The sequence below is a fragment of the Piliocolobus tephrosceles genome, chromosome 14 (assembly GCF_002776525.5).
Source record: "Piliocolobus tephrosceles isolate RC106 chromosome 14, ASM277652v3, whole genome shotgun sequence".
NCBI lineage: Eukaryota > Metazoa > Chordata > Mammalia > Primates > Cercopithecidae > Piliocolobus > Piliocolobus tephrosceles.
Window position 1 is genome coordinate 26,980,186 of NC_045447.1, and position 72,089 is coordinate 27,052,274.

General features: G+C 40.6%; 1 protein-coding gene across 1 annotated transcript; it reads right to left on the bottom strand.

Moving 5' to 3' along the window:
• Positions 1-12,432: 12,432 nt before the first annotated feature.
• On the bottom strand, positions 12,433-48,786 carry UGCG (UDP-glucose ceramide glucosyltransferase). Its single transcript, XM_023201865.2, has 9 exons — positions 48,226-48,786; positions 30,100-30,241; positions 24,776-24,878; positions 22,876-22,977; positions 21,260-21,372; positions 18,126-18,304; positions 16,426-16,512; positions 15,440-15,629; positions 12,433-14,967 (listed from the first exon to the last, which is right to left on the bottom strand). The coding sequence occupies exons 1-9, from the start codon at positions 48,321-48,323 to the stop codon at positions 14,797-14,799; spliced, it is 1,185 nt and encodes a 394-aa protein (XP_023057633.1). The 5' UTR covers positions 48,324-48,786; the 3' UTR covers positions 12,433-14,796.
• Positions 48,787-72,089: the final 23,303 nt, after the last annotated feature.

Consider the following 72,089-nt stretch of genomic DNA (forward strand, 5'->3'; position numbering starts at 1 on the left):
GCCACCAGCCCCAGACAGGAGCAACTGAAAAGTTGTTTGTTGTGCACTGTAGAATGGCGTTGCAGCCCCTCCCTCACAATTCATAAACCTCAACAAAGCTTGAAAGCACTTTTACTTCCCCACTTTCTTCTTTCACACCCCTACTCCTGTGTTTTGAGATAATTTAGAATTTTAGCCAAGGCTATTAAATTTTCTTCCATAATAAGTCTCATCTGATTTAAAATTCTCATTATTCCATGTCACATTAGCATCTATTTAGAGTATGACAATTACAAGGTTCTTGTATTCTTTGTCTTTCCCTGTTGCTGAGTTTTTTTTTTTTTTTTTTTTTTTTTAATCTATTATTTTAGTCTGGACACAGTAGCTCACGCTTGTAATCCCAGCACCTTGGGAGGCCAAGGTGGGTGGATCTCCTGAGGTCAGAAGTTCAAAACCAGCCTGGCCAACATGGCGAAAACCTGTCTTTACTAAAAATACGAAAATGAGCCAGGTGTGGTGGTGTATGCCCGTAATCCCAGCTACTTGGGAGGCTTAGGCAGGAGAATTGCTTGATCCTGGGAGGTGTAGGTTTAAATGAGCCAAGATCATGCCAGTGCACTCCAGCCTGGGTGACAGAGCGAGACTCCATCTGAAAAAAAAAAAAAGTATTATTTTAAATTGACAAATAATAATTGTACATATTCATGGGGTACAAAGTGATGTTTTTATATATATAATGTAAAGTGATCAGATCAGGGTAATTAGCATATCCATCCTGTCAAACATTTATCATTTCTTCATGTTGGAAACATTTAATATCCTCCTTCTAGCTATTTGAAACTGTGTAATATATTATTGTTAACTATAGAGATCCTATAGAACACTAGAACTATAGGAACTATGAATTCTATAGAACACTAGAACTTATTCTTCTTATCTGGCTATGATTTTGCATCCTTATTTTCTTTCTTTCTTTCTTTTTTTTTTTTTTTTTTGAGATAGAGTTTTGCTCTTGTTGCCGAGGCTAGAGTACAGTGACACAATTTTGGCTCACTGCAACCTCTGCCTCCTGGGTTCAAGCGATTCTCCTGCCTCAACCTCCTGAATAGCTGGGATTACAGTCACCTGCCATCATGTTTAGCTATTTTTTTTTTTTTTTTTTTTTTGTACTTTTGTAGAGAGAGGGTTTCACCATGTTGGCTAGGCTGGTCTAGAACTCCTGATCTCAGGTGACCTGCCCGCCTCGGCCTCCCAAAGTGCTGGGATTACAGGTGTGAGCCACTGTGCCTGGCCTCCTTGCATCCTTATTTTCTTAAGTACTTTCTTGACTAATTTCCTCAGGTTGAGTATATGGGTAGTATACTTTCTGAGGCCCTACATGCCCATAAATACCTTATTTTTGCCCTCATATAACATTTTGGCTGGATATAAGATTTTCCTGTCACACCTCCCCCCAGTAACCTTCAGTATTGCCAATAGTTCAGCGATGGTCTACCTTTCCTTTGTCAGTAACTTGTTCTTTCTGGCTGATGACCATTAAATTTATCCTTTGGGTTAAAAAATTTAACCCTATTTAATTTTTCCCCATTTTCTCCTTTTAGGACACTTCTTTGTCTGCAGATGTGTCTTCTCATTTTACCCACCTGGGACTAGGAAGTCGTTTAAATCTAAAGAAGCAAGTCTTTGGTTTTCTTCTATCTCTTCCTTTTTCCTTCTGGAAATCCTATTATTCAACAATTTAGGTCTCCACCTAAATGGTCCTCTCTGTCTTGTATCTGTGTATTTCTCTTAGTATTTAGTATATTTTGTTTTGTTTTGCTCCGGGTTGTGGGGATCCCACTAAACACTATTTTGATTTTCAGAAGTAATCATTCTCTTTAATTTCTACATTGAATTTCTAAATTTAGAAATCATACTTTTCAGTTCCACAATTTCATTTTTTATGCTCTAATTGTATCTTCTTAAATGTCCTCATTATGTTTCTCCTCCTCATTAGGTTTTAACTGAAGTTTACCCCTCTTTCTCTTATTAATTCTGCCTCTATGTTAGCCGTATTTTCTGATCATGCAATTTGGTCTATCTCTGGGAAATTGCATGTTTCCTTTGCAAGTCAGCTGTTGGAATTCTTCAAGCCATAGTGAACTGACTGCCACTGGATGGGCCAGCAGTAATGAGACAGGCAGCTGGGACTTTCTGTTGAGGTTTTTGGGGGTGTGGTCTCTGTTCTCACATGCAAGAAGTGAAACCTTTTTTTCTGGTGCCACTGACTTCAATGGAATTGATCAGTTTCTCCTAGATGATGGTCATAGCAAGGGAGTAAGGCAACCAGATTTGGATCCTCATCTCTAGATACCAGACTATGAGCTCTGAGGCGTGTCTGCACTCTTCATTCGGTGGTTGAATTGTCCTATGTGGGAGGGACTGAAAATCAAAAGTGACCAGCCAATACAGGTTGTCATTTTCCCAGAATTTCCCAAGGATGGGCGAATACAGCACTGTTGGCCCGAATCCGTGGGACTCTGCAGGACAGACAGTGTTTTCTAACTCCACTTGGCAGCTTTGGCTCAGTCTCAGTAGCCACAGCAGGTGGTACTCCTCCATTCATTTTTTGCCCCTTGGGCTAATCCATGAAAATAAATAAAAATTTTAACTTCCAGCCACCCTAGTGACAAAATTCAAAATCCTAGTTTTTAGGAGAAAAAATATGAAAAGAAAACCTTCTGTTAACTTTTCAACAAATTTTCCTGTGCCTTACTTTCTCTGTCTGGTACTAGGTCTCTTCCTTGTCAGTCAACGTCTGCTGTTCCATGTGGCCTGGCTTGTAGAGTTACAACACCTGTGTGTTGTAACCTCCGGTGATTACAGATCTATTGTGTTTTGCTTAGAGATCAACAGACTGACATCCTAGGGTCTGAGCCTCAACCCTCCAGGCTGCAAGGCTCCCACCTCCACTCCACCATCCTTGACTTGTGGAACATGCATCCCCCTGGGGATAACCCTCTACCGAGATGTTCCTGTAAGAGTGGCTGGAAGTGCCTCCATCAGAACCTCAGGAAAGCTGATAAAGTTGCAGAGTCCTTGCTTTCCTCACATGGAGGTGGGCCGCTGCTGCTGGCATTTAAGATGGTTCTGATTCACGCTAGTTTAACAACCTACAAAGCCGCATGGAAGAAAACTCTCTTCCACATGGTCAGTTCTGGAGAGACCTAAGCACCCATGTGCTCACTGCTCTCAGTGCTCAGAGAAGAGAACACCCGGGAAATTGCCTTTGGATTATGTAGAACCAGTTGCCCACTAAATGAATTAACAGCTGGAAGCATTCCAACCTGGTAAAACCCCTTGAATGTTGCCTATGATGTGGGCACATCTGATTCCAGGTCATATGTGCAATGCTCTGCTGCGGACACTTCAGCTTTCAGATTTTGTGGGCTATTCTTATTGCTTCCTAAGCTTTGCACGTCAATCCATTAGCTCTAACATTCTGGACAGTATTATTGCTGGCTACAATAGCACTGTTTATAATAGTTCAAATGAATCAGATTGATTTTCTCTTTAAACACTAGAATATTTACTCTGAATCATCAAGGGCAAAAGGTCAATTCCCCTCAAAAAGATCATGCAACCCTCTCCATCAGAGGATAAACAATTCTTCAAGTATTGAGGAAAGAAAAATGACTTTGGGCCGGTTGTGGTGCCTCACACCTGTAATCCCAGTACTTTGGGAGGCCGAGGAGGGAGGCCTCACTTGAGGTCAGGAGATCGAGACCAGCCTGGGCAATATGGTGAAACCCCGTCTCTACTAAAAACACAAATTTAGCTGGGCCTGGTGGCCTGTAATCCCAGTGACTCGGGAGGCTGAGGCAGGAGAATCACTTGAACCCAGGAGGTGGAGGTTGCAGTGAGCCGCGATTGCACCATTGCACTCCAGCCTGGGTGACAGAGCGAGACTCCATCTCAGAAAAAAAAAAAAAAAAAAAAAAAAAAGGAAAAGAAAAGTGACTTTGTCCACTGGGTAGTCAAGCTTTCATTTTGCTTAGTGACAGAGTCTAGTACTTGAGATCCATATCATAGCAACACAAAACTTCTATTGAGGATGTAGCTTTTCATATGCATCATTCCATTCACTTCTGACATTGGTGTCCACTTAAGAGACGTGGTACAGGATACAAACGGTGATGCTGGAAAGTGAACCTAAGTCTGGCTGTACAATCTACATACCTCACCACTGTATGATCAGCCTGGGCAATAGTAGGCTTTTTTTTTGAGACGGAGTCTCGCTCTGTCACCCAGGCTGGAGTGCAGTGGCCGGATCTCAGCTCACTGCAAGCTCCGCCTCCCAGGTTTACGCCATTCTCCTGCCTCAGCCTCCCCAGTAGCTGGGACTACAGGCGCCCGCCACCTCGCGCGGCTAGTTTTTTGTATTTTTTAGTAGAGACGGGGTTTCACCGTGTTAGCCAGGATGGTCTCGATCTCCTGACCTCGTGATCCACCCGTCTCGGCCTCCCAAAGTGCTGGGATTACAGGCTTGAGCCACCGCACCCGGCCGTAGTAGGCTTAATACTAGTGAGACAGGCATGCTTACCTGTATTTGTTCATTGATTTGTTCAGTAAAAAGGACTTTGCGTAAGGTGCTTGGGACACAAAGCCAAGTAATTTATGAACCCTCCCTGCCCTTGCCATTTCCAATCTAATGACAAACACAAAGAACTAAAGGGGCAATTAAAATAATTAGTGTAAGTGCTAGAGCAGAAAAAGGGTGAGGCTGGGGAGGCGCAGACACAGGGTGCATAACCACGTGAGTGTCAGTCGGAAAAGCCCTCCTGGGGGAGTTGGCTTCTGAGTTGAGTCCCAAGGACCGAGCAGGACTTAATTAGAGGAACTGGGGAACCCAGGTGAAAGCAACATACACCAAGGCCCAGAGCGGGGAAGGCCAGGCATCAGGAAACTGGAGGAAGTTTGCTCTGAGGAGGATTTATATGAATAGGTTAGGAGAAGAGTTGAGAGACAAGCAGGAGGGGTTGGCTGGGGCCTAACCTAAAATGGTCTCTCAGCTGTGAGAAAAGCTTGGGCTTTATCCTGATGGCAACATTAAGTGTTTTAAGAGGAGGAGTAATGGGGTCAGGTTTTCTTCACAGTAGGAAGCTGCTGATAGACACGGGAGGGATGATCTTGCCTGCAGCTCTGCTCTTAGATCACAGAGGTCCAAGTTCAGCTGGCATGGGGGCTGCAAACCTCCTGCTCAACAGCATATATGACCAGAAATAGAAAACATCTGAAGAGAATTATGAACATGCTATGTGCGTCTCTAACGCACACATGACGAAAACTGACTTTACAAACGCAGAACTGATTATTATCAATGAAATAAATGGAAAATATTATCAAAATGCCAGGCCTATAAAGTTTAATATAAATACGTAATATAAAATACATTCTTTCAAACTTTTTTTTTTCTTTTTTTTTTTGAGACACACTGTCTCACTCTGTTGCCCATACTGGAGTGCAGTGGCATGACCTCTGCTCACTGAAACCTCTGCCTCGTGGGCTCAAGTGATTTTCCTGTCTCAGCCTCCTCATAGCTGGGATTACAAGCACTCACCACCACGCCCGGCTAATTTTTGTATTTTTAGTAGAGACAGAGTTTCACCATGTTGGCCAGGCTGGTCTCGATCTCCTGACCTCAGGTGATCCGCCCGCCTCGGCCTCCAAAAGTGCTGGGATTACAGGCATGAGCCTCTGCGCCCGGCCTCTTTCAAACTTTTAAAGAACAGATAATTCTTAGCTAAGTAATTTTTTTCTGGAGCATAGGAATAAAAATGGCCCAACTGACTTTGCACAGTTAGCATATTCTAACTCTGAAGACTAGAAAACATAATATAAAATAATAACAAATGAAGTTCAGGAATGTATCTAAGAAACAGTACCCAAAGGCCAAATCAGCTTTATTTCACAAACACAGACTCTGAAAATATTGTTACTTCAAAGCTGAAAATGGTTTTATTTGAAAAGAGGGAGGGAAAGCAAATTTGGGAAGACTAATCTTTGACCTGGACAACTTCCATGGGCCATTTAGTTGCACAAATGCTAATTGATTATTTCCGTGCCTACTCTATCTTACCTTGAGGAAACACCTTCCTAAATGCAAACGTTCTAGAAGAGTGAAGGGCTCAGCTTGGCAATATAAAAGCTATTTTATATTGCTAAAAGGAAAAGATGTGGAGCAAGCAATAAGAAAACATTTGGATCCTCATTTAAATAAGATTAAAGCCTGTAATCCCAGCACTTTGGCAGGCCAAGGCAGGCAGATCACCCGAGGTCAGGAGTTCAAGAACAGCCTGGCCAACATGGTGAAACCCCATCTCTACTAAAAGTACAAAAATTAGGCATGGTAGTGGGCACCTGTAATCCCAGCTACTTGGGAAACTGAGGCAGGAGAATGGCTTGAACCTGGGAAGTGAAGGTTGCAGTCAGCTGAGGTCATGCCACTGCACTCCACAAGGAGCGACAGAGTGAGACTAGGTCTCAAAATGAATGAATGAATGAATGAATAAATAAATAAACAAGATTAAGAAGTGGAAGAAAATCCAATGGCTAAAAAATCATACATACAAATATACTCAATCTTACCAGTCATTAAAAAGCCACATATTTAAAGAATGATGTACATTTTCATCTGTCAAATTTAGAAAGATTTAGAAAATAGCTATTCTGACTCCTAGCAAGGATGACAAGTAATGAGAAAGGCACACACTTTCTCTGGAAAGCACTTTAGCAGTATGTACCAGGATGTGGGAAGGAAATAATACATTGAGAGTGATATTTATTTTTTTCCTTTGCAAACATTCTTATCACCCCAAAAGAAACCCTGTTAGTAATGACTACTGTTAGTAGTCATGCCTCATTCCTCCCATCCCCTTGCCCACGGCAACCACTAATCAACTTCCTGTCTCTATGGATTTGCCTGGTCTAGACATTTCATACAAACGCAATCATACACTATGAGGCCTCTTGTATCCGGCTTCTTTCACTTAGCATAGCATTTCCAAGGTTCATCCATGTTGTGGCATGCATCAATACTTCCTTTCTTTTTCTTATTCTTTTTCTTTTTTGAGACAGAGTCTCACTCTGTTGCCCAGGCTGGAGTGCAGTGGGGTGATCTCGGCTCACTGCAACCTCCGCCTCCTGGGTTTAAGCGATTCTCGTGCCTCAGCCTCCTGAGTAGCTGGGATCACAGCCGTGTACCACTACTCCATCTAATTTTTGTGTTTTTAGTAGAGACAGGGTTTTACCATGTTGGCCAGGTTGGTCTCAAACTCCTGACTTCAAGTGATCTGCCCTCCTCGGCCTCTCAAAATGTTGGGATTACATGCGTAAGCCACTGCGCCCGGCCCTTCATTTGTTTTTTAGGGATAAATAATATCCCATCGTCTGTATATGATCAAGTTTTGTTCGTCCATTCATCAGTTGATGGACATTTGGGTTGTTTCCACCTTTTGACTATTAGGAATAACGCTGCTATGAACATTCAAGTTTTTATGTGGACATGTTTTGTTTCCAGTTCTCTTGAGTAGCTACCTAGAACTAGTGCTTTTGTTCATTTCTTATGTTTCATGTTTATAGTAAATATGTACTATTTTTATGATCCAAAACCAACATGTGACTTAAAACACAACAAGATTCAGTGGGCTTGTAGGATGTTGATGAGATAGATTTGACAGGGTCACCTCTTGATTCCTTCCCAAAACTGCCAGCTTCTCAAAGTTTAAGAAAAAAAAAAAAAAAAAACCGGTCAGGTGCAGTGGCTCAGGCCTGTAATCCCAGCACTTTGGGAGGTCAAGGCAGGCAGATCACAAGGTCACAAGTTCGAGACCAGCCTGACCAACATGGCGAAACCCCGTCTCTACTAAAAATGCAAAAATTAGGCATGGTGGTGTGTGCCTGTAATCCCAGCTACTCAGGAGGCTGAGGCAGGAGAATCGCTTGAACCCGGTAGGCGGAGGTTGCAGTGAGCTGAGATCATACCGCTGCACTCCAGCCTGGGCGACAGAGGCAGACTCTGTCTCAAAAAACAAAAAACAAACAAAAACAACAACAGAAACCCAAAACCAGAACTAGAAGATTCCGAAGGGGAAAACAAAATTTTAGTGTAGAGAAATCTTTTAGTCAAGTAGAGTGAACGTGGGGGGTTGGGAGCATGAAATAGCAAACGCCTTACTAACACAATGAGAGGGTGAAAAGGTATTAAATGACATTTGTGCCAGAATTAATGTTTTGATTCTGGCTTGACTGTCAACAATAGACCTTTCCCGAGTGACTATTACGTGAATGCACCGGAGGGAAGGGAAGGGTACAAAGAGAACAAAAGCACAAAAAAGGACTACTAAGATATGCGAAGTCCAGGCCCCCGAAAACTAGAAATGACCTGCTCACACCTAAGTGAAATGCCTGACAAAATGAAAGGGACAAAATGTGGGCACACACCACTCTGGAAAGGTCCTGAATTGAATGTGAGTTGAGGTTTAAAGGAGGAGAGTATGTTGACCAGGCGTGGTGATGGCTCACGCCTGTAATCCCAGCACTTTGGGAGGCCGAGGCAGGGGAATCACAAGAGGACAGGAGTTTGAGACCAACCTGGCCAACATGGTGTGAAACCCCTAGTGGTGCACACCTGTAATCCCGGCTACTCAGGAGGCTGAGGCACGCTTGAACACAGGAAGTGGAAGTTGCAGTGAGCCCAGATTGCACCACTGCACTCAAGCCTGGGTGACAGAGTGACACTCTGTCTCAAAAAACCAAAAACCAAAACAAAACAAAAAAAAAAACCCTCAAAAAACAACAAAAAACCAACAATAAAGAAAGAGAGTATCCCCATAGGCAGGGAAAGTGAGGATGAAGGGAGAGAAACTTTCAGGGCAAGGAAACAGCATGGCAGCAAGGAAGCTCTGGTTCCACATGGAAAAGAGTCAGCTGTTGGGAGTGAGCCACTGGGTTGGGGATGGAGAGCTCAGGCTGGAGATGGTGATGTGAAATGAGAATAGAAAATTAAGGACCACATATTCCTGGGCTTTGAGTAAGGCTGAGGAACATGGGGTCAGAGAAAGAAACTGAAGTCAGAAGTCAAGCTCCAAGTCAATGTAGAGACAAAGCAGGAAGTAAAACAAGCAATATAACCAAAAACAAGTGAATCAGAACAAAATGAACAAGGACAGACTGGGCAGGGCTAGGGTGCCCACAGCTGCTTCCGGGATGCTGATTAGGCTGTTGGGAAACGGTCTAGGATAAAGTCAGGAGGCTGGAAGATGGGGATGGGCAATTCCCCTTCATCATCTCTTACTGACCCAACTTCTTAGGACATTTCTCGCAAATTCAAGTCAGGTTGTTTTTTGTCTTAGTATTACTGGGACCTTGGGTGGAAATGCATCGTTGTTGCAGTTTCCAAATATCTGCGCCTATAGCTTTCATGTCTTTCTTACATGCAGCCAAACCTAAAGCCTCTGACTTCTGCTTCTTCCACTCTGATGAACTGGCCTCCTGGGAGCTGCCTTTCTTAAAACGTTTCCTTGGCATCAGAGTCATATGGGTGCTCTCAGGGTCGGGAGCAATTTCTGGCTTTGAAAGTCCCACCCCTTTGTCTCTCACTGTAGAAAATGTATCATTGTGTAAAACAAGAAAAATCATCCATAAAGAAGCTGTATTACTCCCACGCAGATACTTCATCTATCAACATCTGAGACAATTCACTATGGCGGAGACCTATGCTGGTAACTCTACAGGGAGTTTCCCGCCCCAGGGTTTACTAGCCTCTTCCCATCCTTTACAGTCAATGGCTCCTCCCGTGACCACTTCCTTCTTGAAATCTCTTTCCAAGGTTACTGTGGCACTCTTTTTACTATTCCTTCTTTTGGAGGAAAAAGGCACTAACTGTCCCTATGCTCATGTACATGACCTGGTCGAATCATCTCTACCACCTCAGAAGGTGCTTTAATATCTCCATTCTACATGGTAAGAAAGCTTGGCTCAGAAAGATGAAGGAAGCTTCTCAAAGTCCCATAGCTACCAAAAAGCTCATTTGAACACCAGGTTTGGCAGCCTCTTTTCCTAGATGTTTTTATTCCATCGTCTCTCTAAATAGGTCCCCAAGATTCTGTCCTTAGTTGTCACCCACTGACACTTTGCCTTTGGTTATAGTCACTGTCTCAGCCATCACCTATAGGGAAATGACTCCCAAGTCACCACTTCTAACCCACTCCTTTCTCCTGCTCCAGAGCTGCACAATAAATAGTCTGCTGGATTTCTCCAGTATGTTCCTTAGGCTGGCCTGGTGTTGGCCAGTCATGAGGGGAAATGATAGAGGTTTCATGGCTGGTGACAAAGGTTGGGAAACAAAGGTGGCATGACCGCAATGGGAGGTGTGCAGGCAGCAGGGGAGGGGCGCAGACACTCTCAGTCCTGTAGAGAAATAAATGATATCCCTAAATTGTTTAAATTAGATAATTACAAGTCCATGCTATTAGCATGGATGTCTAAATGATGATTAGACTAAACAGCACAACCACATGAAACCATTCCAGACACCCACAGTCTCTGCCAATTTCTCCCAGAACTGAGGAGGGGCCATATGAAAGGCTTAGCACATTTTGGTTCTTAGGCAACTAGCTGCTCAGGGATCCCTTAAAGATACGTATTTCTGTTTTCAGAAAATACTGAGATAGTGATTTTAAACTTTCTTCTAGGTATCAATATTTTTAAAGCAAATTATCCAACTAAACACATATCCTTGCAGCTTTGCAGAGATAGGTGCTCACCATTTTTGCGATGTTTCTTTTCACCGAAATGAAGTTGATGTGGTCATAAACTATAACTTGAAATGAGTAAGTGAATAATTCAAGTACTAGATCCTGATAAACTTCAGAAGGTCTGAACTATTTTCATTCTCATGAACAGTCTTGTGGTATGTATTAATCTTCTCTATCAATCATGTATGTAAAGCATTTCACTTTAAATGAGCTTTACAGTAATTTACATTCTTGTTCTACAGGTTTGAATCTGGTTCTCTAGAACAATTTTTGAGAGTTAGGATACAGATGGTTATTAAAACTGTGCTATTCTTTCCCCCTTAAGGTCTAGGTAAATTTTAAAGCTAGTGTAGGCATAAATTTAAATAATGTGATCCAGTGGAGAAATATACCACACTGGGGCCAGATAGAGGAGCTACTCCCAGCTCTGCCACCAGACCGTGTCTACCTAACCCTATGATCACAGCTCTCACCGTGGGTGTCTCAGCTTCATTCTAAAATAAGGGTGAGGGATCTTCAAGATCTACCTAGCTATGAAATTCTAATACTGATCAACTTTGTGTTGATCATTTCTTAAACTGTAGGGTTAGAAGTACACAAATGAGAAGGAATCAGTTTGTTTACTGGGCCAGATCCCTTTTAGATTGTGTCTTAGTTTCTTATGGCTCCTGTAACAGAATACCACAGACTGGGAGGTTATAAACAAAACTTTCTCAGTTTTGGAGACTGGAAAGTTTAAGATCAAGGCCCTGGCAGATTCAGTGGCTAGTAAAAGTGGACTTCCTGGTTCATAGCTGGTCACCTTTTTGCTGTATCCTCACGTGGCAGGAGAGGCAAGAAAGCTCTCTGGGGTTTCCTTTATAAGCATCAATCCTGAGGGCTCTGATCACCTACCAAAGGCCTCACCTTGAAAGACCCTCCTCACATTGGGGATTAGGTTTCAACATATGAGCTATGGAGAGACAAAGATATTCAGCTGATAGTAGATTCTTTCTACCCCAGATCTGTTCTCCAGTTAAGAACATTCTTTTCTCATGGGATGGTGGTAAAACAGGCCTGTGAAGGCCTCCAGCTTGGGAGGGACCCAGCCTTGGAAAGTACGTAAGGTTCATCTCCCATCTGGGTCTCAAGTAATAATGCCATTCCATTCCTTCCTTTGGATTTACCTTTCCTAGCCATTAGAGTGGTAAGATCTAAAAGGCTGAGTTCAAGTTGTGAGCCTGGGGAAGAGGGGCCCAAAGGACCACTGGCTCTTTTCTGAAGGTCATTACGAGCCAGCCATTCTCACAGTAGAATCACAGGTAGAAGAGCTCAGGCCTCACCCAGAATGATTACACCAAAATCTATGTGGTCAGGGCCGAGGGTGTGTGTGTCCATGTGTCTGTGGTGTACAGGGTCCAGGGTGTGTGTGTGTGTGTACATATATATATATTTTACAAGTTCTCCAGGTGATTTTAACAGGCAACCAATGTAGAAAAGACATACTTAAGTCACAGGACTGCCTATGTCCTTATTTATTTTACCAATGGCTCAGGTGAAAGGAAGATTTCAAAAGGAATACCTGACAGAACTCTTCTAATACTTCTGATGTGAATGCTGGAACATGCTATTTATAAAAATATAGAAGAAAAGAACAAAAAATATACTACTGCTAATGTTTTGATTGTATTCAAATTTTTATTTTTTGAACAAACATTTAAGACAATGATTTTAAATAATAAAACATGGTATATATTCTAGACAATGTTTTTTTTAAAAGATTATTTATTAAATTTAGACTCCTATAGTTCTGTTGTGATGCCTTCTTCAACATTTATATTATTTCTTACCATTTTATCATCACTCCAAGCTTGCTAAACAAAGAGCCACTCTGTTTAAGTGAAGCTTTACATTAAGGAAATACTCCACTAGCACACTGAACAAACCTACAGAACTGTCCTATTTTATATTTACAAAACACAAGAAGTCTGTCCAGCCATTTTGGTTTTGTTGTTACACTGTCCATAATGAGATCAGCAGAAAGCTAAGTAATACACAAGTTTACACTTCGGCAGTGCAAAGGATGGCATCAACCAAACTTCATTAAACAGACCAACAAGTACAAACACGGTGAGCAAAGTTCAACTCAGGTCATAGTGATTAAAAACAAAACATGTAGTGGGTCACAACCAGACTGGTTTTAACTGTGCAACTTTCCTCAGGGAACAATTCCCATTCACAGAAAGAAAGGAATATGCATCCAAGCCTTTGTTCATAAAGAAAATGCCCTTCAAACAAATTCATCATAAGGCTTAAAAAAAAAAAAAGGAAAAAAAAAGGATGAAGCACTTTGGCCCAGAGAAAAGCTTAAATATAATGTGTATACATACTTATAGATATGTTGCCATTTAAACCATGGATATAGACATTTGACAATTAAATGAATTGGCTCAGTAGAGTGAAAAGTGTTTTCTATAAATATGTAGTTATTGCTAATATGCTACACATTATGCTTTGACATGGAGACTGTAGTAACTCAGAATTTACAGCTGCCATATTGCCAGTATTAGCCCTGCAGTAGGCATTCGTATGGACAACATGCCATCCAATCCTGAAGAAAAAGCAAAACACCACTACTAAACAAAGAAAAGGCTTATGCACTGTCCCTTACATTTTTGTTTTTTTTTTTAAAAAAAAACAAAAACAAAAAAAAACAAAAACAAGTCCAGTTCACCACAAGTTAAGCACAACCTGGTGAGCAAGTTTAGCGGCATGATGGGGAGAAAACAGTGGGGTACAGCATGCATTTACAACCAGCACTGATCTAGTCTACTTTGTCATATAAACTGGAATACAAAAATCCAATTTAAGTAAGACTAGACTAACTATAATAGTAAAAAAAAAAAAAAAAAAAAACACACACAGTAGACTTAGTTTGATACTGATTAATTTTAAGAGTAAACTCATCTTATCCCCTCTTAATACTCTACTGCAATTTATTTATTGATGGCTAGAATATTTACTGACTTAAAAAAGATATTAAATACTTGTATCATGAAATTACATTCTTATTAACAATAAGACATACTGTGTAAGAAAATAGCTCATGTGTGAAATGTGTCTGAAATGCATTTTTTCCTTACAACTATCAAAACATCCACTCACACTAAAACAAAACCACTCCCAACCCCCCCCTGAAAAAATGTTAAGGGAAGATGGAGTGGGCTGGGGCAGGAGCAAGGAAGGAAAAGATTTAGCTATACTAATTACAGCACAGTGATTAACAATGGTTCAAGACAGAACCAACAAGAGTTGGTCAAAAAGATGCCTTCAATACATGGCTACAATTAAAAACCAAACTCAGCCACTTTTGGTTCATTGCAGTGAGACCAAAAAAAGTATCTCTCACAGATTCATATAAATACTAGACTCCAGCTCTTTTATTTTTTTTTTAAAGTTTTTCTGTTTGTTTCTGCAAGGCCTAGCTACCTTATTACAATTTATACTTGCTCTGCAACAACTACAAGAGGTAGGCATAAAGCATGAAAAAGTTTCTCAGTTAGTACCTCGCCGTGTGTTGTTCACTGCACAAAACCATTCACTTTGGACATGAATAGTCATTCCTTCTAGTCTCTTCTAAACCCTAAAGCAAAGCTGCTGCCATCCCACCCGTAAATGTTCTAAAAGAGTGTACTCACAAATAAGAAACTTTCTCTACTGAAGGATACTGTCATAGTGTTTGTTGCAGAGTATCTATATATATATTTATTTATTTTAAAAAAATAAACAACAATGAAGAACAAACCCAGGTTCCTAGAACCAATTCTCTATTCCACAAAATAAAGTGTATCATTTGGCCAAGACTACAGATGTGTTTTTTTTTTTTTTTCACAGATGCAAGTGCCATGCAAAATAAATTAAAGAACAGATACCAAAACATACATGTGATAAAACTACAGAAGGTAGATCTTTAAAAGCATTTATATAAACATAATTTATAATACTTCTCTTTTTTCCTTTATATACAGTCACAAAGCTGTAGTTATACATCTAGGATTTCCTCTGCTGTACCCCCACAGCGTAATCTGTAGCGACCAGTTCTCCAGCTTATAGTTGGGTCCCATAATGCAGACAAAAAAATGTATATTGTCATGGATTCGCGGATGAACCAGGCGACTGCATAATCAAGTTTTGAAAAACACAGTGTGCCACCCTACGAATGGAAAAAAATTTTTTTAAATTTCACTCACTGTCAAACTAAAGACACGGTTAAAAAAATTAAATTCTTGGATTTCACTTTTCTAAGTGTACTACGTAAAATCCAGTCTGCTTCCTTATGTAATTTAACTGCCACGTTATACCATTCAAGAAAATGGCAACTGTTACTAGAAGACGCATTAAAATAACTGCTATCTTAATGTATGATTAGTTTGAATACTCACTGATTTAATTAACTTCATGTTTTTGGAACCTTAATAAAAGTGATTGTATAACCAATAGAAAGTTGCAAATCAACTTAAGTTTTGTGTCAACATCCCACTAGAGAAACTGATGTTCAAACCTGAGACTAACCTACAATGGGAAGCTGAAGAATGGCTCAGATAGATTTTCTTCAACTTTTTCTAAATTAAAATAGTTCTAGTTCCACCAAGTGACTGCCAATCTTTTCATGCCTATCCACATACCTGGACACCCCTGAGTTGAATGTAGTCAAATATAAACCATGCCAGGCAATGACACATGAAAAATACCATAATATCCCATCTGAATACATGGTGGGCTGCCCAGCCAATAATTAAACTGGCAACAAAGCATTCTGAAATTGGCTCACAAATTATCGTAGCAGGAAGCATGTTAATTCGTAGTTTGGTCCACCTAGAAAAACAAAAAGGATTTTCTTTAAAACAACGTCCTGGTTACAAGACAAATCCATTTTTTTCTCCCCCAAATAATCAGTTTTTTACCTTGTGATAGAAAGGCCATTCTTTTTAAACTTTTCTTTTTTTACTTGAGATGGGGTTCTGCTCTGTCACCCAGGCCGGATTGCAGTGGCACACACTGTAGCTTCAATCTCCCAGGCTCAAGTGATCCTCCCACCTTATCCCCACCAAGTAGCTGGAACCACAGGTGCACATGAAAACCACACCTGGCTAATTTTTGCATCTTTTGTAGAGACAGGGTTTCATCCACTTTGCCAAGGCTGGTCTCAAACTACTGGGCTCAAGCGATCCTCTCACCTTGGCCTTCCAAAGCGCTGGGATTACAGGTGTGAAGCATCACACACAACCTAAATTTTTTTTTAATGACTCTCTTTTCTATCTTTGTCTAGGATGTCAAAGAAAAATGTCTATAAATTCATTTGTATTTGTACGCGCTGATGAATACAGATTATAAAATTTAATCAGTATAGAAAGTTAGAAAATAGAGATCACCATATTAAAAAATTCAGTCTCAACATCTATTGAGTGCTTTCAGTGTTATACAGCAAATAAAATATATTTAGACATTAAATTTATCTTAAACACAGAAGTTAAACTCTATTTTCGGGAACTAAACAAAAATCTAACCTTTAGGTATACTTATTTAACTACATTAAACCTGTAAAAATTACTAACCCCCCCCACCCCACCTTTCCTTTTAACGAAGTATAAAAAGAAAATAGTTGATTTACCTGATCATTCTGGATTGAAACTGAGAAATTGAATATGAGCCAGAGTTTTGCATTGCAACTTGAGTGGACATTGCAAACCTCCAACCTCTGAAAATTAAGACAATTAGAAAGTAAGTTATGATGAACACATGCAAGCGTAACTGGTTATGCATTCAGTAATCATTATAAAGACCAGGCAATTGCCAGGATGGAGGGCGAGCCCAGCTTTCAGGATTAGCACACTACTTAAGGTCTACCATACGTATGGATGTTTCAGCAATTACGCTAGACCATGACAGCACCATCTAAGAACTAGAAGAAACTGTACTCTCCTTACTTTACAGTTTAAGAAACTTAAAATGTAGTCATTTGGAAAAACAATGGAGAGGTTCCATATTTAATAGATGAGTCTCTGATGACTACTAACCAAACAACAAACAAAGTTGTGTGAATATTCAACAAGACATGTAAACAGAAAGTGGCATTATGGGTCTCATGGGAGACACCAGGAAACCATGAACCACATTAACACAATCACGACAGAATTTTTATTTAAAACACACTTTAGTTTTTTAAAAATTAAAAAAAAATTCTCACACAAGGCAGTGATCCCCTTTAAAAACAAGTATTTTAGGTTGAGTGCCGTGGCTCACGCCTGTAATCCCAGCACTCTGCGAGGCCGAGGCGGGCGGATCGTGAGGTCAGGAGTTCAAGACTAGCCTGGCCAAAATGGTGAAACCCCGCCTCTACTAACACACACAAAAAAGTAGCTGAGCGTGGTGGCAGGCGCCTACAATCCCAGCTACTTGGGAGGCTGAGGCAGGAGACTTGTTTGAACCCAGGAGGTGGAGGCTGCAGTGAGCGGAGATTGTGCCACTGCACTCCAGCTTGGGCATCAGGGAAAGACTGTTTCAAAAAAAACAAAACAAGTATCTTGTGATAGAGAAATGCTAAGTCAGTCATATGAATTTTTCAGTGGCTTCTTAGCAAAGTATCGTATAATTCACTGACAAATTTCAAATTTTGAAATGATAGTCTTTAAATTTTCACCTACTGGTTTATTTTTAATAAATAAAAATAACTGATAGTTTTAACTCTTCTAAAACACAGAAATTTATATCTTATATAGTAAAACTTCTAACCACAAAGAAACTTCCTTTTAATCACTTTAAAACACATTAATTTGAAAAATGCAGAGGAATCAGAACATTTACTTTCTTCATTAGTACATACCTACAATTCTATAATTAGAATATGAATTACTCTCTAAAATTATTGATCTGCTGGATGTGGTGGCTCATACCTGTAATCCCAGCACTTTGGGAGGTCAAAGTGGGCAGATCACTTGAGGTCAGAAGTTCAAGACCAGCCTGGCCAACATAAAGAAACCCCATCTCTACTAAAAATAAAAAAATTAGCTGTGCGTGCTGGTACATGCCTGTAGTCCCAGCTACTCTGGTGGCTGAGGCACGAGAATCACTTGAATCCAGGAGGCAGAGACTAAGTGAGCCAAGATTGCGCCACTGCACTCCAGCCTGGGTGACAGAGCAAGACTCTGCCTCAAAAACAAAAATAAAAATGTTCAAACTGATCTATTCTGTACTTACTAGCAAAAAAAAAAAAAATATTAAATTAAAAAGCCCTAATCTACAGGTTGAACAAAAAGAATAAACCAACAGAAGTTATGTAATAAAAATACTATGGCTTCATTTAGTTCTTACCGGTCAGCTATCGCTTTGGCCATAAAGTAATCTTCGGCAATGTACTGAGCAAAAGCTATAAGTCCTCCCGCTTGATCTAACACATCTTTTCTCATTAAACAAGACATTCCTGTCACACATTTGAAACCAGTTACATTGGCAGAGATATAGTATCTTGGATGTGAAGTTCCAAAATATACCTGCCCAAAAAACCACAAACGTGTACGATTAGAATTTCATGTTAAAAGTATGGTGTTTACGAACTGTTTTTCCCAATGTTTTTTAACAGTATGATTGAATGAATATCCTATTATTCTTACGTAAACTACCTGAATACAAAGTGGTATACAATATTGCTTTCATAGTGCAAGCATACGTAGTAATCTAAAAATGCATCCAAATGAAACTAATTTAGATACAAAATAAGGTAAAAATATCACTCACTGACATACAAAAGATGAACAAATATTTAACGTATCTTATTTTTAGGGTGTTCATACACACACACCTACTTTGTTTACTTGGATCAATATACATATTTGTATGTTACATATATGTGTATATATACATGCATGCATACACATACCACCCACAGGTCTATCAACCTTCAGGACAATCCTATTTCTTTTTTTGGGAGGGGGGAGGGGACACAATCCTATTTCTTAATTCCTTTTCTTGCATCCTTTTGTAGCTAGCTGCTCCCTCTCCCTTAGTCACTAAGACTCTTCCCAATTTCCCCATTTTTTTCAATGTATTTTTCATAAGGGGGATACTAAAATTCTCTCATCCCCTACTGCCATTTCTCTACATATACTCTGAAGTCATAAGATACATAAGCTGATAAATCGATGGTAGAAAAGGACTGTTATTACCCTACTTAGCAGACATAAAATCCTATTTATTATTTATACCTCAGATATGTTGCCTTTTCTAATTAGCCTGAAATAAAGAGTAGTGATCTTTCTCAATGTCTGGAGTTACACACACAGTGCAGAGCAAGAAAATTCTAAGGGGCAATTAAGATTATGATTCTTGCTACCTACCCTGCACCCAGACTCCAGTGAAGTCCTAGTGTTTGTAGGACTGAATCAAACCTGAGTTCTAAGAATAGAGGCACACATCTTAATTCCTTAGCAGTTACTGAGGTCTTAGGAATGAGCTGTTAAGTCACTGAGCTGAATGCACCCAGGATTTCTTTACAGCTGAGAATGATTCATTCTAAGTATGGCAGAGCGACTTCCAGAGATTAAACCTACACTAAGGGAATGGGTGTATTCTGGGAGATGTTTATTGACATATACATAATGGAGATGTTATTGACATCTATATCAATTTGGATATTTCTAAGACAAAAATACAATTTGGTATATAAGAATAGATTGTATTTTATTTTAAAGCGGCTACTCAGTTTCTTTTTCTAAACAAAGATTCTGGCATTTAAGACTAACAATTTCTTGCAGTAGAACAAATACATTTACAGGCAATATTAAGAAAGAGCTCACAGTTCAAATTGCCAAAGGTCACACGCAAGTTCCCACAATGTACCTTTACCCCCTCAGATATGTGGCAATCATAAGACTGCAATTCAAAAGAATATAAATGCAGATATGTTTAAGAGCAAGTTGACATATTTAAAGACTGAAATCATGTATCTGTCCTTATAACATTACAACAAATTTTTCCTCCCAAATGTTTAACAGTACAGGAATGATTAACTCAAGCATAGGACGCACACAGGATAGCCTACAATACAGCCAATAAAAAAGCTATTAATGATATGGGAAAAGCTTACAAAGTCACAAAAATAAGATACAGATTACTTTTAGAATACTATCTCAACAATGTTTTCTAAAGAGTCCAGAAAGGGGGGGAAAAAATAAAGACTCCAAAGTGCCCAAATGAGATAACAAACCTTTATTTTTAAAAACAGAAACTTCTGGCTGGGCACTTTGGGAGGCCTAGGAGGGCAGATCATGAGGCCAGGAAATCGAGACCATCCTGGCTAACACAGTGAAACCCTGTCTCTATCAAAAATACAAAAAATTAGCCGGGCATGGTGGCAGGCATATGTAGTCCCAGCTACTCAGGAGGCTGAGGCAGGAGAATGGTGTGAACCCAGGAGGCGGAGATTGCAGTGAGCCGAGATAGTGCCACTACACTCCAGCCTGGGTGACAGAGCGAGACTCCGTCTCAAAAAAAAAAAAAAAAAAAAACCCAAAAAACAAAAAAACCCAGAAACTTCCTGTAATTGTTAGGGTTCTAGGTTGTTGGTTTTTGTTTTTTTGCATCTTTTACTTTTCCATTATTTATAGTTTCCTATGCATGTTACTATTTCTAAAGTGGAGAAAAAATAAAATGAAAACATAAGTTTCTCAGATAATTATTAGAAATATGTTTTAAAAGGACATCCAATGGGTTTTATAAGGACTTGTATGAATAAATTTTCTTTTCTGTATATTTGAAATACTTTGTGATATTTTAAAAAGGTTCTTTTCAGGGCTGGGAGCAGTGGCTCATGCCTTTAAGCCCAGCACTTTGGGAGGGCTGAGGCAGGTGGATCACTTGAGGTCAGGAGTTTGAGACCAGCCTGGCCAACATGGTGAAACCCCATTTCTACTAAAAATACAAAAGTTAGCCTGGCATGGTAGCACACCTGAAATCCCAGCTACTTGGGAGGCTGAGGCAGAATAACTGTTTGAACCTGGGAAGTGGAGGTTTCAGTGAGCCGAGATCATGCCACTGCACTCCAGCCTGGGCAACAGAGCAAGGCTCCGTCAAAAAAAAAAAAAAAAAAAAAAAAAGCCAGGGGCAGCGATTCTTTTCAGATTGAATGTCTGAAAGAACAATATGAAGAACTGAACTCTAGAACTGGAAGTGAATACTACAAGGCAGGAGGTTAGACTGTTCAGCTGGCAATAAGACCACAGGCATTTCCTGAGCACAGCTGTTTACTGCCAGGGTACAGTCAGGGGCCCAAGAATTTCCTCACTAATGAAAACAGCTGCTCTCAACTCAGGGCTTCTGGAACACAGCAGGTTCCAAAATGGACTTAATACAGTTAACTTGAGATACCTAATTCCTGCTCCCATAGTCTCAAGCTTCTGGGAGATGAGGGGTCTGATACCATGAACATGATTTATAACCACCATACTCACCTGCTCTAAGGTGGCAGCAAAGCCCTGTCTGTCTGCCACGTAAGGCAGCCCGTGAACCAAGCCTACTTTTTCTGTCATTTGATTCACCATGTCGGTCAGTGTATCTGGAATTACTACAATTTAAAAAAAAGGCAGAGAGGGGGAGAAAAGAAAATTTCTTTTTAGTACAATGCCCACTAATATAAAATATATTTGGTGAATTGTTATTAAATTCTTAATAAAAACATTATTTTAAATATATGGATCTAATAAAATGAATCTCCACCACCTTTCTGAGGGGAATACAAAATTTCAAAAGGGCCTGATTCTTGAGAGCTAATTTATACATTTTTTAGCCCAGTATATACCTACTATGTACCAGAGGCAGAATATACTTAGTAAAAGATTACCCCCTGTCGGAACTTCTAAATTGGAGTAAGGACAATGTGTCCTAGTGGAAAAGGTTCAGGAGCAGAGGTTAAAGGACCTCAGTTCTCATGCTGGCTTCTCTACTCTCCAACCATAGGAAATGAGACTACTTTCTCTGTGAGTATCAGATTTGCACACCGGAATGGAATGTGATTATATTGAACAGAGATCTGTACACTGAAAAACATATGATAGTAAAAAATTGAAGATAGCAAATATGAAGAAGGAACATCATCTCTGACCAGGAGTTGACAGATTTGTAACAGTCCTGATTAACTCATAGGAGTGCGACATTTATGTTCATTTTCTAATTTGCATTTTAAGCTGATAAAAAATTTAAATTATTGCCCAATCTTTAGCAAACATCTCATATCATTTTTACATGACCTTATTTTTCATTTCCTCCAAGTCTTTAAGAACTAAATCTACTGTATAAAGAGAAGTTGTATTTGGACCTTAAATACTCATTCTAGGTCAGTGCTTCTCAACTGGGGGCAATTCTGCCCCACAGGGGACCTCTGGCAACATCTGAAGATATTTTTGCTTTTACTACTGAGAAGGGGGTACTACTGGCATCGCATGGGTAGATACCAGAGGTGCTGCTAAACATCCTAGAAGACAGCTCCCACAACAAAGCCCAAGATGTGAATAGTATTGGGGTTGAGAAACTTAAGGCAATTAGAATATAACAAAATATTATAGAACACTGAAACTATTATAAGTGTTCACAAATGCAAGTTATAATTTCAGTATATGAAAGGCTTCTTGCTAAAATCATTTAAGTAAAAAGTCATGCGTATAGTCCGATAAGTATATGTGTTCTAATAAAATATACACCTATTAATTTCTGTCCCTTTGTGAGACGGTGTATTACGCAAGCCGAAACACATTAAAGTGTCAGGCAAACAAGGGAAAAGTTACACCCATGGGAAAGCTTGCAGAGTATATAATGAATGACCATTTTTAATTTAATGGTTGAAATTTTCTCTTCAAAATGAAAACATTTTAATACATGTAACATGCTAGTTTAGGATGAAAAAAATCAAAATCTTAGTAAGCATTAACTGGACGTATCACCATGAAATAATGATGAAATAAAGTACTCTTTCAGGCAAATAAAACGAACTCATGAATGTATCTGCAGATTGCTTTTAGCATTTTATCTTCAAATTAATAGTTCCATAAAATAAATAAGAAAAAAACCTCACCTCTTATTCCACTATCACAAATCCATATAAGATCATACTTTGCAACTTCATATCCTGGCATTAAATTATTAATTTTAGGATTAATGCCAACCTTTTTACCACCTAAAAATGTAAAGATAGAGTAGTAAAAGACTTATGCAACATTAAAAATATAGTATAAAGATACATGATAGAAAAGTACTTGCATATTTAACAATTCAAATAAACATACTTTCATATTATGTAACATTCTCTATTATTCATAATAATATATTTAGGAAAAAACTCTCCATTCTCAAAAGGAAAACTGTATCATTTACCTTTGAAAATTCACTGTTTCACTTTTTCTAATTCTTAAGTCCCTGCCTTAGTAGTTAAGTATGAGTCAATATTTAACGACAATTGTACAACATGGCAACTATAGCTAACAACAATGTATGGTATTCTTGAAAATGATTGAGAGTAGATCTCTCACCACAAATAAAGTACAAGTACATGAGAAAGTACACAACAATGTGTTGTTTATTTGAAAATTGCTAAGAGAGATTTCCCACCATGAATAAATACGTGCAGAAATGCATATGTTAATCAACTTAATTTAGCTATTCCACAATGTATATATATATTTCAAAACATCAAGCTGTGCACCAAAAATATATACAAATTTTGTCAATTTAAAAAAGAATCCTAAGGATAAAAGCTATAGGTGTCATTTTGAAGCTACAATTAAAACAGTATAAATTCATAAATACAGTGAGATTATAGTTAATAAAAACTTATTAAATATAAATACACATGGCCGGGCACCATGGGCTCACGCCTGTAATCTCAGCACTTTGGGAGGTCGACGGGGGTGGATCACCTGAGGTCAGGAATTTCAGATCAGTCTGACATGGCGAAACCCCATCTCTACTAAAAGTACAAAAAAGTTAGCTTAGCGTGGTGGCACATGAGTGTAATCCCAATTACTGGGGAGGCTATAATCCCAGCACTTTGGGAGGTCGAGGCAGGTGGATCACCTGAGGTCAGCAGTTCGAGACCAGCCTGACTGACACAGTGAACCCTTGTCTCTGCTAAAAATAGAAAAAAATTAGCTGGGTGAGGTGATGCACGCCTGTGATCCCAGCTGCTCAGGAGGCTGAAGCAGGAGAACTGCTTGAACCCAGGAGGAAGGGGTTGCAGTGAGCTGAAGTCCCGCCATTGCACTCCTGCCTGGGTGGTAAGAGCAAAAAATCTGTCTCAAGAAAAAGAAACCCCATGAATATATGATAGTAAATAGTTTAAGATAGCACATGTGAAGAATGAGCGTCTCTGACCATGAGTTGATAGATTTGTAATGGTCCTGATTAATCTGCAGGTGTGCTACACTTACATTAATTTTCAAAATTGCATTTTAAGCTAATAAAAAATTTAAATCATTGCTCTATCTTCAAATAGCAACGATCTGGTATCGTTATACATGACTTACTTGTTTTCTAGAGAGATCACATCAGTTCTATGTTAAAAAAAAAAAAATTAAGGGCAAACATACTTTAATAAGTCTTTCAAATAAGCCTGTAGGCTTTTGGAAAAATACCCTTCTTGTAATATAATAAAAGTGAATTATATCATTCACCCAATTATAGTCAATAAGATACAGAAAACGCCGCACATTTAAAATATTGAAGAAACGAAAAATAACAGACCCTCATGTCTGATTAATGGGAAAAATATTATTTTTTGTGTGACTTTGTTCATCTCAGATATGAAAAAAAAAAACCTTTGTTTTTATAACTTTTCTCAAAAGGACATAAACACCTTTCAGTACTCCACCAAAAATGTTTAAAACAAACAAGGCTAACACCTTAATCTTCAGTTCAATGCAGAGATTACTGATACTTTACACTATCAATGGAAAATGGTTACTACAGAATTTACTTACCTATAAACAATCTAGCATCAACATTTGGATATTTTCCAAGAAGCTTCTTACATACATCAATGGCTGGATCATCATGATCTTGTACACAAAGGAGCACTTCATACTAGTCAAAAAGCATTGTATGTAAGTTAAATTCTTAAAAAAAAAAAAAAGCACTTACTAGCGTTTATTGATTGAATAAAAAGCACAGGAATAAACAAGCAATTGTATTATGCAAAGTTTTAAAAGACAGCATTCACAACGGATACAAACACTTATGATAACAAGTGTTGCTTTAATGGAATGAAGCTTCTCCTGATTAGGAGCCTATCTGCAAGCAGAAGAAATAAGGAAGAGACTGGCAGTGCCCACAACTGCAGTCTTGCCATTCCCAGATAGCAATCTCCTAGGAATTAACTGGATCTCAAGCTTCTCCATGGCCATGATTACTGAAGATTCACTAACTGCTCACAGGGTGCCTAGCAGAGTAAAAAGTGACATTAAAAGGAAGCAAAATAACCACACCGTCTCCGTAGAAGCTTTGTCTCTACACTTAATATTATTTTATGAAGGTATAACAAATTTCATATAAAATCAAATTATATAAATTTAAAGGGCCCTTCCAAATTCATCACATGAAAAGGACAAAGTAAGATTACACTTTTTTGTTTTATAACTTTTTGAAACGAAACAGAATTTGATTTGAATGGACATTTACTATCTTGAAATGAATGTTTAGTCTTGTAACTATGAAAATACCCACAACTTTATTTTGCCCACTGCTATGTTTAGATTTTTAACAGTAAATTAAGAAAGGCATTTCTTAACACTTGCCTAGCTGTGACAAAATTACCCTGGGGCTGGGCATGGTGGCTCATGCCTGTAAGCTCAGCACTTTGGGAGGTCAAGGTGGGAAGACTCCTTGAGCCTAGGAGTTCGAGAGCAGCCTGGGCAAAAAGGCAAGGCCATGTCTCTACAAAACATTTTAAAAATTAGCTGGGCATGGTGAGGCGTGCCTGTGGTCCCAGCTACTTGGGAAGCTGAGGTGGGAGGACTGCTTGAGCCCAGGAGGTTGAGGCTGCAGTGAGCCAAAGACCGTGCCACTACATTTCAGCCTGGGAGACAGAGTGAGACCCTGTGGCAAAAAAAAAAAAAAAAAAAAAAGAAACTACCCTGGGGCATTTATTTTAAAAAGAGAATTGGACCCTATTCTAGACTTTTGAGTCTCTGGGGTGATTTGACAAGCAGCCAGATTTATAAAATCCTCAGCTGAACCCCTAAATTTTCATTAACAATTTTTTTTTTTGAGATGGAGTCTTGTGTTGTCACCCAGGCTGGAGTGCCGTGGCATGATCTCAGCTTACTGCAACCTCCGCCTCCCAGGTTCAATCAATTCTCTTACCTCAGCCTCCCGAGTAGGAGTAGTTGGGACTACAGACGCCCGCTACCATGTCTGGCTAACTTTTGCATTTTTAGTAGAGACGGAGTTTCATTGGCCAGGCTGGTCTTGAACTCCTGACCTTGTGATCTGCCTGCCTCTGCCTCCCAAAGTGCTGGGATTACAGGTGTGAGCCTCCGTGCTCAGCCAACAACTAAATTTTTTAAGTATTTGTCCTTAACATACAAAAATACTACTCTATTATTTGTAGGATATGTATTCTAAGCAGTGATTTTTTTTTTTTTCCAGAAGTGGTAATAAATTCATGTTGACTCAATGACAAATTTCCTACCAACTCTTTTCTAAAACTGTTTGAATGGCCAGGCACGGTGGCTCACACCTGCAATCCCAGCACTTTAGGAGGCTGAGGTGGGTGGATCAACTGAGGTCAGGAGTTCGAGACCAGACTGGCCAACAAGATGAAATCCTCTCTCTAATAAAAATACAAAACCTAGCCAGGGGTAGTGGCATGCGCCTGTAATCCCAGCTACTCGGGAGGCTGACACAGGAGAATTGCTTGAACCCAGGAGGTGGAGGTTGCAGTGAGCCAAGATTGTGGCACTGTACTCCAGCCTGGGTGACAGAGCAAGACTGTGCTTCAAAAGGAAAAAATAAATAAATAAATAAATTCTATAATTGCAAAAAAGAAAAAAAAAAAACATAGTTATGATTGGTTCACTCTGTTAATAACTCTGATAGTTAATTTAGGTACTCTTCACATGGTCAGAATGTACTGAAGTAAAGCCATCAAGTCACTTTAGATGCAGATTACTGACTATTCCTGCTACTGCTTAATCTCTCCCCAAATCCTTTCTATGCTGGTGACAAATGAATGTTCAATGTTGTAGAAAACGAACTGCATCACCTTTTCATTCTTTTATGTCTTCCCAAGGAATGAGTATCAGGACAAAAGTAGATCTGTAAGATGTATACAGCACAGAGATTTTTCAGGGAAACTAGTCTCACAAAAATTGAAACCTAGAAATTCACAGCAAGTACCAGTAGTAGTGAATTTTCTTGCACATGTCCAAATCAAATAAAATGTTAAAACTCCAATATATGTTCTATTATTTCCCCCAAATGGCCTATGATGGTCCCAATTGAATATGAGAAGAGAAAGTTATGTCCAAAATGAAAACATTTCCATACTCTGGTAAAACGATGTTCACACCAGGCAAAATGCAAATATGAAAGGACACTGCACCTGGCAGTCACGTAAATGTTTATTGTGTGTCTCCTTGACTTCGTGGTGACACAAATGCCTTGTCTGTTCACACTCAGATATGCGTGATTTCAGTAGTTTAACTTTATTTAGTCTCCTGTGGAACATTCGTCATTGTATTTGGTTTTTACAAAGTAAATAAAATGCTGTGAGATCAAACATTTCCCTTAGATTGCAGGCACTTTGCACTTTTCTGCTTTCCAAATGTTCTATTCACACAGCTAAATATACTTTTATAATTAGAAAACAAAATTATGTACTAACAAATAATACAATAATCTGCAGATACTATTATTCATTTTACAATGAACGTCAAAATAGCTTTCTCTTCAACCTACTTAAATGATATAACTAAATGGAAAAACAACTACTACTCTAAGTGAAAACAAGAGCTCTTGAGATCATTCTAAACTGTAATTTCCAAAAAATTTTTTTATTTCAATTTTTTAATTTTTATTTTTTTGAAGGTGGGGTCTCACCACAGTGTTGCCCAGGCTGGTCTTGAACACCTGGCCTCAAGCAATCCTCCCACCTCAGCCTCCCAAAGTGCTGGGATTACAAGCACAAGCCACCACGCCTGGCCGAAATCTTCATTCACAATAAATCAGTTATGGGGTCATTAGAAATGCTCATAATTAATGGATACATATATCCCTGGGGTTACTTTTAAAAATTCTTTCAATAGGGCATGGTGGCTCACGTTTATAATCCCAGCACTTTGGGAGGCTGAGGTGGGGAGATTGCTTGAGCCCAGGAGTTCAAGACCAACCCCAGCAACATGGCAACACCCTCTACAAAAAATACAAAAATTAGCCAGGTGTGGTAGCACATCCCATGGTCCCAGCTACTAGGGAGAGTGAGGTGGGAGGACTGCTTGAGCCTGGGAGGCCGAGGCTGCAGTGAGTCATGACTGTGCCACTATGCTCCAGCCTAGGTGACAAAGCAAGGTACTGTCTTAAAAAAAAAAAAAAAAAAAAAACTTTCTAAGACTAAACCCCTCACTAATTTCCTCAAGCATTTAAATCCCATGACTATTGTCTCACAAGCACGACAACATAAAAATTCCACAACCAATTTTAAGAGTGGTTGAATGGGGAAAATGAAAGAGGATGGTTAAAAACTGAAATGTGAGATTAAGCTTCACAATGATAATGCACATGACTCTAAGCTATGCTCTAAGATTCATTCATAATCAATGAAAAATGTCTGTCATTCATAAACATTAATTCTCCTTTGCATTTACTTTTACAGAGCTTGAAAATCTTTCAGTTTTCTTACTGCAAAGCTTATTTTACAATTAATTTTATTTATATCCTTCTTTCTGAATTACAAAAGGCTAAGTTTTACATTTTTTAGTCTGAAAAAACAAGTATATACAATTAAATCTTATTTTTTAAAAACTATGTATTTAATTGATTGAAGTTAACATATGTATTTAATTCAAATATCTAAAATTATTAAACATATAAACACAAGGTAGAACATACAATTTTTTTGCTTCAAAACAGCTTTCAACACTCCAAAATTGGCTTCTAAACTCCCAAACTCCAAAGCAGTAATATAAAAACACTAAAAATACAACTGAATGATACTCATGTCTACCTACTTAATAAGTGCTGCATTAAGGCTATCACATCTGTGTCTTCTCTATTCTTTTCATTGGTGCTACCGAGAAAAATAAAGGCTAAAAGAAAAGAAATAAGAGCATGAAAACCAGTCACCATGAGAAGTGTAGTGCGCATATCATCTTCCTTCTGACTATTTGAGCTACCCTGTCCAAAAAAATTAAGAGGGACGACTCCCCAGTAGCAAAAATAGCTATGGAAAAACTGAGGCAATAGGGTAAAAACCAAGGCAAGTGAATAGAGACTGCAAAGGGAAAATTAAACCGTACTGAGTCAAGTGGGGAGAAGCTTAAAGACACATTCTTCTCACAAGTGATCTGTTACCACCAAAGTGCCCTTTCAAAAGCAGTGTCTCAAATAAGCAATTTAATACAAAGCTGCTGTAAAGCTAAGTATGAAAATCAAAGAATATTAAGTTCTTCTAAGAAACTACAGGTGGACTACTAAAGCAAAGGGATAAAAAAATACTTTCAGCTCAAGGAAACTGGAAGTTCTCCAATTAAGGGAGTACACTGAGTTTATAGATATACAGATTATAAAGACAAATGGCATAAGCAATACAATTAGCTATTAAAATCAGAACAGTAAGAAAATTAAAAATGAGATAAGATGAAACCCTACCTTACCACTAATTGTAATCTACTCTCAGCTCAAAGCCAGTTTTTCCGGGGAAGTCATGTTGAGTTCTAGCTGTACTGCAACCCGTTTCGGACCACTAACATTGCTTTCTCCCTCTCCTTGTCTCCTCTTCCTATTGTCCACATCCAACTCTTATGGAAGAAAATTTTTATTTTCAAACTACCAGGCCCTTGACATTGTCTAAGTTTCAGGTTTACTCAGGGATCTCTACTTCACACGGACATACAGGTGGTTAGAAAGGGAATTTATACCCCTTCCTCATCACATTTCTGTTCTGTGATGACTACTACTAAAGCTTATATTTTATGAGGCCAACCTCATCATGAATTTTTAATACCTTCACCTTTTACAGTATTAAAATCACTAAAGGTTCATCATGAGGGGAACAAAACAAAACAAAAAACCATAACACTGTACTTACTTTGGGATAATCCAATTCAAAGAATGTTTCCAGGTTGTTTATTAAGTTAGGATCTACCCCTTTTAGTGGTTTCAGAAGAGAGACACCTGGGAGCTTGCTGTAAGGCTGTTTGTCAGTTGCCTTCTTGTTGAGGTGTAATCGGCTAAAAAGCAAATGATACAAAAATTATTTCTATAGAATACAATCATGTCAAATCAAAGCACTTACAAGCTATCAATAAAATCACTAAATTCTAAGTTAAGATTTTTAAAAGTTGACATCTTTCTAAAAGAAGATCTAAACATGAAGGAAAGTAGCACCAGGTAAGCATGACTTTGAATGTGGCCCAACACAAATTCATAAACTTTCTTAAAACATTGAGATTTTTGTGATTTCTGAAAGCTCATCAGCTATTGTTAGTGTTAGTGTATTTTATATGTGACCCAAGGCAATTATTCTTCTTCCAGTGTGACACCGGAAAGCCAAATGCTTGAATACCCATGATGTACTCTCTGACTACTGCTGTACTCACAGAACTATGCCAGGCACAGAGCAGACATTTCAATAAAATACATGGTGAAGAAATGAATGGTAGTGTTATTAGCCCAAAGATTAACTCCTCTTCCTCTTAAATTGCCATCGAAGTGGCCACAGAACTATAAAAACAGGTAAAATAAAACCCCGTCTGCACCAGAAAATTATGAAAGGATAACCAGAACTTTCTGATAAATTTCTTTGCAGGGAGATAATACACAGTTAAAAGAAGTGTCAAGCAGCGTGCATGGCAAGCAAGATAATGGGACAACTGGAACTCCCAATATTAATAAAGTCAGAATGGCAGGGGTAGAACAGAAGGAAACTGAAAGTAAGAAAAAAAACTAAATGATGAGAAAAGTGTCTATTAATGACACTGGAAGATATACCAGTGCCACCAGTTCACAGGTAAGTGGCCAAATGGCCAACATTCTCACTGCTGGTCCATTGCAAGGATGCTGCAGCAGAGCAAGGCTCCTAATGAGAGAAGCAATGCCAGGTGTGGTGGCTCACACTTGTAATCCCAGCACTTTGGGAGGCCAAGGTGGGTGGATCACTTGAGATCAGGAGTTCGAGACCAGTCTGGCCAACACAGTGAAACCCCATCTCTACTAAAAAAAAAAAAAAAAAAATTAGCTGGGCGTGATGGTAGGTGCCTATAATCCCAGCTACTCGGGAAGCTGAGGCAGAAGAATCGCTTGAACCCAGGGGGTGCAGGCTGCAGTGAGCCAAGATTGCACTGCTGCACTCCAGCATGGGCAACAGAGTGAGACTCTGTCTCAAGAAAAAGAAAGAAGCAATGCTGGAGAACAGACAACGTGCCCCAGTTAACATCAGGCTGTCGCAACAAGATGCCATTCAGTATAGTGGTGAAGTTTCTAAAGGAAGCCACTGAAGGCTTCCTCCTACTTCTCATAAATACATGACGAGTACTTCTCATAAACAAGTCTCCAAGCATTCAACAGTAATTAGACACTAGAACAATCATGGGTCCATCTGCAAGATATGCTAAGACACATGTTCTTCCACATTTTAACATCTCTGACATCAATGGTACCTTACAATTGCTGCCAGCCAGATGGTAGCTCTGACTCACTGTGAAAATCAACCAATGAGAACTTCCAGATGATCAAAAAATACTTGCATCAACGCATCTTGATTTGATAAAATCCACTGTTAAACTGGGAGTGACTTTTGGAGGGACACCAGTACCACTACCCAGACCAGTTAGCCACAGGCTTGGTCTCTAACCAAGGCAGGTGTGTGCTGTAGCAAACATCTCATGTTTCAGATAAAGCCATACAAACAGTTTTACACACACATAAACAAATGCATGCACACACACACCAGGTTTACAATGGAAAAACTTAAAAATCAACAAGAAATTTCTAGAACAGGGTGGAATCAATTTCTGATACACCAAGTACCAGAAAACACTGGAGCACCATCTATTGCAGTGCTACTCAAAGTGTGGTCTGGTCCAGTAGTTGCTTTTTACTGGTTTACAAGTGAGAAACAATTGAGTGAAACCTTTTAGAAACTTGTGTAGCAATTTAACATTGCCAAGACATCAAGCATGTAATCAGCAATTTATTTTTATTGTAGTTACTAAAATACTGGCTCATGGCAGATTGGAATTTTTTTTTTTTTTAAAGACAGAGTTGCTCTGCCACCCAGGCTGAAGCGCAGTGGTGCGATCTCAGCTACTGCAATCTTCACCTTCCAGGTTCAAGTGATTCCCCTGCCTCAGCCTCCCAAGTAGCTGGGATTACAGGTACGCACCACCATGCCCAGCTAACTTTTTGTATTTTTAGTAAAGACAGGGTTTCACCATGTTGGCCAGGTTGGTCTCGAACTCCTGAACCTACGTGATCTGCCCACCTCAGCCTCCCAAAGTGCTGGGATTACAGGTGTGAGCCACCACACCCAGCTAGATTGGAAAAATTTTAAAGAACAACTGCTTTGCCATAGATAGTTTGGAAAATATTGATCTACAGAGTTCATCTAGAGGACCAGATGGGCAAAACCATGATCTAAAATGCATATAACCACAAAAGTAATCACTATCCTATTTCTAACAAAATAGCAGACTAGATGCCTGAAACCTACTGGGTAAAGAACATCTAGACTGCTGGGGAAAAAGTTTATATTACACAATTAATTGATTGAAAAGGATATATATATATATATATATATGAGACGTTGTCTTGCTCTGTTGCTCATGCTGGCATGCAGTGGTGTAATTATCTGCATCTCCCGGGCTCAAGCGATCCTGCCACCTCAGCCTCCCTAGTAGCTAGGATGACAGGTACACGCCACCATACCAGGCTAATTTTTTAATTTTTTTTATGGAGATAGGGTCTCACTATATTGCCCAGGCTGGTCTTGAACTCCTGGGCTCAAAGAATCCTCCTGTTTTGGCTTCTCAAAGTGCTGGGATTATAGGCATGAGCCATCACATTCAGCCCCTGAACTGGTAATATACTGATACGGCTCAAATCACTAAAAATATTAAGAGGGTCTGATAAAAGAAATCTGCCACAATGAGATACCATCTCACACCAGTTAGAATGGCAATCATTAAAAAGTCAGGAAACAACAGGTGCTGGAGAGGATGTGGAGAAATAGGAACACTTTTACACTGTTGGTGGGATTGTAAACTAGTTCAACCATTATGGAAAACAGTATGGCGATTCCTCAAGGATCTAGAACTAGATGTACCATATGACCCAGCCATCCCACTACTGGGTATATACCCAAAGGATTATAAATCATGCTGCTATAAAGACACATGCACATGTATGTTTATTATGGCACTATTCACAATAGCAAAGTCTCGGAATCAACCCAAATGTCCATCTGTGACAGACTGGATTAAGAAAATGTGGCACATATACACCATGGAATATTATGCAGCCATAAAAAAGGATGAGTTTGCATCCTTTGTAGGGACATGGATGCAGCTGGAAACCATCATTCTTAGCAAACTATCACAAGAACAGAAAACCAAACACCGCACATTCTCACTCATAGGTGGGAACTGAACAATGACGTCACTTGGACTCGGGAAGGGGAACATCACACATCGGGGCCTATCATGGGGGGGGAGGGGGGAGGGATTGCATTGGGAGTTATACCTGATATAAATGACGAATTGATGGGTGCTGACGAGTTGATGGGTGCAGCACACCAACATGGCACAAGTATACATATGTAACAAACCTGCACGTTATGCACATGTACCCTAGAACTTAAAGTATAATAATAAAAAAAATTAAAAAAATAAAAAAAAAAGAAATCTGCCACCACTACCCCCCCATCTGCCTGTTTCCATTACTGCTTCCCCAGCATTACTAGTTTCTTGTCCTTCCAGAGGTTTTAAAAATGCATATACAAGTCAAAATATATACACATATTTATGGTATACATGAATTATATATGTACATATTCACAGATATAAACTTTTCTCTCTTCCTTTTTAATACAAGTGTAGTAAAAGCATGTTTTACAATACATAAGTGAACCGTTAGGAAAATAAAGAGAAGAGTCTCTAAAGTCAGAAAGGAGAAAAAAATCTCTCAGCGAGTGAGTGCTGGAGTCCATGCTTGCCTCCTGACCATCCATTGGTTCCTGGTGACCTGAAGATGGAGAGAAGCCTGAGATAAGACTGACAGGACAACTGTTCTGAGAGCCTTGTGTAAATCTGGACTTCCTGAAAGGCAAGCAGAAAAATCCTGGTCCATACAGGGAAGATGTAGATGCTGTCTATCTTGGATTAAGTCCTCAGTGAAATAGAACAAAAGAAAAAAGTCTTGGCCGGGCACAGTGGCTCATGCCTGCAATCCCGGCACTTTCAAAGGTGGAGGCAGGTGGATCACTTGAGGTCAGGAGTTCGAGACCAGCCTGGTCAACATGGTGAAACTCTGTCTCTACTAAAAAATAACAAAATATGGCCAGGCATGGTGATGTGCACCTGTGGTCCCAGCTACTCGGAAGGCTGAGGCATGAGAATCCTTTGAACCTGGGAGGCGGAGGCTGCAATGAGCCGAGATCACGCCACTGCACTTCAGCATGGGTGACAGAGCAAGACTCCATCTAAAACAAAAACAAAAACAAAAAAGAAAAAAGTCTTCTCGGAGAACACCTCACCACGTGGGTTTGGGCCAAGAATGCAACCTCCCTGTACCTGAACGAAACCCAGGAGAAGAGAAGGAAATGAGGGAAATCATATATGACCACAAATAATATGAAAAGAACCACACAAGTTCTAGAAATGACAAGTTATGATCACTGACATCAGAAATTCAAAAGACAAGTAATACAGAATCTTGCATACTCACAGTTTACGAAAGAATTGGAATCTACATTAGAAGAAGCTACCCAGAATGCAGCCCAGAGAGAGGGACAGGCAAAGACACAGAAATGATGAAAAAGTTTGAGAGGTGGATGACAGAACAAGGTCTAAACTCCCAGTGATTTTTATCTGTTGGTCCCACTGTGTGATCCTTAAGTGTTATTAAACTACCAAAACATGCAGGTCAACTGCCGACCAAATAACAGAGAAACCTGGCCCACCAATAATCTCAGTGCCTGTGGCTAGGCTTTAGATTAAAAACAGCAGCAACGAAGACCACCTAAACTGTACTGAATAGTCTTGAAGTGATTATATTTTGGTAAAGTTTAGAGTAGATCCTATTTTTCCCTTCTTCCAAGATGTTTTACTTTAAATACCATTAGATACACCTCCTCCTTTGAATAACTTTTCGCGTTGAGAATGCAGTATTTTATCACAGACTCATTCTGACTCTCCCAACAGCCACAAAGCCCTAGGTTTATGAAGGAAGAGAATTGTTAAGTACTGTGTCTGACATTTCTACTCAAAATAAGCCAGACTACATCACAGGACCTTTAAAAAAAAACATAATTTGTGCCTCCCCTCCGTCCCTGTCTCTCTCTAATATTTTCTTTCCAAAACCCAACGGATCAGTTTGTTGTGTACCCCCTAGGGCACAAGATCCTACCTTGCAGAATACTGTTTCAACTTACATAATGCAACCAACAAGGCCACGTGGTACAAATTACTTGAAATGTTTGTCAAAACAATAAAAGAATATCCATTAGGTCACCAAATGAACAAAACATCTGTAGCACCATGCTCAGCACACAGTGGTACTCCATGACTACTTTGCAGTCACTTACTGAACAACATCTTTAGAGCCCCGAATGTACACTAGTCATTATCAAATGCACTGAAGATGCAATAAGCAACAGGTGAATCCCCTACTGTCGAGGAGCTGTGGCTTAATGGGAAAGTTGGGTTGCACATGCCCAGAAAATCTTCTCCTTACAAAACTCTTAATAAACATGTCAACAAAGCTTTGCTCTGGACCATCATTCCACACGTGGAAACAATGCCTTTGGGCATGACCAGTGTGTTGGAAGCCAATCTACAGATTTCTACATAGAAATCATGAAAGAGTTTGAGATGTGGATGACAGAATAAAGAGCTCTAAAATCCCAGTGATTTTTTTCAAAAATTTTTATAAAACCCCAGTGATTTTTTTTTTCCAAAAAATTTTTTAAATCCCAGTGGTTTTTTTCAAAATAACGAAGTTTCCAAGGTCAGAAGTAGCCTTGGGGCTGGTGCAGTGGCTCACAACTATAATTCTAACACTTTGGGAAGACAAGGCAGGCAGATCACTTGAGGTCAGGAGTTCAAGACCAGCTTGTCCAACATGGCAAAACCCCATCTCTACTAAAAATAGAAAAATTAGCTGGGCATGGTGGCACACACCTATAATTCCAGCTACTCGGGAGGCTGAGGCACAAGAATGACTTGAACCCAGGAGACAGAGGTTGCAGTGAGCCGAGATCGTGCCACTACACTCCAGCATGGATGATGGGGGGACGATCAATTGCCTAGTGTTTCAAAAGTGGCCTCAATGGTGGAGACCTTCAAGTGGGGCAGGAGTATAAGTGGCTCATATAGGGTCTTACAAGTTTTACTGGTTTCCAACCAGTTTTTCTTTTAGGGTCTCAGATCAGGGTTTCTGCATTTCCTAGACAGTATGAACTTGAGCCTATGATTCCTACACGTTGCACAAGCTTTCTCATGGGTGTCCATTTCCACCCTCAGCCTAGGGCAGATGACTTGCTTTCCAGGTGCTATACTGGGAATCCAGTTCTTACCTTCCAGTAATGCATTTGGCTTGCAGCCTTGACCTTTTTGTTGGGGAAGTGGTGTTGGGGGGGGGTGGTACTTTTTATTGATACATAATGTACATATGATAAAGTCATATGTAAGTACACAGCTCAAAGAATTTTCTCAAAGTGAAACTGTCACGTAACCAGTACCCAGATCAAAAAACGGTATTAGCAGAACCCCAGAAGTCCCCTCATGTCTCCTTCCACGTACTACACTCCCCTCAAGGGTACTCACTGTCCTGACTTCTAACACTACAGACTAGTTTTGCTGGCTTTACATTTTTATGTGAATGGAATCCCATAGGATGTATCTTTTCTGTCTGGCCTCTTTGGGTTGCGTTATGTTTGTGAGATTCATCCATGTTGTTACATTTAGCTATCATGTATTCACTCTTGTTACCGGATAGTTTTACTAATATACCACACTTTATCTACTTTCTGTGGATGGATGTTTGGGTCGTTTACAGTTTGAGGTTATTACAACTAGTGTGCAGCACTGACTCTGTCCTCACACTAATACTAAAAACCCTACTCTTCCCACCACCCACCAAACCTTCAACTTTTGGACAAGATGAAGAAACTAACTGGATTTACTCTCTCCCACCTGAAACCACCAAAAAATCAGAAAAAAAATACAGGAGACAACAGTTTTGAAGATATTGGACATCAAGCAAAGGAAGACAGTGATTCCTATGACACAGAAAATAAGGTAGACCGGGCGGTGGCTCACGCCTGTAATCCTAGCACTTTGGGAGGCCAAGGCAGGAGGATAATTTGGGGTCAGGAGTTCGAGACCAGCCTGGCCGACGCTGTGAAACCCTATCTCTTCTAAAAACACAAAAAATAATTAGCCAGGTGTGGTCTCATGTGCCTGTAATCCCAGCTACTCAGGAGGCTGTGCAGGAGACTCACTTGAATCTGGGAGGCGGAGGTTGCAGTGAGTCAAGACTGTGCCACTGCACTCCAGCCTGGGCAACGGAGCAAGACTCCATCTCAAAAAAAAAAAAAGAAAAAAGAAAAAGAAAATGAATTGAAGAACTCAAGTCAAGAGTCCAGAAAAACAAAAACATCCAGCACCCAACGCGGTGAAATTCAAAATGTCTGGCATTTACTAAAAAATTTCCAGGCATGCGAAGAATGAGGAAAATACGACCAATAATGAGAAGAAATATCAGTAAATTAAAACCTCCCCAGGATTCAAATTAGCAGACAAGACCAACCCACTACTTTACATTCCCTCTTGGTTCCTGGAATATGCAGATTTTCCTTTCATATTTTCAGGCTCTGGGTGTGTAAGTGTCTAATCATTACAGCATTTCCATGTGTTAATAGGAGAGGTGGTTCTCACATGTACACAGGCCACCTCTCATTCAGAAGTAAAGTCTGTACAGGACTCTGCAAATGCAGTGTGATACAGACTATCATCAAAGTATGTTTGGAACACTTTGAGAGAAGAGAGATGGAAGCATCTATTTCTAGGAGGTGGTCTTTCCAGACTTTCATACTCCAAGTGTGGCCCGTGGACCAGCAGCATTGGCAACACCTGGGAGCTTTTCAGAGCTTCGGAATTTCAGGCCTCACTGACCCTCAGAACTACTGAAACTGAATCTTCAGTTCAATAAGATCTGTAGGTGATTCACAGGCACACTCAAGCTTAAGTAGCACTGCTTTAAGACACATCTCCACTATAAATTCTTCGTGACTTCACAGACAAGGCTGAAAAGGCCTGGAGCTCATCCTCTAGGCAAGAAATAACCATGAAAGACTAAAAGGAAGCAACTAGGATCATTTTTGTATTTATAGAAGTTAAGAGAATAAAGTACAGGCAGGGGAGATGGAAGGCAAGGGAAAAATATTACAAAGGTCCAAAAGAAAGAGAGAGACACACAAACCAGAAAGGTATAAGAAACAAGTGAAAGGCTGGGTGCGGTGGCTCATGCCTGTAAGTGGCTCATGGGAGGCTGAGGCGGGTGGATTACCTGAGGTTGGGAGTTCAAGACCAGCCTGGCCAACATGGTGAAATTCCGTCTCTACTAAAAATACAAAAATTAGCCAGGCATGGTGGTTGCACACCTGTAATCCCAGCTAGTCGGGAGGCTGAGGCAGGAGACTCGCTTGAACCCAGGAGGCGGAGGTTGTGGTGAGCCAAGTCTGCACCACTGAACTCCAGCCTGGGTGACAGAGCAAGACTGTCTCAAACAAAACAAAACATACACACAAAAGAAACAAGCGAAAGAAGCAAAGTCAAGAGAAGGTGAGAACTCACAATCAAGGAGCTTAGCCAATAAATGATGAGGGTGTTGGTGGAGGGGGAATGAAGGAGAAGGAGGGGTATATCTGGGTCAGGTTATGGTAACTAATGGTGCCATTCATAAAATCTAGGCACAATAGGAGAGGGGAGAGAGTAATGAACTTTTGAACGTACGAAATTTAAGTTACTCTTAAGACATCAAGTGGTGATGTCTCATCTAGGAGACCACAGGTTTGCAACTTTTGGTATAAATAACGCCCACAGGTAGAGATCACAAGTGAATGAACCAGATGAAGAGACTAGGAATCTGCATTTTTCACAAGCATCCCAAATGATGCAGGCTGGCAGTAACCTACACTTGGAGAAACACTACAGTAGAATATAAATTCTCCAGAGCCCAGCACAGCAATAATACATAGTATGTTCTCAATTTTTAAAAATAATTGTGAATAAATGAAGAGTAAATAAGTAAACAGATACAGAGAGCTCAGCAAGTAAGGTTAGCCTAGAGATAAAAATATAGAAGCCATCCACTGTAAGGTAAATACACAAGCTCTCGGAGGCACAGCACTCTTAGAAGATGGCCAAGGAATGTAATATTATTGAATCAGTAATGCATGAAGGAGAGGCCGGGCACAGTGGCTCATGCCTGTAATCCCAGCACTTTGGGAGGATGAGGCGGGTGGATCATCTGAGGTCAGGAGTTTGAGACCAGCCTGACCAATATGGTGAAACACCCGTCTCTACTAAAAATACAAAAATTAGCCGGGCATGGTGGTGCGCCCGTAATTCCAGCTACTTGGGAGGCTGAGGTAGGAGAATCACTCGAACCTGGGAGGCAGAGGTTGCAGTGAGCCAAGATTGTGCCACTGCACTCCAGCCTGGACGACAAGATCGAAACTCCCTCTAAAAAGAAAAAAAAAAAAAAAGAGTAATGCATGAAGAAGACTAAAAGTGGGGATCAAAGAACCAGAAAGACAGCCAGGGTGCAAATAAAGTAACAGAAGGGTTTATCTGGCCAGGCTGTTTTCTTTCTCAAAGGGTTCAAGAAAGAATAACACTGAATGCTGCTGAAGAGACCAAGATAAGAATGGAAATGTTCGGTAGATTACATATGTACTTACTGCTATCTCTGAGCACTTTTGGCAAGAATTGGGACAGTTTATGGAGGATAACGGTAGAGAGCTAAAAATGGGTTAAAAAGTAAATGAATGGAAGCTGAGATGTGATAACAGTAAACAAACACTAGTTTCTACTGAAACCTGACACTGAGTGAAAGGGCCAAAGAGTGGAACAGAGGGCTTCTACTTTAAATTTTTCTAGTTTTCTTTGAGATACAATCTTGCTCTGTCACCCAGGTTGGAATGCAGTAGCAGTCATAGCTCACTGCATACCACCGTCTCTGGCTAATTTTTTAAAATTTTTTCTGTGGCAATGGGGGCTTACTATATTGCTCAGGCTGGTCTTGAACTCCTGGCCTCAGGCGATCCTCCCCGACCTGGCTTTCTAGCTGAAACTCCCCACCCCCCAGACGAAGTTTTGTTCTTGTTGCCCAGGCTGGAGTGCAATGGCACAACCTTGGCTCACCGTAACCTCCACCTCCCAGATTCAAGCAATCCTCCTGCCTCAGCCTCCAGAGTAGCTGGGATTACAGGCGAGTACCACCACGCCTGGCTAATTTTTTGTATTTTTAGTAGACAGTGTTTCCCCATGTTAGCCAGGCTGGTCTCAAACTCCTGACCTCAGGTGATCCACCTGACTCGGCCTCCCAAAGTGCTGGGATTACAGGCATGAGCCACCACGCCCAGCCTCTAGTTCAATTTTCTAAAGACTACTTGAAATTCTTAAAAAATTCAAGAAGAGCTAGGCGAAGGGCAAAGAGAGAAAAGGAAAAAAGTAATTTAAGGCATGATGGGATCCACAGTATGAAGTAGGAGCTAAGGTCATCCACCAAGAATGCGGTAGAAGGAAGATTTAGAAGAGGTTTTTTTAAGTGATGGGTATCAGAGCTAAATACAGAAAAAAAAGCACTGCCAGGCAGCACCACATGCAGGTTTAGCTGAGCCCTGAGACTACCAATGTGTAGTAGTATTAGTCCACATGGCTGTGTGATTACCCTCTGTAGGATTTTCAAAGTTGAGCAGCTATAATTATTGGATGGATTCAGGACAACAGGGCAGACTGATACGAGGTGAGGCAAGAGGCAAGACAATGAAGTGATGAACTGTGGGCTCTGGACTAAATGGAGAATTAAATAAAGCCAAGAGGTGGCAGGTGCTGGACACAACTGTGGACAGACAGCCCGTGGCAATCATTCTCAGCCTAGGCTGCACATCCACGTCACCTAGGGAGTTTTGAAAATACTGACGCCTGAACCAATTTAACCTTGTCTGTAGGGGTGAGACCCAGGCAGCAGTCGTTTCTTTTTTTCAAGCCCTCGATGTGACTCCACAGTGCAGTCAAAGTTGACAACCACAGGTCTAGAAAGACTAGGTGACTGAAGAATGGAAAAGGCCTATAATCCCAGCACCTGTGGAGGCCGAGGTGGCCAGATTGTTTGAACTCAGGAGTTCTAGACCAGCCTAGCCAACATGGTGGAACCCCATCTCTACAAACACATACAAAAATTAGTCAAGCGTGCTGGCATGTGCCTGTAGTCCCAACTACCCAGGAGGCTGAAGTAGGAGGACTGCTTGAGCCTGGCACGTCAAGGCTGTAGTGAGCCATGATCGCACTACTGCACTCCAGCTTGGGTAACAGAGCGAGACCCTGTCTCAAAAGGAAAAGAAAAAAAGTCAAGGTGGGAACCTTTTTTTTTTTTTTCCTGAGGCAGAGTCTCGCTCTGTCACCCAGGCTGGAGTGCAGTGGCATGATCTTGGCTCACTGCAACCCCTGCCTCCAGGGTTCAAGTGATTCTCCTATCTCTGCCTCCCAAGTAGCTGGGATTACAGGCACCTGCCACCACACCTGGCTAATTTTTGTATTTTTAGTAGAGATGGGGTTTCGCCATATTGGTCAGGCTAGTCTCGAACTCCTGACCTCAGGTGATCCACGTGCCTTGGCCTCCCAAAGTGCTGGGATTACAGGCATGAGCCACCGCGCCTGGCCTGTCTCATTTTTAAATAACTTCTTTTACAGTTTTGTTTTCAAATCTGGCTTTTGCAAGAGGAAAGCCCGGGATGCAGGGAAACCTACTGGAGGCAGGTAAAGGTTAAACAAGGAGGGTGGACTCCTTCCCCCTCAGATGGCGGGAAGTAGCCTCTGCAGTAACCTTAATACAGCTCTTCACAAGTGAGGCACAAGAATTTCACTTGGCTGGGTACAGTGGCTCATGCCTGTAATCCCAGCACTTTGCGGGACTGAGACGGGGGAATCACTTGAGGCCAGGAGTTCGAGACCAGACTGGCCAACATGATGAAACTCCATCTCTACTGAAAGTACAAAAATTAGCAGGGCGTGGTGGCGCGTGCTTGTAGTCCCAGCTGCTTGGGAGGCTGAAGCACAAGAATCACTCGAACCCAGAAGGCAGAGGTTGCAGTGAGCTGAGACCACACCACTGCACTCCAGCCTGGGCGACAGAATGAGACTCTGTCTCAAAAAAAAAAAAAAAAGAAAAAAAGAAAAAAGAAAAAAGACAGAATTTCCCTCTAGGTTTCTAAGGAAGACTGAATTCCACAAGGGCAAAAGTTCACCCTGCTTAACAGCCCCAGAATGTGTTGTTTTTATAATTCCACTGTGTGGTTCTGCTGAACCAATGTATCTGACTCTAGGAATTTATCTTCCCTGCTCCATGTCACAGAGCTTGTTAATATTTCGTGTAAAATTAGGTTCACTGCTATATCAGCAGGTCCCTAACTTCACATAGTCCATGCCAGCAATTTCCAGTGACTAATGACCTTTGTTATGTTATCACTCATGACTGTATTACTGTCTGTCTGTAATCAGTATGTCATGACCAATTTACTACATATAGCACATATTTCAAAAACGGTATTGCTTCAAAATGGGCTTCATAAGCAATAAGTAATGCATGTAAGTAAAGCAATAAGTAAAGCACACCTTCTTGTGCAAGCTTAACTTTGCTAACCCAAATTCTCTCACAGAAGGCAAAATAACCAATAGTGAGTTATCTCTACAGGAAAACACAAACTCTGCCCACTGGACAATGGGCTTACCACACTATAGAATGTAAAAGATTCCGCCACCATAGAAAACAAATAGGAGATGGCTGGGTGCCATAAAGGGCACCTAACCCAACAAGGAACTAAAGTCCAAAATGACCTGAACGAGTAGGAGTTAATCAAACAAGAAAAAAGGAAGGAAAGAAGAAAGAGAAAGAAAAAAGAAAGACAATTCCAAAGAAAGCACATTGCACGTTTGGGGAAACGCCAGTAATACAATGTTGCTGAAGAAACAGGAACACAGGGACGGCTCAGCTCCTACATAGCTGTGCTTGTCTCATTAAGGAGTTTGAACTGTAACCTGCAGGCAATGAGGAATCATGGTAAGATTTCAAGCTACTGTGATCCAAGATTAGTAATCCAGAAGGATAAAGGCTACAATAAGAAATATAAAATCAAAGGGGTACAAGGCTGCAGACAGATACCAGCGAGTAGACATAGTTTCAATATCTAGGGTAGATATGAAGATGTACTGAACTAATTAATGTCAGAGAGAAAGGGAGGGATAATGAATCAATAGAACCATCACTGAATGTTAAAATCTTACAATTTCCACATTGCTCTTTTTCTTTTCTTCAACTTTTAAGTTCAGGGTACATGCGCAGGATGTGCAGGTTTGTTACACAGGTAAACATGTGCCCCGGTGGTTTGCTGCACAGGTCATCGCATCACCTAGGTATTAAGCCCAGTATCTATGAACTATTCTTCCTGATGCTCTCCCTTCCCCCACTGCCCCTCACTTTGCTCTTTAAAGCTATCACACTATAGCCTAATTCTGTATCTTCCCAAGCTCAGGTTAAACGGGCAATTGCTGAACTGCCTTATTCATTTCCCTGAAAGTAGCCCTGTAGCAATGATCCTGACTGATGAACGTTTGACCACAGTCCAAGGGCATCCTCAGGACTAAACCCAAAAGAGACGTTCTCAATTTACATTCCACTAAGGCTCAGAACACCAAGTATTCATGAATTTAAGGCAAAGATCATACTAACTAAAAATAATATCCCAAATGCTAATATTTACATTAAAAACACAACCAGTTTTTGACAGGTCATTTATCGCAGTTATCCTGACACAATGAGTATGCAAATTGCATTCAAAAACTATGCATCGGGTATTGAAGTTGCTGTACGTTAGAAATAGCATATTTCGGCTGGGTGCAGTGGCTCACACCCGTAATCCCAGAACTTCAGAAGGCCGAGGTGGGGGGATCACTTGAGCCCAGGAGTTTGAGACCAGTCTGGGTAACAAAAATTAGCCGGGTGTGATGGCATGCGCCTGTAGTCCCAGTTACTTGGGAGGCTGAGGTGGGAGAATTGCTCGAACCTGGGATGTGGAGGCTGCAGTGAATTGTGATCGAGTCACTGCACTCCAGCCTGGGCAACAGAGAAGACTGTCTCAAAAAAATAATAATAAACAAAATAAAGGAAATATGTTTGCAGAAAGCAGGATTAACTTTAAAAATCTTAAAAAATCTCCAGGGGGCCAGGCACGATGGCTCACACACCTGTAATCCCAGCACTTTGGGAGCCAAGACAGGTAGATCACTTAAGTCCAGGAGTTTAAGACCAGCCTGGGCAGCATGGCGGAACCCCATATCTACAAAAAGCACAAAAATTAGCCAGGTATGCTTGTAGTCCCAGCTACTTGGGAGCTACTTAGGAGGCTGAGGCAGCAGAATCATTTCAGCCTGGGATGTGGTGGTTGCAGTGAGCCAAGATCGTGCCACTGTACTTCAGCCTGAGCAACAGAGCAAGACCCTGTCTCAAAGTAAAACACACACACACACACACACACACACACACACACACACACCCCTCTCCAGGTAAAAGGACCTCCGTTTTACTTGAGGGTAGCTAACATTTAAGGACACATAAATTATTTCCACACTAGCCTAGCACCTCCAGTAGAAAGATAAAGCCTGATGCTAAACATTAGGACCTTATGTACACAGGGAAATAATAATAATCTGAGGTGGATGGGATAGGGGAGAGAGCATGAAGCAAGGTTTCTGCTCAGATCATTTCATCATGCAGCAACATGGCTCCCAAGGGCTAAAAGGGAAAGACGCAAACCAGTTCTAGACTTTTACACAATTTCGCCTCAGGTCCCAAGCTATCAAGCTACACTAGCGCTCACAAAAAAAAATAATAATAACAATTTTAAAAAATAACCCATAAAGGCTATTTAACTTGCCAAGGCTATAATCTTTAGTTACTTTCAGGAAATCTTCAGTCTCAACAATAAGACTCTTGAATATGAAATGTCTCTAATCTGAGTGTTACCTTTAACACTGTAGGCAGAAATCCTAAAAACATCTGCCATCTAAAATAGGTTAAGAAAGAGCAATGGAAGCTTTGAAACATACCCAAGTATAAAGCAGAATTTAGTCTAAAATGAAAATATTTCAAAACAGTGGAATAATCAAATAATCATTTGATAAGTAATTTTGGACAAGTCTCTAAATACTTAGAAGGAACTATAATTAGGGCTCTAGCTCTCATAAAACGAAGTAAAATACTGGGTGAATTAAGGGTAACATGTGAAAAAATTAAGAAAAAATAAAAATACTCAGAGGAAGCAGAGACTAATATATATAGTAATTTGAAGGAATAAGGAAGATATAAAAATTGCAAGAGAAAACGTAAAAGAAACAGAAAGTCCTATCTACCTAAAACACACATGCACAAACACTTTTCTCTATGTCAAATATATGTACAAAGTTAAAAGACAAATAACAGACTGGGGAAAAGAAAGCTACATATGACAGATAACAGAAAAACAACCTTTATATCAGAAAGATGAATTCAGCAACAGATTGTAGCACAGGCAAAGGATTATGAGTATGTAATTTACATCTAAATGTAACTAGCATATAAACGTATTTTAAAAGTGCTCAATGTAACTTTAAATGGATGAAAATAAAAACAGTGAAATGTCTGCTACTTAGTGTTTGTAAGACAAAATGGAGCTATCATACAATGTTACCAGGACTGTGAATATATATAACATTTCTATGGCGCCAATATGTATCAAAGTTTAAAATGTGCACCACTTCTGGCCCAATAATTCCTCTTTCGGAAATATAACTAAGGAGATCATTTCTCAAAGATGTATGCACACAAATTCATCACAGTGTTGTTTGTAATCTAGATAAATTGGAAACAACCTAAACATCCATCAGTAATAATAAATTTTAGTACCTGGTAAACTAAAATATCATGCATCTATTACAAATGATGTAGAGATCATACAGATATTGAGATGAAAAAAATGGTCATGACATTTTACAGGATAGTTCCATGTGAACAGGGGCCCTGGATGTTTGTTCTTCACTCTTCCAGCAACTAGAACAGTGCCTTGCACAAAACGGCTTTTCAATAAACATTTTTAAACAGATGAACTTTAAAGCAGGTTACAGAACAATAATCATAATGGATTCCTTTTCTCTCTTCCCCCTTCCCCTCCCTCCTTCACTCTCTCTCACACACACACACAAATTGGAAGGACAGTCACAGAAGGTTAACAAGGTAATGTAGTTTTGGTGTGTGCATGTTTTAATTTTCTCCATCCCTACCTATTGCATAAATCCCTTACACGGTAAGCATTTTTTATTTTTATGACTGTAAAATGTAACAATTTTTTTAAAGGAAAAGAACTCATATTTTAAATGAACTCCAGAATGTGCTCAGTGACTAAGCTCACAAACTCCAAAAACTAAAGTCAACAATATCCAAGTGGCATGTTTTCTTTCACTTTCAAAGAAATATCAGTATAACTTGTACCAGCAGCATCTTTCTCAGTACCAGGAAATGCCACACTGTACTAATAAAATACAGTGTTTCCAAAAGCAAAGGCACACTTCTTCCGCAGTAAAAAGGAAAAAAAAAAAAAAAACCAAACAACTAAAACTAATTTCTTAAAGTCTCTTCCACTAACATACACTCTATTCTAGTTCATGGTAACGATTACTATATACAATTGTTCTTTTTCTCACCCAGACTAAAAATCCAAGTGAACTGATATCAGTAATGTGCTCTATATAATTTTTTCATTTCTTTAGAGAGGCAGATTTCACCTTAAACAGTGGATATACCAAACTAGCCACATACCCCATGTCTCTATTCATGCCATCACCCAGTTCTATTTCACTTACATGCTTCATCACAATCTCATAACCTTATTTGGATTTTATCTGCTTCTTCCTTCTAGAATGTGAGCCCCATGAGGACAGGAATTCTGTCCTGCTCACCACGTGTCCCCTGGCCAAGAACAGTGAATGGTATCTAGTAGGCCTCAAGAAGTATTTGTTAAACAAAAATGAAAAGATGTGGCGGGCGGGGGGGGAGTACAAATCTACATAAGACAATAAGACGAGGAATTGAAAAAAGGAAAGAAAACCACGCTGATATGTACAAGCTTCAGGACTCAAAGCTATCATGCTAGCTAGCAGGTTTGGTGGACATTCTTCAGGGTGGACAGGTGCTTCACACCTATCTAAGCGCACAGAGCTCTTTCAGGAAGAAGAAAATCCACAGGGAGGTGTCCAGAGAGCTGTGAGCAGCTCCCAGAAAAGTGGACACAATCACCACCCTAACAGAAACGTGGCCCAGGTCGGAAGAAAAAAACAATACACCATACATCTCGGCCCAGATGAAAAATCACACGAATCCCTAGCACAAGCAAACCGAGCCACCACCTTCATTCAGCCTGACACGTAAGAGCAGTCTCCTTTCGCCTAGCTAGGCAGTCACCTGCAACCCAGCAAACCCTTCTCTCGCCCAACACTTTTCCCTCGCAAAGACCACCGCCACTGCCGGTCCGAGGGGCGAGGGAACGAGGGGGAACAGCCTGAGGATCAGCTTTCTCCACCCTCGCCCGAGCCCGGTCCCCTTCAAAGCACAAACGTTTCCCATTCTCGCCTGTCCCCGAGGCCCGGACCCCTGCCCCGAGCCCCTCCTGCGGTCCCTCACTCACGTGTAGATGATGGCCATGAAATGCATCAGCCACAGCACCAAGAAGAGGACGAACCCGAAGACGGCCATTCCCTCCAGGGCCAGGTCCAGCAGCGCCATCCCCCGGCCCGCCGGCCCGGCCCGGCCCGCTGCGGCCGCCAACACGGACAACACTCCCGCAGGAGGAGGACAGGGTGGGCGCCCGGTGCGGGGGCGCGGGAGGCGAGAAGAAGGTGGGGAGAGGAAGGGGCGGAGGGGGGTGGGGACGGAAGGGGCGGGCAGGGCCTGCGCGCCCCCGCCCGCGCGCTCTCGCCCGCGCGCTGTCTTCGGCGCGCTCGCGGGCGGCTGCGGGTGCTGCGGTCTCCCGGCTCTGGTCGGGGCAAGTGCGGCCCCACGCCCCGGCTCGCCTCTCCTGACCCTCGCTGCCGCCGGCCAGACCCTGCGCGCCGGAACCTCCGCCGCCTCTCCGTCTCGCCGCCGGACTCCCGGCCGAGCAGCTCCGCCGCCTGGCTCCGCCGCCGCAGCTCCGCGCACTAATCAAAACCGGCGGCTCGCGCCCCACTCCTCTGCGCGTCCCGCCCCCGGAACCGCGGCGCCCGCCTCTCCCAGGGGCGGTGCCCCCGCCGCTCCACGCCCACCCTGCCGCCCGCGCGCCCGCTGCGGCGCCGGCGAGAGCGCGCCGGGGAGATCGTGTTCTGCTGTCCGGTGGAGGCAGGCCGGGCTTCCTCCGGCTCCTGGCTCCGGCTGCCGCCCGCCTGGGCGGGAAGCGCTGCAGCCCTGGGCCGAGCTCCCTTGGCAGCGGTGGCGGCTCGGGACCCTGTGCATGGCCGGGAGGCTACGCTCCCTCCGTCCGGCCCTGCTGTTCCCGGGTGCCCCAGAAAAAGACAAGGTTTCCGGGCAGCTGCCGGAGCTTGTCTCGAAATCCCACTTCCAACGCCGCGTCTGCAGCCTCCCCTCCGGGCACTGCTCGGAGCAACCAGGCCCTCCTCCAGGCCACCTTCCTGGGCGCAAGGGTTGCCCATTGCCTTCCCTCTTACTGCTTTTAGTGCTGTGGGATCTTGGATCAAAAGGGACCTGAGAGTAAAATAATCTCCATGCGCCTCACAGATCTCTAAGCGCCTTAGCGACCGTGTGTACTATAAAAAGAAATTCTCAAACTCAGAATTAAAGAATCAGTTGATACTGAAATCCCCTAAGACTGCTGTCCAATACGGTAGCCACATGTGGCTAAGTGAGGGTTGGAAAGGCAGCTCGCCACTCTGTGGAGTACAGTGTAAATTGTACACCAGATGTGGAAGACCATCTCGTTAGTAAATTTTATATTGATTGCATGTTGAAAAGATAGTATTTTGGACATATTACATTAAATTAGATAAATCATTAAGTTAATTTCTCTTTTTAAAGACTTTTAACTGTGGCTAGCTACTAGAAAATTTTGATTGTATATGTGGACAGCACAGATCTAAAATGGAAAGAAATGACACTTGGGTAGTAGGGTAACTATTTGTCCTAATTTTAAGTAATTTCAAGAAGATACTAGTACTCCATGTTTCTGTTTCTTCAATCTAGATGAATTTATGCTATTTCTACATTGTTTTATGTTTATTGTTTCAAGTAATTTCCTTTTAAATAATCCACGACCTCCCTTGAGAGATTTCAGAATTGAATTCAATTTTGAAAAGAAGTTGTGGCCGGGTGCAGTGGCTCACGCCTGTAATCCCAACACTTTGGAGCCGAGGCAGGTGGATCACGAGGTCAGGAGTTCAAGACCGGCCTGGCCAAGATGGTGAAAGCCTGTCTCTACTAAAATTACAAAAAATTAGCCGGGTGTAGTGGCCGGCGCCTCTAATCCCAGCTACTCCGGAGGCTGAGACAGAGAATTGCTTAAACCTGGAGGGGCGGAGGTTGCAGTGAGCCAAGATCGCGCCGCTGCACTCCAGCCTGGGTAACAGCGGGATTCCGTCTCAAAACAAAAAAAAAAGAAAGAAAGAAAGAAAGAAAAGTTGTTTATTATTGCTGTTTATGATAGTTAATAGTGACTGAATGATCTACCTCAATCTGCAAATAAATGACAAACTACAACTAGAAGAGTTAATGTCCGAACCATTCCTCGATTAACATCCTTGGTTCCACTGGTGTAGAATCAGTGGGAAAGAACAATGCTTCAAAATCAAATTCCCGCTGTTGAGAGTTTCTGGTTGATAAAAATAGCAGGACTGAGGGCCAGGCGCAGTGGTTCATGCCTGTAATCCCAGCAGTTTGGGAGGCCCAGGCAGGAGGATTGCTTGAAGCCAGGAGTTTGGGAGATGAGCCTGGGCAACATGACGAAACTCTGTCTCTACAAAAAAACGAACAAACAAACAAAAAAAAAAACAACAAAGCAAAACAATTAGCCAGGTATGGTGATGGCACCTGTAGTCCCAGCTGCCAGGAAGGCTGAGGTGGTAGGATCACCTGATCCTAGGAAGTGGCGGGTGCAGTGAGCTGTGATCGTGCCACTTGACTCCAGCCTGGGTGACAGTGAGACCCCGTCAAAAAAAAAAAAAACACAGAATAGAATCCTAACATTGAAACAACATTCCAAACAAAAATTTACTATTGTAGTTAATTCTAAAGCACACTTCAAAAAAACACTAATAAATTTTAATTTCTCTGAAATGGGAATGCATCTCACAGTCAATGCCATATTACAATTAATTGGCGTGTTTTTCTTTTTTCCTTTTTTTTTTTTCTGAGATGGAGTCTCGGTCCGTTGCCCAGTCTGGAGTGCAGTGGCATGATCTAGGCTCATGGCAACCTCTGCCTCCCGAGTTCAAGCAATTCTCCTGTCTCACCCTCCCGGGTAGCTGGGACTACAGGTGTGTGCCACCACGCCCGACTAATTTTTGTGTTTTTAGTAGAGACAGGGTTTCACCATATTGGTCAGGCTGGTCTCGAACTCCTGACCTCAGGTGATCCACTGGCCTCAGCCTTCCAAAGTGCTGGGATTACAGGCGTGAGTCACTGCGCCCAGCCAATGGCTTGTGGTTTTTTTTTACTCAAATATAAAATAATAATGCATCTTAGTGATATATAAAATAATGCTGCATCTTATAATTAAATGCCCTCTTAGATTTAAGGAACTACACCAATTGCTTAATTTAAGCATTGTTTTATATTCTGCATTTTTTGAAAAAAATGTTTTCTGAAACCTTACAACAAAGGATTTTATACAGTATGACCAATAACACAAAAAAATGAGGCCAAAGAAATGTGAGAGTAGATATTCTTAAGAGTTAACAAATTTGCTAAATTAAGTATAATCAGTAGATTAAAGATCAGTCACCTTATGCTTGACCCTAGTTAAACTATGCTTACCCAAACTTCGTTTTATTTTATTTTATTTTATTTTTTTTTGAGATGGAGTCTCGCTGTCACCCAGGCTGGAGTGCAGTGGCCGGATCTCAGCTCACTGCAAGCTCCGCCTTCCAGGTTCACGCCATTCTCCTGCCTCAGCCTCCCGAGTAGCTGGGACTACAGGCGCCAGCCACCACGCCCGGCTAGTTTTTTGTATTTTTTAGTAGAGACGGGGTTTCACCAGGTTAGCCAGGATGGTCTCGATCTCCTGACCTCGTGATCCGCCCGTCTCGGCCTCCCAAAGTGCTGGGATTACAGGCTTGAGCCACCGCGCCCGGCCCAAACTTCGTTTTAAAACAACAGCTTTAGCAAAGGGAAGAGTATGAAAACGGTATAAGGATCCGTGGTTGCCATGGAGCAGAGGAAAGGGACAAAGAGATGACAGAGGATTTTTAGGGCTGTGAGTGAAACTATTCTGTATGATCCTATAATATGTATACCTGTGAATATGGCGCTCTGGTGCAGGATGTTGATAGTGTAGGAGGCTGGTGGAGGGAATGGCAGGGGGTATATGGGAACCCTCTGTACTTTCTGCTCAGTTTTGCTGTGAACCTAAAACTACTCTGAAAAGAAATTTTTTAAAAAAATTAGTGTACAAATATGTGTATAAAATTGGAAATGCTACAAATGTCTGAATAAGATGTACCAGTTTGTGGCTGGGCACAGTGGCTCAGGCCTCTAATCCCAGCACTTTGGGAGGCCAAGGTGGGAGGATCACTTGAGCCCAGGAGTTTGAGACCAGCCTGGGCAACATGGCAAAACCCCATTTCTACAAAAAATAGAAAAATTAGCTGGGTGTGGTGGCGGGCAACATGGTAAAACCCTGTTTCCACAAAAAATACAAAAATTAGCCAGGCATGGTGGTAGGCACCTGTAATTCCAGCTACTCGGGAGGCTGAGGCAGGAGAATCACTTGAACCTGGGAGGCAGAGGTTGCAGTGAGCCAAGATCTTGCCACTGCACTCCAGCTTGGGTGACAGAGCGAGACTCTGTCTTAAAAAATAACAATAATAATAATTACCAGTTTGCCATCAGATTCCAGGGTTTAGCACCTTGTGGACACTTAAATATTTGTTGACTGAATGAATAGATAAAATGCTTATTTGTTCATTGACAGAAGTCACTGGAAAAATTTCAGTGGCTTCTGAAATTTTCTGGAAAAATTTCTCAGCTTTCTCCTTTGTAAAGATTTTTAAATGGTTTTTCTTTGTGAGAAAAATACACGTTAACTTCCATACCTCCTCTTTTACCTTATAAAATTAAGCCAGAGAATTAGAGTAATTACATATTAGTTCAACTAATCACGCCCTGAAGACCTACTCCAAAGCCCATACTCTACTTGACAGTCAACAGCATAATTTTTGGCTCAATATCAGACATATTTTCCATCTTTGTCATTGTTATAAATAATTTTTCATATAAACATTTTAAAGATCACAATTCCGTTTTCTCTGGTGAGTGTATTATTATTTTTAAAAGATAGGCATACTGCAAATTTTCAGCCCTATAAAAACTTTAAAAATAAGGTGAAAACAAGGTGATCCTCCAGAAATGGAGTAAATTTGAAGTTTCATAAACTAAGTTAGAATCAATTAGCATGAAATTTGTGGTGCTAATGCCAAGAAAAAAATAATTCTTGTCTTTTTTCTAAGCATGTTTAGAATTAAGTAGAAAAATAATTATCAGCTCAGGTGATTAATTTACATTGGTTTGTTATGCATGAAATGGTAACTTTGTAAAAGCCTTCAGATCCTATGATACTGTGTTACTGTAAATTGCCTTTAAATGATACAAAGATTCCAGGCAAATTATCAGTTCAGCACCTGATCTTGATAAACCACTGGTATCCTGTGTTTATATATGTGGGTGTGGTCCAGGGGAGTGACTAGAGTTGACTAGAGTTTACTAGAGTTCATGTTCTTCTCAGCTGCTATGCTAACTCATATCCAAATGCCTAATTAAAATCTTTTTTTTTTTTTTTTTTTTTGAGATGGAGTTTCGCTCTTGTCGCCCAGGCTGGAGTGCAGTGGCACAATCTCAGCTCACTGCAACCTCTACCTCCCAGGTTCAAGCGATTCACCTACCTCAGCCTCCAGAGTAGCTAGGACTACAGACGCACACCACCACGCCCGACTAGTTTTTGTATTTTTAGTAGAGACGGGGTGGCCAAGTCTCTACTCTTGACCATGTTGGCCAAGATGTTCTCGATCTCCTGACCTTGTGATCCGCCTGCCTCAGTCTCCTAAAGTGCTGAGATTACAGGCGTAAGCCACCGCACTTGGCCTAAAGTCTTTTTTTTTAATCACATACTTAGCCAGACACACCTGTAATCCCAGCACTTTGGGGGGCCAACGCGGGTGGATCACGAGGTCAGAAGTTTGAGACCATCCTGGCCAACATGGTGAGATCCTGTCTCTACTAAAAATACAAGAATTAGTCAGGCATGATGGTGCGTGCCTGTAATCCCAGCTACTCAGAAGGCTGAGACAGGAGAATTGCTTGAACCTGGGAGGCAGAGGTTGCAGTGAGCCGAGATCACGTGCCACTGCACTGCAGCCTGGGAACAGAGTGAGACTTTTTCAACAATAAATAAAAAATTAAATTAAATCACATACTCATTTTTCTTTTAAAATTTCATGCTTAATCTTGTTTTAATCCATACTTTCCTCGATTGAACCACTAATGTTTATTCTTAATGGAAGCTAAATTCAAAAGATGTTCAAATATGCCCCATGTAAATATCAACTGTTTTTATCTTTTCGTTTTGTTTTTCTTGAGACAGGTTGCAGTGAGATCACACCACCGCACTCCAGCTTGGGTGACAGAGCAAGACTCTGTCTTAAAAAGAATTACTAGTTTGCCATCAGATCCCAGGGTTTAGCACCTTGTGGGCACTTAAGCACCTTCTGTCACCCAGGCTGGAGTGCAGTGGCATAATCGCGGCTCACCGCAGCCTTGACCTCCCAGGCTCAGGTGATCTTCTCACCTCAGCCTCCCAGTAGCTGGGACTTCAGGCACCTACCACCACACCAGGCTAATTTTTTTTTTTCTTTTTTTGGTAGAGTCTCGCTCTGTTACCCAGGCTGGAGTGCAGTGGTGCGATCTCTGCTCACTGCAAGCTCCACCTCCCGGGTTCACACCATTCTTCTGCCTCAGCCTCCTGAGTAGCTGGGACTACAGGCGCCCGCCACCTCGCCCGGCTAATTTTTTGTATTTTTAGTAGAGACGGGGTTCACCGTGTTAGCCAGGATGGTCTTGATCTCCTGACCTCGTGATCCGCCCGCCTCGGCCTCCCAAAGTGCTGGGATTACAGGCATGAGCCACCGCGTCCAGCCTATTATCTTTTTAAAAGTGTTTTTGGAAATTTCTTTCATTTTAGATAGATAGTTATGACTCATTCTAGTTTATTTAAGCTCATAATGTTAAAATCTTCACCTAGACTCTGCAGCTTGTGTATGTGTGTAAACAAACTCAGTAAGTTTATTGTGGAGAGAGATTGACTAATATTTACTGAACAAGGGAACATAAATGACATGCTAGGGAAATTATTTAACCATTAACTTGATTTTCACAACAATCATAAACTGTACAGTTAGAACTCAAAAAGATTAAGTTAAATGCCCAGATGACATTCAATAAGTGAGAACGATGGGAGTTTGGACCCAGCTCTGTCAGACTCCAAAGCCGGTGCTATTTAAGTAAGCAAGTATAGTATTGAGTTAATTTAAACAACATATAGTAGATGTTCAACTCTCAAAATTCAATTTACAAAGTAGATTTTGGTCTAGCATTATTTAGTTTCATAACCAATGTAATATATACTTCATCATATGAGATTTAGGAAAGTCAATTTCACCATCTGAGACTTAGGAAGGTATATCATGTTTTTCCGCTAAGATGCGCTGGAAATTTAAACATCTTGCCCTTTCCTTCGACCATATAATTTGCTTCAGTTAAGAGGAATTTTATGAAACATAATGTCATTGCAGAATAGTTCATTAAGAGCACAAAAAAAAAGTGGAAGCATTTAAAAGAACAATCTTTTTCGTAAGTGCTTTTTTTCTCACAAAATAATTCAGGAAAATTCCAACAAAATCTGTTTCTTATTGTATCATTTTACAGAATCACCAACAATATAACTAAAACTTGAATTTAACATTTACTAAGAAACAAAGGCTGTTAAGATAAACTAGACCTCCTGACTTTAGAATCTCTACAAAATACTTTATCTTAAGAATGCTTTGCTTTAGGTTACAGTATAAACTATTGGCTAAGCCTGAATACTGTGAAAGCAAGACAGGCTGAGTTTGAATTCTAGTCCACCATTTACTAGCTATGTGACCTAAGCAAGTCACTTAACCTCTCTTGCCTCAGCTTTTTTATTTTTATTTTGTAGAGAAAGGGTCTTGCTATGTTGCCCAGGCTGGTCTTGAACTCCTGACCTAAAGCAATCCTACTGCCCTAGCTTCCCAAAGTGCTAGGATCACAAGTGTAAGGCTCTGTGCCCAGCCTCTTGCCTCAGTTTCTTTGTCTATAAATGGGTTGTTGTGAGCACTAAATAAGTTAACATATGTAAAATATTTATAACAATTCCAGGGACATGGATATAAAGTTTTACTATTATTCCTTAATTGAGGAAGTACATTCATTCTGTCTCATTTCATCTACATTACTAACTTTTGTTTTCTCTATTTCTCCCTTTACTGTTTCAACCCATAAAAAATAAAATTACCTGTTAGAAGGATTTATCTTTGGCAAATTATTCCTTGTGACAGAGCATACAATACTTTACAATTCTCAAATATTACACAAACCAGAGTATATTGTAGATCTCATCTTCTTGCTGATATACCTGGTGTAGTCAATCAGAAACAAATGCAATTAGATGACAACTGTAGGAAATAGGAGAAATATAATTAAATAGTAAAGTGCAAACAAAGATGCTTTTATTCCATGGGAAAAATACATTTCAGACCTTGAAAGAAAATATTCGCTACAAGTCAGCATAGTATTAGAAAGGTACACAAATTGGCCTTCTGGTGTTAAGAAACAATGATATCAAATAGTCTTTAAACTAGTTTTGGTAATAAGTACCTCAGAAAATATAATTAAATGCATCAAGATTAACACGAGGCAAAGTTTTCAGAGTCAAGTTTACATAAATATATTATTTTTTGAAGCTCAGAATTGGCAAAAGGTGTTATAACATTTATACAAATTGGTACCAAACTAATAACTAATTTGTGAAAAAGATGCATCCTCCCCTGGTCTAGTGATTTTATAGTTTGGAAATCATATCTGATTGTTTTTAGCCTTTTATATCATTGTAGGTATAAATTTGAAGTGTTGTCTAAAACGTGAAAAAGCACGAAACAATGCATTTTGCAATACAAGGAAATATAAACAACTATTAGGGCCTGCCCTGTCACATAAGCTCATGCCTAAATTCAATTGCCAACCCACCTTAACTATTTTGGGATCCCTCATTAACAGTCATTAACAGTTAATGATGGGAGCCATCATTAACAGTCATTTCCTCTATAATGGAGAACACTGAGCAAAATTATTAAGACTGTTAGGATGACAAAGTAAACAAATTGATGGATTTTCCTTATATTTTCCTTTATTCCTCAACAAATATTAAAATATACAAGGCAGCCAGGGATGATGGTCATGCTGGTAATTTTAGCACTTTGGGAGGCCGAGGTGAGAGGATCTTTTGAACACAAGAGTTTAAGACCATCCTGGATAACATAGTGAGATCCTGTCTTTGTTTTGTTGTTTTTTTAGTAAAAAATATATATATATACACACACACACACACAACCTATACATACATGTATACATACATGTATACACACGCACACATGCACGTATACACATGTACACCTGCATAAACACGTACACGCATGCACACATGCATACACATATATGCTCATGCATACACACATGCATGCACACGTGTATACATGGCATGTATGCATGCATATATCCACATATGTACATATACATGTACACATACATGCATGCACCCACGCATGCATACAAACATGTATGGATGCATGTATACACACAGGTATGTGTGCTTGTATACATACATGTATGCACACATGTATACATGAGGCTGAGCACGGTGGCTTATGCATATAATCCCAGCACTTTGGGAGGCTGAATCTGGGAGGTTCCTTGGCCCAGGAATTAGAGACCAGGGTGAACAACATAGTGAAACTCCATCTCTATAAAAAATGCAAAACAGCCTGCACCTGTAGTCTCAGATAGGAGGCTGAGGCAGAGATTGCAGTAAGCCGAGATCACTTGAGGTCAAGAGTTCGAGACCAGCCTGGCCAACATTGTGAAACACTGTCTCTACTAAAAATACAAAAATAGCCGAGATCCTGCCACTGCACCCCAGCCTGGGTGACAGAGTGAGACTGTCTCAAAATAATAAAATAATAATACAATAAAATATGTGATGTTCCAGGTACACAGTATTCTCATGCTTTGGATACAAAGTTAAAAATAACATATTTTTTCCCCCCTGGAGAAGTTTCACATTCAGCTAAGGAAGAGAAATGCAAAAATGTATCATTGTAATGCAATGAGTGTTGATATAGAGGTATGAGAAAAATTGAGAGTTGGGAATAGTTACTTTTATTACAGAAAGTCTAGAAAGACTTCATGGAGAAGGTCATCTGGGTCCTGAAGAAAGACTAAGACATTGCCAAGGGTGAGGAAAGTGCAGCTGGGAGCCTATAACCCCAGCATTTTGGGAGGCCGAGGTGGGCAGATCACTTGAGGCCAGGAGTTCGAAACCAGGAGTTCAAGACCAGCCTGGCCAACAGGCAAAAACCCATCTCTACTAAAACTACAAAAATTAGCTGGGCATAATGGCAGCTACTCGGGAAGCTGAGCTACTCGGGAGGCTTGAACCCAGGAGGTGGAGGGTGCAGTGAGCTGAGATCGCGCCGATGCACTCCAGCCTGGGTGACAGAGCTAGACTCCATCACAAACAAACAAACAAATAAACAAAACTTGGATGGCCTTGAGAAACAGTTGACCTGGGTTAACTAGTAAATTCATTGATCTGTAACTGAAATCCGGTTATGGGGAGTATGACCTTATGAATGACCATCTAATGCAGGACTCTTTTGAGAAAGGAGACACTATTAACAATCAGGCTAGGAGAAACTGAGGCTGTCACAGGGTCACACCCTATATAAAGGAAACAAGAGTCAGGCACAGTTCAAAAATGGAGTTCTTGTTCCATTTTTCTATGATAGTCTTGGCTCGCCCCTTCTCTATGTGTCAGTTTTGTCTTTATTTTATTTTATTTATTTTATTTTTGCAATAGAGTCTCATTCTGTCTTCCAGGCTGGAGTACAGTGGCAAGATCTTGGCTCACTGCAACCTCTGCCTCCTGGGTTTATCGATTTTCATACTTCAACCCCGTTGAGTAGCTGCGATTACAGGCGTGTGCTAATTTTTGTATTTTTAGTAGATACAGGGTTTCACCATGTTTGCCAGGGTTGTCTCAAACTCCTGACCTCAAGTGACCTGCTGCCTTGGCCTCCCAAAGTGCTAGGATTACAGGCTCAAGGTACTGCATCCAGCAGTTTTGTCTTTAAGCTGACCTCTCTCACGGTTTTAAGTCAGCTGCCAACAATTATCAGTACTTCACATCCAGGAAGAGAGAGCAAGTGTTAGTTATGACCTAACAAAAATCTTAAGCCTTTTTATTTTTCTAATGGTCACCCTTAAATACCATTTGTTAGGCTATGGCAAGGCAGACTAGAATAGTCAAATTAGAATGTATTGAAGCTAGTAGTAAGGATAATTCCATCCAAACCGCAAGACAATTTTGTAATGAATGGGGGAGGAATAGAATTGGAAAGAAAACCACAATAGCCACCACACTGAGTTTTTCCAAAACAATAGAAAATTTCCAGGACATCTTAAATATGAAAGATTCCAGGTTAACTCTTCCAGCTTGTTATTTTTCTAAATAATAGCTTTACTGAGATATAGTCACACACCATAACATTCACTCCTTTAAAGCATACCGTTCAGTGAATTTTAGCATCTTCACAGAGTTGAGCAACCATCCCTACCCAACCTTAGAAGATTTTCTCACTGCAGAAAGAAACCTCATACCCATTAGCAGTCATTCCCCACTTCCCCTTCCCCCAGCTCCTGGCAACTATTAATTTAATTTTTTTCTATATAGTTTTCCCTATCTTGACTATTTCATAAAACTGGAATTGGTGGGCCGGGCACGGTGGCTCACACCTGTAATCCCAGCGCTTTGGGCGGCTGAGGCAGGCGAATCACCTGAGGTCAGGCGTTTGAGACCAGCTTGACCAACATGGAAAAACCCCATCTCTACTAAAAATACAAAATTATCTGGGTGTGGTGGCACATGTCTGTAATCCCAGCTACTTGGGAGGCTGAGGCAGGAGAATTGATTGAACTCAGGAGGCAGAGGTTGCAGTGAGCCAAGATCATGCCATTACACTCCAGCCTGGGCAAAAAGAGTGAAACTCTGTCTCAAAAAAAAAAAAAAAAAAGGAATTAACTTATTATGCAGCCTTTTATGACTACCTTCTTTCACAGCATGATATTTTCAAGGTTTATCCATGTCATAGAACATATCAGTACTTCATTCCTTTTGATAGCCAAATAATATTCCATTTTGTGGATATTGTTTCTCCATTTATTAATCGAGTTCGATTTGGGTTGTTTCCATGTTTTGGCTATTATGAATAAAGCTGTTATGAACATCATGTACAGGTTTTTGTATAGGCATATATTTTTTATTTCTCTTGGGTATATACCTAAGAGTGCTGAGCTGTATGGTGACTTTATGTTTAGCTTTTGGAGTCACTGCCAGACTCTTCTAAAGTGACTGTACCATTTTACAATCCTACCAGCAAGATATGCCAGTTCCTGTTTCTCGACATCCTCACCAAAATTTGCCGTAACTGTCTTAGTAAGTGTGAAGTGATTTCTCACTGTGGTATTGATTTGTATTTCCTTAATGGCTAATGATGTTAAGCATATTTTAATGTTCTTATTGACCATTTGTATATATTCTTTGAAGGAATATCTATTAAAATCCCTTCTGATTTTTAAAACTGTGGTTTTATCTTTTTATTATTTAGTTGTAAGAGTACTTTATGGGCTGCTTGTGGTGGCTCATGCCTGTAATCCCAGCACTTTGGGAAGCCAAGTCAGGTGGATCGCTTTAGCCCAGGAGTTCGAGTCCAGTCTGTCACATGGTAAAACTCCATCTCTACAAAAAAATACAAAAATTAGCTGGGTGAGATGGCACACACCTGGAGTCCCAACTACTCAGGAGGCTGAGGTGGGAGATCACTTGATCCTAGGAAGTCAAAGCTCGAGTGAGCCATGAGTGTGCTATTGCACTCCAGCCTGGTTAATGGACAGCACAAGACTCTGTCTCAAACAAAAGCAAAAACAAAAAACAAAAACCCGAGAGTGTTTTATGTATTCTAGGTACAAGTTGCTTATCAGATATATGATTAGCAATTACTGCCCCTCATTCTGTGGATTTTCTTTTCCCTTCCTTGATGGTGTCATTTGAAGCACATTTTTTTTTTTTTTTTTTTTTTAAGATGGAGTTTTGCTCTTGTTGCCCAAGCTGGAATGCAGTGGCGTGATCTTGGCTCACCGCAACCTCCGCCTCCTGGGTTCCAGCGAGTCTCCTGCCTCAGCCTCCCAAGTAGCTGGGATTATAGGCATGCACCACCATGCCCAACTAATTTTGTATTTTTAGTAGAGACAGGGTTCCTCCATGTTGGTCAGGCTGGTCTCAAACTCCCAACCTCAGGTGATCCGCCCACCTCAGCCTCCCAAAGTAAAGCATAACATTTTTTATTTTGATGGTCCAATATATCTGTTTTTTGTTTTGTCACCTGTTCTTTAGAATCATGTCAAAGACACCATTGGCTAACTCAGGTCACAAGGTTTATGCCCATGTTTTCTTCTAAAAATTGTATAGTTTTAACTCTTGTATTTAAGTATTTGATCCAGTTTGAGTTAAGTTTTGTATATCATGTAAGATAGGTGTCCATCTTCATTCTTTTGCACGTGAATATCGTGTTGTCCTAGCACCACTTATTGAAAAGATGATTCTTTTGACAATGGTGCTGAGAACATTGCATGATGTCAACATCATCATCAAAAATTGACTGCAGATGTATAGATTTATTTCTAGACTCTTATTCATTCACCTGCATGTCTATCCTTATGCCAGTAGCACATGGTCTTGATTATTGTCAATTTGTAGTAACTTTGTAACTTTGAAACTGGGAAGCCTGAGAACTTTGTTCTTTTGCAAGATTGTTTTTGATTCTTCTGTGTCTTTTTTTTTCCCCCCCCAAGGCAGAGTCTCGCTCTGTTACCCAGGCTGGAGTGCAGTGGTATGATCTTGGCTCACTGCAACCTCTGCCTCCCAGGTTCAAGCGATTCTCCTGCCTTAGCCTCCTGAGTAGCTGGAATTACAGGCACGCACCACCATGCCCGGCTAATTTTGTATTTTTAGTGGAGAAAAGGTTTCATCATGTTGGTCAGCCTAGTCTTGAACTCCTGACTTCGTGATCAGTCTGCCTTTGCCTCCCAAAGTGCTGGGATTACAGGCGTGAGCCACTGTGCCCAGCCCATCTGTCTCTCTTGAGTTTCAATATGAATTTCATGGTTAGCTTGTTAATTTTTGAAAAAGAAAAGCTGAGATTTTGATAGAGGTTGCATTAAATCTGTAGATCAATTTGGATGATATTGCCATCTATTTTTTTTTGGAGACAGAGTCTCACTCTGTCGCCCAGGCTGGAGTGCAGTGGTACGATCTCAGCTCACTGTAGCCTCTGCCTCCCAGGTTCAAGCAATTCCCCTGCCTCAGCCTCCCAAGTAGCTGGGACTACAGGCGCCCACCACCATGCCCAGCTAACTTTTGTATTTTTAGTAGAGACAGTGTATCACAATGTTGGCCAGGCTGGTCTCGAACTCTTGACCTCAAGTGATCTGCCTACCTTGGTCTCCCAATGTGCTGGGATTACAGGCGTGAGCCACCACGCCCGTCAAGTATTACCATCTTAACAATACTAAGTCTTCTGACGCGTGAACATGGGATGGCTTCCCATTTATTTATGTCTTTAATTTCATTTAGCAATGCTTTCTGGTTTTCAGTGTACAGGTCTTGAAGTTCTTTTCTTAAATTTATTTCCGGGTATTTTATTCTCTTTTATGCTGTTGTGGGCTTTTGTTTGTTTTTGTTTTTGAGAGCAGAGTCTCATTCTGTCACCAAGGGTGGAGTGCAGTGGTATGACCATGACTCACTGCAGCCTCAATTTCCCTGGCTCAAGTGATTCTCCCACCTTAGCCTGCCAAGTAGCAGGCACTACAGGCATGCACTACCATGTTTGGCTAATTTTTTAATTTTTTGTAGAGATGGGTCTTGCTGTGTTGCCTAGACTGGTCTTGAACTCCTGGACTCAAGTAATCTCCTCACCTTGGCTTCCCAAAGTAATGGCATTACATGCATGAGCTGCTGCACCCGGCCTCTGATGCTATTGTGAATTAAATTATCTTCTTAATTTTATCTTTGGATTGTTCATTGCAAATGTATAGAAATACAATTGAATTTTGTATATTGATCTGTATCCTACAGCCTTGCTGACTTGCTTGTTCTAATAGCTTTTGTATGTATGTTTGTGTGTGTATTCGTTAAGATTTTCTATGTATAAGATCACGCTATCTTTAAATATAAGTAGTTTTACTTCTCTCCTTCCAATCAGGGTGTTTTTTATTTATTTTCCTTACCCAATTGCCCCCAGCTAGACAGCTAGAACTTCCAGTATAACGTAAATAGAAGTGGTAAGAGCGGACATCATTGACCTGTTCCCGCTTATAAGGGGTAAAGCTTTCAATCTTTCACCATTAATTATGCCGTTGGCTATGAGTTTTTCACAGATGCCATTTATCAGGTTGAGGAAGTACCCTTATATTCCTCAATTGTTGAGTGTTTTTATCATAAAAGGGTGTTGAATTTTGTCACAAGATTTTTCTATGTCTATTGAGATGATCATACAGTTTATTATTCTACTAATACAGTGTATTATATTGCTTGATTTTCAGATGCTAAACCAACCTTGCATTCCTGGAACAAATCCCACCTGGTCATATTGTCTAATTATTTTTATATGTTGCTAGATTCAGTTTGCTAATATTCATTGAAGATTTTTGCACCCGTATTTATAAGAGATGTTGGTCTCTAGTGTTATTTTCTTGCAATGTCTTCAGTTTTGGTATCAGGGTAATACTAGCTTTATAGAATAGTTGAGAAATGTTCCCTTTTCTTCCATTTTTTAGAAAGTTTTTGAATAATTTATATTAATTCTTCTATTTTTAAATGCTTGGTAGAATTCAATATGGAAGGCATCTGGGCTTGGGCTTTTCTTTTGGGTAAATTTCTTTTTTAATACTATTTCAATGTCTTGACTTATTATAGGTCTATTCAGATATTCTGTTTCTTCTTGAATCAGCTTCAGTAGTTTGTGTCTTTCTGGGAAGTGATCCATTTCATGGAAGTTATCTAATTTGTGGACAAACAGTTGTTGTAGTATCCCCTGGTAATTCCTTTTATTTCCATTTGGTCGTAATGTTTCTTCTTTCATTGCTGATTTTAGTAATTTTATTCTTCTCTTTTTTTCTTTTGGTCAGTCTAACTAAATATTTCTCTATCTTGTGGATATTTTCAAAGAACAAACTTTTGGTTGCATTGATTTTCTGTATTGTCTTTCTCTTTTCTATTTCGTTTATTTCTGCTTTAATTTTTATTATTTTTCTACTGCTGCTTACGCTGAGCTTAGCTTGCTCTTTTGCTCCAGTTTTTTAAGGTGGAAGTTTAATTTATTAATTTGGTATATTTTTCTTCTTTAAAATATAGGCCTTTATACCTATAAATTCCTTTCTGCACTGATTTAACTATACACCATGAATTTTGGTAAACTGTACTTTTGTTTCCATCTACTTCAAAGTGTGGAAATAGGGCACATGGAAATTCCACAAAGCTTACTGTTTTTACCTAGATGAAGCACTTTTGTTTTTCTTTTCTTTTCTTTTTTTTTTTTTTTTTTTTTTTTGATGGAGTCTTAGTGTGTTGCCCAAGCTGGAATGCAGTGGTGTGACATTGGCTCACTGCAACCTCTGCCTCCCAGGTTCAAATGATTCTCCTGCCTCACCCTCCTGAGTAGCTGGGATTACAGGTGCCTGCCACCATGCCTAGCTAATTTTTGTATTTTTAGTACAGATGGGGTTTCACTATATTGGTCAGGCTGATCTCAAACTCCTGACCTCAGGTGATCCACCCTCCTTGGCCTCTCAAAGTACTGGGATTACAGGTGTGAGCCACTGCGCCCAGCCTCAACCATTTTTCTTGAATAAAAGCTTCTTGGATAGTTGTAGGTCTTTCGTTAATTTCCAGAGTTCTGAGAAAAGTTAATTTTGAGAATTTTTGCAAAGTGTTCACATTGCTTATATGGAGGAGACGATTTTTCAGAATTTCTTCATCTGCCATTCATTCTCAAGTGCTGCCTTCCAGCTTTTGTTTGCCATAAAGCGTTTTCATCCTCCCTAGAATTCACTGGCAGTTCTGTTCAACTAGGCATAAGGTGGGGATAAATTGTAGATAAAGAGAGTTGAAAATGGTTAAAATAAAAATGGTTCAAAATGATTAGTCATCCATTGATAAGAAATGAAGACAAGCTTTTTCGTTGAGACACCTGAGTTTTTTAAAGTCCTCGGAAGCCATCATCAATTAAGTTTAAAATCTGCTGTTTATTTTTACTTTTCTCAGCCTTTTAGTCTCACCATTTCCATGCTGACCATGAATGGGCCTTCGGAAAGTTATCCTAAGGGTTAAAAATAATGGTGATAATGATTTTCTACTTGTTTGAAGCCACTATGCTAAGGGAAGAGGAACTAGTTCTTATATGACCTGGGATGCTACTCCTTCGGTATATTAGTGATTTCCACCAAATTTATTCTATGTGCAAGCATTAAGCATAATTAATAAATTTGTTGAGCAATTTTCCAGTTAGATTACCTATTTATAGAGTTTTGTTCCAAGGGAGGCAAACGTCTCATTCCTCACAGCTAGAAGCAGGGCCCTGTCGGAACCACCATTAGTATTTATTCCCCAGTAATTTGTTAACTTTACAATAGGGTGGAACAAATACATAAAAATTAAAATGAACTGTATGAGCACTTGACAGAGCAGTGCAAGAGGAAAAGGATTACAAGTAATTCACAGAGTCAGCAGTTAGAGTTTTTTGGAAAGCTTAGTGACAGCAGAGCCATATTAATGAAGCATGGGGAGCTAAATAATTTATCCAAGGTCAAACTGCTAGTAAGTGGACCTAAACCCTTCCTTTTTGGAATCTGGAAATTGAGAGTAGAAAGGAGAGTCTTATTTCAACAATTTGCCGTACTACTGAGACAGCTTGAATTCACTTTGGCTCCTCAATCCTCTTTACCACTGCTCTAGGCGAGAGACTCTCAAACTTTATTGTGTATGTTAATCAGTTGGGAATCTTGTCAAAATGTAGATTCCAATTCAGTGGGTCTGGGGTGGAGCCTGATATTCCACATTTTTAATAAGCACCCAGGCAATGCCCATGCTGGTGTACAGATCTCGCTTTCAGTGCCAAGGCTCTGGCCATCACGGCATCCATATCTGGCAGCAGTATCTTTCCTCTTTTTTTTTTTTTTTTTTTTGAGATGGAGTCTTGCTCCATCACCAGCCTGGAGTGCAATGGTGTGATCTCGGCTCACTGCAACCTCCACCTCCTGGGTTCAAGCGATTCCCCTAAATCACCCTCCTGAGTAGCTGGGACTACAGGCGCACACCACACCTGGCTAACTTTTTTGTATTTTAGTGGAGATGGGGTTTCACCATGTTGACCATGATGGTCTCAATCTCCTGACCTCGTGATCCACCCATCTCAGCCTCCCAAAGTGCTGGGATTACAGACATGAGCCACTGCACCCAGCCAGCAGCAATATCTTTCTAAATGTTCTTGCTGCCCTCCAGGCGGGTAGCAGAATTTTGCAAGAACTTTTTCTGTTTGTTTTTGTACTTTCTCAGAGTTGTTACCAGTGCTCCACTTATTCCTACACTAGTACATATCCTTTATCCCTCCATCCTTCATCCCTCTTGTAGCTACGGCAATTTAGCATTCCAAAAAGATAGAATTTAGGTTGGGCGTGGTGGCTCCTGCCTATAATCCCAGCACTTCGGGAGGCTGAGGTGGATGGATCACTTGAGGTCAGGAGCTCGAGACCAGCCTGGCCAACATGGTGAAACCCGTCTCTACCAAAAATATAAACGTTAGCCAGGCATGATGGCATGTGCCTGTAATCTCAGCTACTTGGGAGACTGAGGCAGGAGAATCACTTGAAACCGGAGGCGGCAGTTGCAGTGAGCCTAGATCGTGTCACTGCACTCCAGCCTGGGTGACAAAACCAGACTCCGTCTCAAAAAGAAAGAAAGAAAGAAAGAAAGATAGAACTTAATATTTTTATGTTAACTTGAGATATTTTATTGACCACTTAGCCTATGTGGTGCAATTGGAAGCAGGCTATGTCCTAACTTAAGACTAACTAAAAAAGGGAAACTTTCACTAGCATGTATAAGTTCCTATCTTACAGTGCCTTTCCTAATCTCTTCTCACTTTTATGCCCTTCCATCACCTTGACCAACTTATCTGGTTCATGCGTCTTGATTTACTCTATGATTTATATCATTAACTAGCCTTTGCTAGGTACACACATGTATTAGTAGAACTAATTCCTGTCAGGCTATAAAATGTATATGCAAGAAAGAGATAGGCAATAACTTAATATTCTAAAGAAGGAACAAAAATAAAGTACTTGTATTGTTCAGTAATTCACAGCTATTCCCAGATGGACTATTATTAGATCCCTCAGAGAGGATGAACGAGAGGCAGATTCAGAAACTGCATGCGTTCCTTTGATTTGCGATTGAACCACATCATGATTAATGTTGGTGAAGGTGCTGCTCCACACTGAACCAAATTAGCCCCAAGGTTTTAGTAAACATCCTCTTTTGGCTCCTAGTGTTGGAGCACCCAATAGGTAGACTAAACATATTTATTTATTTCTTCAACAAACATTTATTGAACACTTATTATGTGATAGGCACTGTTTTGAGGGATGGGGAAATAGTAGTAAACAATACTAAGTTTCTGCTTTAATGGAACTTATATTCTAACACAGAAGACAAGTAATAAAAAAAAATGCATAGGATAGTGTGATAGAGGGGATAAAGAGTAAATGTGGCCTGGATGTGATGGCTCACACCTGTAATCCTAGCCCTTTTGGAGGCCAAGGTGGGAGGATCACTTGAGCTCAGGATTTCAAGACCAGTCTGGGCAACATGGTGAGACCCTGTCTGTATAAACATTTTAAAAATTAGCTGGACGTGGCGGTGTGTGCCTGTCGTCCTGGCTACTTGGAAAGCTGAGGTGGGAGGCTTGCTTAAGCCCAGCAGGTTGAGGCTGCGGTGAGAAATAATCGCGCCACTGCACTCCTGCCTGGGAAACAGAGGGAGAGCTTGTCTTAAAAAAAAAAAAAAAAAGAGTAAATATAGGTGCTGCAGTGATAGACAGGGCTTCTCTAAATAAATGACATTTGACAAAGACCTCAGTGAAATAGGGGAGTAAGCCACGCAAATACGTAAGGAAGGGGCATTCCGCGTAGTGAGAAGTGCAACTGCAACGGCCTTGTGGAAGAGCACATTTGGCTTCTTTGAGGAAGAACATATAAGCCAGTGGGGCTGGACTGGAGTGAATGAAGGGAAGAAAGGTAGGAAATGAGATCAGAATAGTGGCCAGGATTTAGATATTATAAAGTTATGAAAGTCCTCATAAGAATTTTGGATTCTGCTTTGAGATATGAAGCCACTGGAACATTATAAGCACATTGATGACATGATTTGACTTACATTTAAAAGGATCTCTTCGAAGACCAAGATGAGCAGCTCACTTGAGCCCAGGAATTTGAGACCAGCCCGGGCAACGTTACAACACGGCAGCTCGTAAATGTACCTAAACTCTCGCATTTTTGGAATTTAGAAAGTGAGAGTGGAAAGGAGGGTCTTATTTCAATAATTTGCTCTACCACTGGGACAGCTTTGGAATTCACTTTGGCTCTTCAGTCCTCATTACCACTCCTCTAGGCCAGAGACCTACAAACCCTGTTTTTACAAAAAATACAAAACTAAGATGGGTTTGACGGCACGTACCTGTAGTCCCAGCTATTCAGGAGGCTGACGTGGAAGGATTGCCTGAGCCTGGGGAGATTGAGGCTGCAATGAGCTGTGATCACACCACAGCACTCCAGCCTGGGCAACAAAGCAAGACCCTGTCTCAAAAATAAATAAATAAATGGATCTCTGAGACTGTTGTGTGGAGGAGTCATGAGGACAAGAGTGGTAGCTGATAATCCAGTTGGGAAACTATGAAAGTAGTCCAGAAAAAAATGATAGTGGATTGTACTAGGGTGATAGCAATAGAGGTAGAGAGAGTGAGCAGTCAGATTGAGGATGTATTTTCAACGTGGTGCCAGCAGGATTTGCTAATGAATAGAATGTAGAGCATGGAACTAAGAGGACAGTCGCGGATGACTCCAAGAATTGGGGCCTGAGCAATTGGTCCAATTTACTGGGAGGGTGATCACCAGAAAGGAGCAGGTATAGAGAGGAAATTAAGAGTTTTGTTTGGACATGTCACAAATGAGATATCTATTAGGCATCTGCCGTAGGTTAAAGATGGCCATAGAGCTGTGTTTCTCTTCCCTTTGAGAGGTGGTGTCTAATTTCCCTCCTCTTGAATCTGGGTTGATTTAATGACTTGCTTGACCTGCAAACAGTGATAAAAATGACAATCTGGGACACCTAGGGTTGGGCCGTGAGAAGCCTTGCCGTTTCTACCCAGGCCTCTTGGAACACTCATGGTGCCCTGAGCTCCCACATAAGAAATCTTACCTCTCGGCTGGGCGCGGTGGCTCACGTCTATAATCCCAGCACTTTGGGAGGCCAAGGTGGGCAGATTACAAGGTCAGGAATTCGAGACCAGCCTGGCCAACATAGTGAAACCCTGTCTCTAGTAAAAATACAAAAAATTAGCTGGGAATGGTGGCAGGCACCTGTAATCCCAGCTACTCAGGAAGTTGCAGTGAGCCGAGATAGCGTCATTACATTCAAGCCTGGTGACAGTGCGAGATTCCATCTCAGGGGGAAAAAAAAAAAAAAGAAAAGAAAAGAAAAGAGAGAAATCTTACCTCTCTGAGATCACCATGCTGGAGAGGATCCATAGGTATCTCAGTCAATTGTCCCAGATAAACCCACCTTTCCAGCCATCACTGCCAGGGTGCCAGATGTGTGAGGGAAGCTGTCCAAGCCTCCCCAGTCATACTTCCTGTATAGCCTCAGAACCATGAGCCAATTAAACCTCTTTTTTAAATAAATTACCCAGATGAGGTATTTCTTAATAGCAGTTCAAGAACAGACTAGTACAAAAAGGAAGTCAATTATATTGAAATGACATTCTATCCATAGACCCAAAAGATTAAAAAGCCATCAGCACCAATAAAGTGTGGATAAAAAACAGATTGTTAAAGCCTTCTTCATAAAGAAGAGATCTTAGACTGAACTCTAAGGCACTTAAACGCAGCTGTTTAGACACTAACAAAATGAATTAACATAGGAAATTGAGACAGAATAACCAGTGACATGGAGGGAAAACCAGAAGACTTCAGAGTCATGGAAGCCAAGTGAAAAAAGGAGTAAAAGGGAAGGACATGACTAATTATATCAAATTTCGGTGAGAGGTGCAATAAAATAAGTCCTGAGAATTGACCATTAGATTTGGCAAAAAGGAGGCCATTAGTGACCTTAATCAAGTGGTTTCACCTTTTGTGGAGTGGATATAGATAACATTTTTGAGTGCTCTGATGGGGAACAGATAAACAAGGAGCTATATAAAAAGGGCATAGAATCCAGGAAGATTTTGTTTTCTTTTAAGAAATGAGATACTATATTAGTACGTTTTCACACTGTTATGAAGATACTACCAAGGTTGGGTAATTTATAAACAAAGGAGGCTTTTTTGACTCATAGATTTGCATGGCTGCGGAGGTCTCAGGAAACTTACAATCACGGTGGAAAGGGAAGCAGGCACCTTCTTCACAAGGCGGCGGAAGAGAGAGTGCAAAGGGAGAAGAGCCCCATATAAAATCATCAGATCTCATGAGAACTCACTATCACTGGAACAGCATGGGGGAACCTCCCACATGATCCAATCATCTTTCTCCCTTGACACATGGGGATTACAGGTTGAGATGAGATTTGGGTTGGGACACAGAGCCAAATCATATCAAATACTAAGCAAGTTTTCTGAGTAATGTAAATGATTCAATAAAGAGGAGTGCAGGTGATTATAGAAGGAAAGTACTAATGTAGAAGTGAATGAATGAGAGATCCAGTTGACAAATGGCAGAATTGACCTTAATCAATGCTTAGAACTCAAGCAAAATGGGATCACCCAAAACAAGAAAATTTAAACTATTTTATTTTTAACATTTTCTTTAAAATCTCAATTTAGTCATCATGGAATAACATCTAAAATTTACTATACTTCTTTAGATATAATTCATGGCTTGGGATTTTTTTCTTATTTTGAATTGCATTTGGTAAAGACAGAGGAACCACGCTTCTAACGTTTAGGGCTTCCAAATATCTTAATTCAACCCTGGGTGTTCCCCAAATCTCGGGCTAAGGAGTAATAAAGGTAATTTAGTATTTATTTCTAGGATATCACTCATTGCCTGAGCTTTGCTTTCAACATTTTCAGCAAACTTTTGTTTCATTGTGATATTGTGTAAGCAACAAAGGTAGATGTTCCAAACTGCAACTGATTATTTGAAATTAAGTTACTTCTCACTAGAGCAAGTCTATCTACTATATTTGTAGTGACAGGATATGTTCTGCATAGGGAAAAATAGAAGAGAAGTCTCCTTAAAGTAACAGGGGTCACTGTGTCTAAGAGCAGAACAGAACGACACAGTGACCCTCCAGGTCACACATGGCAAACTCCAGAGATGTAGAAACTTTGTCTCCATAGATTTTTTTACTTATGTCATTTGATTTTCAGTAAAATTTTAAAAGAAAGAAATACAGGACGTATTACTTCTAGACACTGACTAGGTTAATGAACAGCAGAATTTATACCCCCATCCAAAGAGAGACTATTTGTGTGTGTATAACGGTGTTACTTTCCATGTAAGAAAATAATTTCAGAATACATGATCTTTAATTCAGTGAAATTATTTTTCTGATTATAGCAGTGGTACAACATATAAAGTTACAATTTTCCCTTTTTTTACCTCCTTTTTTAT

Coding starts and splice junctions, on each gene's coding strand:
- UGCG (XM_023201865.2), bottom strand. CDS start 48,323: ATGGCGCTGCTGGACCTGGCCCTGGAGGGAATGGCCGTCTTCGGGTTC. Junction 30,242..48,225: donor TTCATGGCCATCATCTACAC/GTGAGTGAGGGA, acceptor TTTGCTTTTTAG/CCGATTACACCTCAACAAGA. Junction 24,879..30,099: donor TTGAATTGGATTATCCCAAA/GTAAGTACAGTG, acceptor CTTTTTGACTAG/TATGAAGTGCTCCTTTGTGT.